Genomic DNA, 72089 nt, shown 5'->3' on the forward strand with positions numbered 1-72089 from the left:
CCACAAAGCACCTTTAGAAAATCCAGCACATCATAAGCACCCAAAGAACCGATCATATCCATTACCATACTGAACCAACCTACTACCAAGTCCGAGTCCCTTCCGAATTTGTCTTCAGATTAATACTTCTCTTTGCTAAAACACCATGATCTTTAACCATAACTCACCCCACGAACCCTAGCATAGAACCACAAGGCCCTAAGGCCCATAAGCCGTTGAATTCCCTCTTAAGTACCCCAAAAGCACCATAACCGAGACATTTACTCTGAAAGACCTTATGTGAATATAAAATTGTTCCTCTTCCCTTTTCTTATACTGAAATGTAGAATCCATAGTCACACAGAATTACCGCAAGTCCCGACACCATCCAATGTAAATAACCGATTCTAGCGATATACGAATCCGAAAATTTTTCAATTGCCAATTATACATTTTTTTTAAATCCATTAGCACCTTCTCGAGAGTCACCCACTTTGATCAAATCTAAATTGCACCAGCTGAAAGACACATTCCCCATTAGCACAACAACACTCAAAGAGGAAATCCTTCCTTAACACCACTGATCAGATTCATACTCCATGCGCACTGCATCATTCACTAATAACAACTCACTCATCCCATGACTCTCATATACTCATAAAGCGCAATATAACCCGTATTTAGGAATTTCAGTACTTGCATTATCCTCGATCTCAACCCCTGCAAGTCATAACTAATCCACAAGTATGCCTCAGACCAAAACTAAAATTTAACATATAACCATGAAATTGAATTGTATATAGCAGGCTCCCCCATTTGACTCAAAGCCATAGAACAAAACATTCCATAACTCACAATACCCATACTCTATTACTACCATAATATCACAGTCAGTTCAACGAAACTTCTTCTCAAACTCATGCAACGCCAACCATAAAAATACCCAAAATCATCCGCTAAGCTCGCAATCATTCTCTTGACACTCAAGTCAACTTTTTCAGCCATATTCAAATTCAAATCTCAACACATACGCCACGCTGGCAGAAAAGAAACTCTCCACTCACATATAAGGAACACACCTACGTAGATTACTCTGCAGAGGATAACCCATCTGCTTAGCCTCAAATTGGTATCTTGTTATACCCTTTCGCAGTCACAATTACTATGCAATCACTTAGTCTATCTGAGTCCAAATTCATTAACCAGACATGAGAATTTAATATGTCCCAAAATTTAACAATATGAAAGATCCGTCAAAACATTCATACTCGAGATTGTATGTCACATCAAAACGAAAATCAAGCACCTAATGGACCTTTCTTTACATTTCAAGGAAACACTTCTCGTCACATTCAAACCATCCCAACACATCCTGCAGTTACATCATACTTATCATATAGCCATTCTACCGCTCATCGAGACACAAATTCCATTCATAGGGACATTACCAGACATATGAGTCCAAATATACAAGTTCACATAACTGAAGCTACCAAGCCTAAGCTGCGGTCTAAATCTGGCCTCAAGTCTTCTAGACTGACCCATCACCAAAATATAGAATACACATTTTGAACCTCGTTCATGGAATCACAAGGCGGCGATGCATAGCCGATACCGAGCGCTCATGTGCGCATACGAATGCGTAGAAGGAATTCAAAGAGTTATGTCTCAAGATGAATCAATTCCGTACGATAAGGAAAGAAAGATGGGAAATATATATCCTTAATGTCTTGTAGCCTCTCGTAGATAAGTATGGACACCATCATACCGATCCACAAGACTCTACTTGACACTTGCTCATGACTTGTAGAACCTATGAACCTAAAGCTCTGATACCACCTTGTAACGACCCAAAATCCATCTGGTCGTGATGGCACCTAAACCAACTCACTAGGTAACCCAAATAACCACTAACCAATTCCAATAACAATTAAATAAGTAATTAGGTAAAGAAATATCCAAATATGATACATTCCCCAAGGACTGGTAGTACAAATTATGAGCTTCTAAAAATAGAGTTTACAAAGCTGGTATGAAGTATATACATCATCTAATTGAAAAGTACACAAATAGAGTTTTATGAATCTAAGGCTACCATGAACAAGAGGCAGCTACAACCGGAATGCAGGTACATCTTCAGATCCAGCTGCCAACGAACATAGCAACATCAACAACCAACATCTGCACGCAAGGTGCAGAAGTGTAGTATGAGTACAACCGACCCTATCTAGTCAATAAGTAACAAACCTAAGCTTAGGTTGAAAGTGGTAACGAGCTTGTACCAAGATCAGAGTTCAACTCTCATAACCAACAACAGTTCATAACAACATGAAGCAGGTAATAGAAGAAATACTTTAGAGATAAAATGCTCAGCTTAAATCATGATTTCTGAAAATAGTTCTGCCTTTCAAGTATATCAGTGAAAAACCTAAATCGTTTACCGAAGTTGCAAAAAATATGAGTAAGTTTGAAAACCAAAATTTTTCCAAAAGACCTTTCCACAATAAATAAGATGTTTCATTTTCTTTCCAAATATCCAGTGAGAAATGAATTACTATGCCCATATGCCAATATATGTGAGAAATCACGAATAACGTGATACTGTACAACATGAGGAAAATACACCTTTATGCATGTATGTCATATGTGCATGTCAATGCAATATATCTCAGATATGAAATCGTGTACTCATACTCTTAGAGTACTCAATCTCACTGTCTCACACATTCCAATCATCATGCTCAATCACTCGGTATTGTATATGGCCAATCCGGCCTAGGAAAGATCTATCCCAGAATATACACATCAACTGATCATCAGTCACTCAGTACCGAGTAGGGCCAATCCAGCCCATGGAGAAGATCCATCTCCAGGTATAAAATGCTTCGGACAAGATCCATGTCCATGGAAGATCCATCCCTCAATAATATCAACCACGCTCATTGGGTGTGTGTGCAGACTCCGGGGGGGCTCTTTTAGCCCAAGTGCTATCATAATTCAGTATAACCACTGCGGCGTGCAGCCTGATCCCATAAATATCACTCATAATCAGGCACTCGGCCCTACTCAGTCATTAATCTCTCCAGTCTCTCTCTCATGGGCTCACAGTGTCTACTAGCCTGAAAACAATGATATGATGCATCAATAAATAACAACAGAGACTGAGATAGGATATGCTTATGAATGTGTACGACTGAGTATGTAATGCAATGAAAGCAGAAAACTCAACAACAGAAATGACCTCAATGGCTCCCAACAGAATAAGCATGTAGCCTAGACATGGCTTCTAACATGAATCATGTCTCGATAACTCTAGTACGTAGAGATTTGATGATTACAGATAAGGGAATCAAGAACACTTACCCCAAGTTGCGTGGAAAACATTCCTCTCCAAAATGGCCCAAACCGAACTCCAAAATCCGAAAATGGCTAAAAATAGCGAAACCCTGAATTTAAGCTTCTGCCCAGCGACTTCCGCATCTGCGGACAAGAGGTCGCATCTGCGACCCTCGCTTTTGGGGAAAAGGAATGCATTTGAGAGCCAAGCCGCTTCTGCGATGGCCATGGTCGCATCTGCGATGCTCGCTTCTGTGCACGTGAATCGCATCTACGGTTGTGCAGGTGTATCCAAGCACCGGCATCTGTGATCCTCACGCCCAGCTCCCCTTCACGCTTATGCGGTAACACTGCCGCTTTTGCGGCACCGCACCTGCGACCAACACTCCGCAGGTGCGGTCACACCAGAACCAGAAATCTTTAGCAATGCAACATGAAATGAAAATGATCTGAACTTCGTACGAAACTCACCCAAGCAACTCGGGACCCCATCCAAATATACCGACAAGTTCCATAACATAATACAAGCCTACTCGAGGCCTCAAATTACATTAAACAAGGTCAAAACGATGAATCGCACTTCAAATCAAAATCTATGAACTTTGAAATTTCAAATTCTGTATCTTGTACCGAAACACATCGAATCAATTCGGAATGACTTAAAATTTTTCACACAAGTCATAAATGATATAATGAAGCTATTCCAATTTTCCGAATCGAATTTCGACCCAGATATCAAAAAGTCAGCTCCCTAGTCAAACTTTCAAAAATTAAACTTTCTCCATTTCAAGCCTAATTCCACTACGGACCTCCAAATAATTTTCGGATACGCTCCTAAGTCCAAAATCACCATACTGAGCTATTGGAATCATCAGAATTCAAATCCAAGGTCATCTGCGTATAAGTAAACATCTAGTCAACCTTTCCAACTTAAGTTTTTAATTATAAGACTAAGTGTCTCATTTCACTCTGAAATCCTTCCAGACCCGAACCAATTACCTTGGGAAGTCATACAACAACTATAAAGCATAAATTGAGCAGTGAATAAAGGAACGGGGCTGTAATACTCAAAACGACCGGCCGGGTCGTTACAATAATTACTTCATCTTCTTATGTCTGAAGTGATTTATTGCTGACGGATAAAAAACTTCATACTTTTTATTTTTGAAGCAATAATACACTAATATAGTTTTTTTACTTTTTTATTCCTTCTTAAGTTTTCAACCTTGATTCAATGTTGTTTAGAATAATAATGAAGGAATGTATTGTAGACTTAAAGAAGAGAACTTGTGATTTCTTGGAATTCTAACTTGATGAATTGCCCTGTCCACATGCAATTGCCGCTATCAATAAGAGATATTTGTAGAATTCTAATTACTACTCAAAATGGTATTCAAGGGAAACATGGTTCAAAACATATGAATGACATGTCAATACTGTGGGAGATCAAAATTCATGGGATATACCACAAAATGTAGAATCTCAAATCACAAAACCTCCCGAAGAGATTCTACAAGGAAGAAGCCAAAAGAAGAGGTATATCCCTGCGACTGAATCAGTACGATTGAAGTCTACTAAATGCAGTCGCTGTAAACAAATTGAGCATAACAAAGCAACTTGCTTGTGTTCTCCAGCACCTCATCCATATTCCAAGAAACACGTTGAAAAATACTCCAACGTTCAATAATCCTTGGAAAAGCATTCATTCTAAATAAAGATAGATGTTCTGAATTTAAACTTTCATTATTGATTGATATATGTGAAATGTGATTCTTTTCATAGAAATAAAAAAAATAAGCGCTTGGATTGAAAAATACTCGTTTATATATTGCTTGAAGTACAAATCACTCATTTTTGTTGGCGGTTTACAGGTTTGGTTGCATTCTAAAAAAGTACGCAATCACTTCAGCGAGAAAAAACTGTAAGTGAAAAATATATCTTTAACACACACACACACAAAACACACATATATAAAATAATAAACTATACCTTTCTGCATGAAGTATTCATATATATAAAGTAATACTTCAAGCCTAAAAGGATAAGTCTTCACAAAAACTCATTAGAAAAATACATACCGCAGGACATAACTTCATTTTTAGTCTAAAATTATAGCAAATGAACTAAAAAACTTCAGCATGTTTTCTGTGAAGTTTCGGAAAAACTCATTATAAAAATTGAAGACTGCTGGACAAAACTTCAACATATTTAGTGTAAAATTTTAGGAAATGAACAAAAATGCTTCAGCATGGATAAGTCTGACTCTTAAAAGATATAGTTACAGCCTTATATATGCCTATTAACGAGAAATATTTGTAAAAAACACTTCAGCCTATAAAGTGTGACTGTCAAAAGCTATAGATGATAACTTGAGACCAAAAAGGTTGAAGTTTCTAACTTATATACGCTAACTTCAGCTTATAAGGCATGAAGTTTTAGGTTGATACGTACTATATTATTACATTAAAATGAGAATTCTGCCTTCAAAATTCAAAAACATTATACACAAAAAGAAACATGATTTTCATTTATATAACGTATTACAAGATAAAAAACCATGCGAAACAAAAGAAATCCATAAAAAACATTAACAAAAATACAGAAGAAAAACATAGAAAAAGGATTAAAAAAAACTAGGCATCACCACCATCATCAGAACAGTACTCCTCAATTTCTCGATATATCTCATCATCATTCGAATCAGAGAATTATAGGATAGTAGGGCAAAAGACCATAAAGTCTTATGAGATTGCACTTCAACTTGTTGAATTGATCACACAACTGATTCTGTTCAATTATTACTCTGTCCATAAGATAAGGAAGACTTTTCAAGCTGTTTTCCATCTTGGCATAGTCGTCCTTGATGGGAAACTTAAGCGAATCAAATTGCTGCACAACCTTGTCGAACAAGGTTGAATAACCTTCACAATTGCGTTTGAGGTTCAGCCTATTCTAGAATGAATCATAGGTAAAAAACTGTGGTCTAATTCTTTCCCAATCAGGCTTTATTTGCTCCCACGCCTGCATAAGATTAGCCATTGGTACGTTACTATTCCAGTCAGACTTAAAACTTTCCCACTTCTGCATTAATTCATCCATTGTAAACTTTCTGCTTCCGCTAGCATCAAACATTATTTCTTTTAAAAAAGCTAAAAGTCTATGGATGAATATAAATTTAAAGAAATATGATAGAAGTCTATGGATGACTATGAAATTTTCAAGTGAAGAGATTGTTAATATAGCCAAAATGTGCACCTAATCAATTTAATATCTATAAATGCAAAGGTAACTTTTTAGGTCTGTTTAATGTTTTACGTTCAGAGAAATTGAATGTAACAAGATAAGTAGGTGGTAAAAGACAACAAGTAGGTGGTAAATGCAAACAGAAATGTAACTTCGGTCTAATAAGTCCACAGTTTTTCTGTAATGACCTGGCCGGTCATTTTGAGAGTATTAGCTCCGAACCCCTAATTTTTACTCCCTCTATTTCTTTTTGTGATTACATAACTTGTCGGGAGGATTTGTTTTTGTTTACGGACTGAAATGGGACATATAGTCCCTAAATTGGGAGTTTAAGTTCTAGGAATTGACCGTAGTTTGAATTATGTGAAGACAACTCCGGAATGGAGTTTTGATAGTTCCAATAGCTCCGTAGGGTGATTTTAGTCTTTGGAGCATGTTCGGATGTTAAATTGGAGGTCCGTAGGTCATTTTAGCGTCAATAGGTAAAAGTTGGAAAATTGGATGATTTTTGGAAAGATTAACCGGGAGTGGACTATTTGATATCGGGGTCGGATTCCGATTTCAGAAGTTGGAATATGTCCATAATGTCAATTATGACTTGTGTGCAAAATATGAGATTAATCGGACTTGATTTGATAGGTTTCGACGTCAGATGTAGAAGTTTAAAGTTTTAAAGTTCATTAGGCTTGAATCGATGTACAATTCGTGTTGTTAACATTGTTTGATGTGATATAAAGGCACGACTAAGTCTGTATAATATTTTAGGACTTGTTGGTATATTCAGACGGGGTCCCAGGGGCCTTGGGTTGGTTTCAGAATGTTAACTGATCGAGTTGAGGTTTAGAGAATGGCTGAAGTGCACTAGTTCTCGTGCAATCGCACTTGCGCAAGTTTGACCGTAGGTGCGAGCTCACAAAAGCGAGAGGGTGAACAAAGATGCTGAGCTGGAGAAGGTGGCTAGTGGTCTGCGACGAGGAGGTTGCAGAAGTGGAAAGGCCAGGAAGGCCTGGTGATCGCAGAAGCGGACCTGGTCCGCATGAGCGTGTGCGCCAAAGCGCTCCTTGGCCTCAGAAGCGGAAGCGCATATGCGCATTTGGGCCCGTAGAAGCGAATGTGTCTGGACTAAGTGATAACTGCACCGGCGAAGGAAATTCCGAAGGCGCGGAGCCGCAAAAGCGGTTGTGGGTTCGCAGGTGCGAATTCACCGGGCAGAAAAGGCCTAAGTTCGAGGGTTTGATTTCATTCTCCACTTTTGGACCAGAGAGCTCAGATTGCGGCAAAACTTCGAGGGTTTTTTAGAGGAAACATTTGGGTACGGATTCTTGACTTGTTTTTGACTAATTTCTACTAAGATATCATTTATTCTTCCTTTAATTAAGGATTTGGGTTGAGAAATTTGTGTAAAAGGTGGAAAAATCATTAGGCCGAATTTTGAGGTTTTGATAGAGGATTTTGTAACGGATTTGAGTAATTTTAGTATGGGTGAACTTGATATCGAATTGGTATTCGTATTTTGTGACTTTAGCCGATTCCGAGATGTGGGCCCGGGTCGACTTTTTGGGGCGATTTTTCGTTTCTTTGCTAAAGTCGTAGATTTATTATTTAAATTAGTTTCTTGTAGTTGTATCTATTGTATGTAATTTCTTTTGGCTAGATTTAGGTCGTTCGGAGTCGGAAAGCCGAGGGAAAGGCATTCGTATCGATTGATTGAGCGAGATTTGAGGTAAGTGACTTGTCTAACCTTGTGTAGGGGAAACTCCCCTTAGGTTTTGGTACTGTTATGATAATTGCAATACGTGAAGGCCGTGTACGCGAGGTGACAAGTGCGATCTCGGGTCAACTGCTAAAAAATCCGGTTCTTGCTGAGTAGTTTCCGTTAAATTCCTTAACTGAGTTGCTCTAGCCTATGTAGTCATCATGTTTAGCCTAATGTCTCATGCCTACGTGTCTTAACCCTTACTTGCAACTTGTGCAACATGCTTAGTTGAATTACCTGCTTCCTTGATCTTGTATTCAGTATTTAACTATAGGATTCCTTGCTGTAAATTCGTTGTTCCATAGGTTATGAGTTGGGTATTTACTTTTGGGACTATGAGGCGGTACCACGGGAGTGCCCTGTTGCATATTTACTTTTGGGACTACGATACGGTACCTCGGGAGCTCCCCCTGTTGTGTATTTACTTTTGGGACTATGAGGCGGTACCTCAGGAGCGCCCATGTTGCATATTTACTTTTGGAACTATGAGGCGGTACCTCGGGAGCTCCCCCTGTTGTGTATTTACATTTGGGACTACGAGGCAGTACGTCGGGAGAGCCCCTACTGTTTACCTCCATTTGCTGTGTTGTTACCTTTATGTAATTTCTCATTGTTAAATTCTCAGTTATTTCATTATATGATTATATCTCCTTCCTTATTCCCTTTTTTATTCTAGTAGGGCCCTGGCCTGAACTAGTCACTATTCTACCGAGGTTAGGCTTGCACTTACTGGGTACCATTGTGGTGTACTCATGCTACTCTTCTGTACACCATTTTGTGCAGATCCGGGTTCTTCCTACCATTCCAGATACCAGTGAGATAGTCGTGCGTGGAGACTTCAAGGTACATCTGCCAGTGCCCCCCCAGACCTCGGAGTCCCCCTCTATCCTTATTATGTTGTTTTCTTCCTTATTTTCCTTAGACTCTAATATATAGAGACTCCTAGTATTTCTCTGTAGAGCTTGCGACTTATTTTTACCGGATTTTGGGAGTTGTAATTATTTTGAATTGCAGTTTTGATATACTTCCTATGTTGAGGTTTAAGTTCAGATTTATATTCTGTTATTCCGCACAATTATTAGGCTTACCTACTCATAGAGACTAGGTACCGTCATGACATCCTACGGAGGGAAATTTGGGCCTTGACAAGTTGGTATAGAGCACTAGGTTCATAGGTGTTATGAGTCACAAGAAGGTTTAGAAGAGTCTCGCGGTGTACGGAGACGTCTATACTTATCTTCGAGAGGCTATGGAACTGTTAGGAAAAGCTTCACTTCTTTGATTCCTTATCGTTCGAGATTGTGACTTCGAATTCTAAATTTTTGTCTTTCTATTCTCTCATAGACGGTGAGGACACGAACAGATGGATCAGATGACCAGACACTCGCGCACCCTACTAGAGGTGCGAGAGGTCGGGGCTGGGGTAGGGGCCGAGAACGTCCACGTGGTGCAGCCAGAGCACCCGCATGAGCTACTACAATGGAGCCACCAGCAGCTCCAGTTGGAGAGCAAGCACCTGAGACGCCTATTACCGCACTAGCCCTCCAGGAGACTCTTACCCAGTTTCTGAGCTTGTTCAGCACCTTGGCTCAGGCAGGATTGATACCACTTGCTCCTGCCATATCTTAGGACGGGGGAGGAGCACAGAGTCCCACCTCCCATACCCCAGATCAGCGGGTCCAGGTCGACCAGGTTACTGAGGTAATACCGATGCAACCGCTAGCTCCAGTTCAGCCCGAGGTCAGGGCAGCAGTTTTCGAGGGGAGAAGCTTAGGCTCGAGAGGAACAAGAAGTACCACCCTCCCACTTTAAGTAGCTTTTTTTTAGAGGATGCCCATGGTTTTCTTGAGGAGTTCCACCATATCCTCCGTACTATGGGTGTTGCAGAGTCTAGTGGGGTTTCTTTCACTACATTCCAACTTAGAGAAGTTATCAGTGGTGGCGAGCATATGAGTTAGGTAGTCCGGCCAAGGAAACTTCACTCACTTGGACTCAGTTCTCAGATATGTTCTTGAGGGAGTATGTTCCTCAAAGTCTCAGAGATACATGTCACTCAGAGTTTGAGCAGTTGCGCTAGGGTTGTATGACCGTGTCAGAGTATATGGTCTGATTGAGTGATTTGGCTATGCACCAGCCTTGGTTGCTACAGTTCGGGAGCGAGTTCATCAATTTATTGAAGGGATCAACCCTAGTATCAGATTTAGCATGGTCTGAGAGTTGGAGATTGACGTCGCATACCAACAGGTAGTGGGGATCACCAAGAGATTTGAGGGTATGTTGACTCGGGAGAGAGAGGAGAGAGAGGCCAAGAGGTCTCAAGAGTTTAGCACATATAGGATAGGGGCTACGTGGGTCGCCCTATTCATTAAGCACTTCCAGCCTTCAGCGGTGCTCCGGCCACTCCTAGGCCCTAGGCTCCTTATTATGTACCGACATTGTCTAGTACACCTCCTGCATGGGGTGCTTTTAGCAGTCAGTCTAGCTGATCAGGCCCGAGCCACTCACTGCAGCCACATCCTCCGAGAGCTTATTTTGAGTATGGTGACACTCGTCAAGTGGTGAGGGATTGCCGCAGACTTAGTAGTGGTGCACCTCCACAGACCACTCAGGCACTGCGTGCTCCCCCGGGTCCTCAGGCTATGGTTACATCACCATCTACCACTCCACCTACACATCCAACTCGAGGTAGAGGTCAGACAGGTAGAGGTCGCCCTAGAGGGGGAGGCCAGGCTAGATATTATGCCCTTCCGACTAGGACGGAGGCAGTTACATCTGATTCTATCATCACAAGTATTGTTCCGGTTATTCATAGAGATGCATCAGTCTTATTTGATATGGCTCCACTTATTCCTATATGTCATCTTATTTTGCCCCGCATTTGGGTGTATCATGTGATTCTCTGAGTTCTCCTATCTATGTGTCTACACCCGTGGGTTATTCTATTATTGTTGACCGTGTGTATCGGTCATGTTTGATTGTTCTCTGTGGTTTTGAGAACATAGCCGTTTTATTATTGCTCAGTATGGTGGATTTCAATGTTATTTTAGGCATGGATTGGTTTTCTCCCTATCACGCCATCCTTGATTGTCAATCCAAGACGATAATATTGGCTATGCCAGGTATACTGTGGCTAGAGTGGAGAGGTACCTTAGATTTTGTTCATAGCAGGGTTGTCTCATTTATTAAGGCTCAACGAATGGTTGGGAAGGGGTGTGATGCGTATCTAGCATATGTCAGGGATGTTAGTGTTGATACACCTACCATTGAGTCAATTCTGGTAGTGAGGGACTATTCAGATGTATTCCCGGCGGATCATCCAGGCCTGCCGCCCGATAGGGATATTGACTTTGGCATTGATTTGTTACCGGGAACTCAACCCATTTCTATTCCACCTTATCGTATGGCCCTAGGAGAGTTGAAAGAGTTAAAGGGACAATTGTAAGAGTTGTTTGATAAGGGCTTCATTTGGCCCAGTTTGTCGCCTTGGGTGCTCCTGTCTTGTTTGTAAAGAAGAAGGATAGTTGAACAAGGTTATAGTGAAAAACATGTATCTATTGCCACGTATTGATGACCTATTTGATTAGCTTCAGGGTGCCAGAGTGTTCTCTAAGATTGACTTGCGTTCGGGCTATCATCAGTTTAAGATTTGGGAGCCAGATATCTCGAAGACTGCTTTTAGGACTCGGTATTGTCATAGTTCCCTATGATGTCTTTTGGGCTGACCAACACCCCCGAAGCATTCATGCACTTGATGCACAGTGTATTTTAGCCATATCTTGACTCTAAAATCATTGTGTTTATTGATGACATTTTGGTGTACTCCCGGAGTCAGGAGTATCATGAGCAGCACCTGAGGACTGTGCTTCAGACCTTGAGAGAAAAGACGTTGTATGCAAAATTTTCGAAGTGTGAATTCTAGCTAGATTCAGTGGAATTTTTTGGGTCATGTAGTATCCAGTGAGGGGATGAAGGTAGATCCGAAGAAGATTGAAGCAGTGGCGGGTTGGCCCAACCCGTCCTCAGCTATGGAGATACGGAGGTTTCTTGTCTTGGCGGGGTATTACCGTCGATTTGTAGAGGGTTTCTCGTCTGTTGCAACACATATGACTAGATTGACCCAGAAGGGTGCTCCTTTCAAGTGGACAGAGGAGTGTGAGGAGAGCTTTCAAAATCTCAATACTACTTTGACTACAACCCTAGTGTTAGTGTTGCCTACTGGTTCGGGGTCCTATACGGTGTATTGTGATGCGCCGTGCATTGGTCTAGGCGTGGTGTTGATGTAGGACGGTATGGTGATTGCCTACATATCTAGGTAGCTAAATGTGCATGAGAAGAACTATCCTGTCCATGACCCCGAGCTTGCAACTATTGTTCATGCCTTGAAGATCTGGCGGCACTATTTGTATGGTGTTCCTTGTGAAACCTACACCGATCACCGAAGTCTACAACATCTGTTTAAACAGAAGGATCTTAATTTGCGGAAACGGAGATGGATGGAGCTGCTTAAGGATTATAACATCACCATTCTCTATCATCTCGGTAAGGCCAATGTTGTTGCTGATGCCTTCAGTCGCAAGGCGGAGAGTTTGGACAGTTTAGCATATCTACCAGTAGTAGAGAGGCCTTTAGCCTTGGATGTTCAGGCCTTGGCCAGCCGGTTTGTCAGATTGGATGTTTTCGAGCAGAGCAGGGTTTTCGCTTGTGTGGTTTCTCAGTCTTCTCTTTATGATCGTATCAGAGAGCATCAGTATGATGACCCCCATCTTCTTGTCCTTAAGGACACGATTCAGCAGAGTGATGCTAAGGAAGTCACTATTGGAGATAACGTTGTATTATGGATGCAGGGCAAACTGTGTGTGCCTAATGTTAATGGCTTGCATGAGTTGATTCTCTAGGAGGCTCACAGTTCGCGGTACTCTATTCATCCAGGTGCCGCGAAGATATATCAAGACTTGAGGCAACATTATTTGTGGAGGAAAATGAACAGGGACATAGTGGAATATGTGGCTCGGTGCCTATATTGTCAGCAGGTGAAGTATGAGCATCAGTGGCTAGGTGGATTGCTTTAGAAGCTAGGGATTCCAGAGTGGAAATGGGAGCGGATCACTATAGATTTCGTTGTTAGGATCCCACGGACCCAGAGAAAGTTCAATGCAGTTTGGGTAATTATAGATAGATTGACCAAGTCAGCTCATTTCATTCACGTGGTTACTACATACTCTTCGGAGTGGTTGGCTCAGGTTTATATTTGCGAGATTGTCAGGCTTCATGGCGTACTGGTATCTAGCATCTCTAACCGGGGTACGCAGTTTACATCGTGGTTATGGAGAGTTGTACAACATGAGTTGGGTACTCGGGTGGAGTTGAGCACAACATTTCACCCTCAGATGGACGGACAGTCCGAGCACACTATTAAGATATTGGAGGATATGCTTCGTGCGTGTGTGATGGATTTTGGGGGTGCTTGGGATCAGTTCTTGCCACTTGCGGAGTTTGCCTACAACAATAGTTATCAGTTGAGCATTCAGATGGCACCGTATGAGTCTTTATATGGTAGGCGGTGCCGGTCTCCAGTAGGTTGGTTCGAGCTGGGCGAGGCTAGGTTACTGGGCACATACTTGGTTTAGGATGCGTTGGAAAAGTTTAAATTGATTCAGGATCGACTTCGTACAGCCCAGTCAAGGCAGAAGAGTTATGTGGATCGGAAGGTTCGCGACGTTACATTCATGTTGGGGAGAGGTTCTTGCTCCGGTTTCGCCCATGAAGAGTGTTATGAGGTTCGGGACGGAGGGCAAGTTGAGCCCTAGGTATATACGACCTTTTATGATTCTTGAGAGGGTTGGAGAAGTGTCTTACAGGCTTGCACTTCCACCTAGTGTCTATGTAGTTCATCTAGTATTCCATGTTTCCATGCTCCGGAAGTATCACGGCGATCCGTCTCATGGGTTAGACTTCAGCACAGTCCAGTTGGACAAGGATCTATCTTATGTTGAGAAGCCGGTGGCCATTTTGGAGAGGCAGGTTCGAAAGTTGAGGTCGCAGAACATCGCTTCAGTGAAGGTTCAGTGGAGGGGTCATCCGGTCGAGGAGGCGACTTTGGAGACCGAGCATGATATGCGCAACCGTTATCCTCATATTTTCACCACTTCAGGTATGTCTCTATACTCGTTCGGGGACTAACAAGTGGGGGATGATGTAATGACCCAGCTAGTCATTTTGAGAGCATTAGCCCCGAACCCCTAATTATTTCTCGCTCTATTTCTTTTTGTGGTTACGTAACTTGCCGGTAGGATTTGTTTTTGGTTTCAGAGTGAAATGGGACACACAGTCCCTAAATTGGGAGTTTAAGTTCCAGGAATTGACCGTAGTTTGAATTGTGAGAAGATGACTATGGAATGGAGTTTCGATGGTTCCAATAGCTCCGTAGGGTGATTTTGGCCTTACGAGCATGTTCAAATGTGGAATTGGAGATCCGTAGGCCATTTTAGCGTTAATAGGCGAAAGTTGCAAAATTGGATGATTTTTGGAAAGTTTGATCGGGATTGGACTTTTTAATATCGGGGTCAGATTTGGATTCTGATTCCGGAAGTTGGAGTAGGTCCGTAATGTAAATTATGACTTGTGTGCAAAATTTGAGGTCAATCGAACTTAATTTGATAGGTTTCGGCGTAGAACGTAGAAGTTCAAAGTTTTAAAGTTCATTAGGCTTGAATCAATGTGCAATTCATGTTGTTAGCGCTGTTTGATGTAATTTAAAGCCTAGACTAAATCCGTATAATATTTTAGGACTTGTTGGTATATTCGGATGGGGTCCCGGGGGCCTCGGGGTTGTTTCAGATGGTTAACGGATCGAGTTGAGGCTTAGATAATGGCTGAAGTGCACCAGTTCTAGTGCAATTGCACCTGCGCAAGTTTAACCGTTGGTGCAAGCTCGCAGAAGCGAGAGGGAGAACGTAGATGTAGGGCTGAAGAAGGTGTCTAGTGGTCGCAGGTGCGCCGAGGAGGTCGTAGAAGCGGAAAGGCCAGGAAGGCCTGGTGATCGCATAAGCGGACTTGGTCCGCATGAGCGCATGCGCAGAAGCACTCCTTGGCCGCAGAAGCGGAAACGTAGATATATATTTGGGTCAGCAGAAGCGGACGTGTCTAGGCTAAGTGAGAACCGCACCTGCAGAAGCGGGTTGTGGGTTAGTAGGTGCGGAACCGCAGAAGCTGCTGTGGGTTCGCAAGTGCAAATTCACCAGGCAGAAAAGGCCCAAGTTCGAGGATTTGATTTCATTCTCGACTTTTTGACCTAGAGAGCTCGGATTGAGGAGAAATTTTGAGGGTTTTGTAGAGGAAACATTTGGGTAAGGATTCTTGACATGTGTTTGACTAATTTCCACTAAGATATCATTTATTCTTTCTTTAATTAAGGATTTGGGTTGAGAAATTTGTAAAAAGGGTGGAAGAAACCGAATTTTAAGGTTTTGATCAAGAATTGTCCATCAGATTTGAGTAATTTTGGTATGGGTGAACTTGATATCTAATTATTGTTCATATTTAGTGACTTTACCCGATTATGAGACGTGGGCTCGGGTCGACCTTTTGGGGCGATTTTTTGATTCTTTGCTAAATTTGTAGATTTATTATTTAAATTAGTTTTTTGTAGTTGTATTTATAGTATGTAATTGCTTTTGGCTAGATTTGGCCGTTCGGAGTCGGAAACTCGAGGGAAAGGCATTCTTATCAATTGATTGAGCGAGATTTGAGGTAAATGACTTGTCTAACCTTGTATGGGGAAACGCCCCTTAGGTTATTATACTGTTATGATAATTGCAATATGTGAAGGCCGTGTACGCGAGGTGAAAAGTGCAAACTCGGGTCAAATGTTGAAAAATCCAGTTCTTGCTGAGTAGTTTCCGTTAAATTCCTTAATTGATTTGCTCTAGCCTGTGTAGTCATCATGTTTAGCCTAATGTCGCATGCCGACATGTCTTAACCCTTACTTGAAACTTGTGCAACATGCTTAGTTGAATTACCTGCTTCCTTGATCTTATATTCAGTGTTTAACTGTAGGATTCCTTGCTGTAAATGCGTTGTTCCATAGGTTATGCGTTGTATATTTACTTTTGGGACTACGAGGTGGTACCCTGTTGCATATTTACTTTTGGGACTACGAGGCGGTACCTCGGGAGCTCCCCATGTTGTGTATTTACTTTTGGGACTATGAGGCGGTACCTCAGGAGCGCCCCTGTTGCATATTTTATTTTAGGACTACGAGGAAGTACCTCGGGAGCTCCCACTGTTGTGTATTTATATTTGGGACTACGAGGCGGTACCCCGGGAATGCCCCTGCTGTTTACCTCTATTTGTTGTTTTGTTTCCATTTTGTAATTTCTTATTGTTAAATTCTCAGTCATTTCATTATATGATTATATCTCCTGCCTTGTTCCCGATTTTATTCCAGTAGGGCCCTGACCTGACCTTGTCACTACTCTATCGAGGTTAGGCTTGCACTTACTGGGTACTGTTGTGGTGTACTCATGCTACTCTTCTACACATCTTTTTGTGCAGATCCAGGTTCTTCCTACTAAGCCAGATACCAGTGAGATAGTCGTGCGTGGAGACTTCAAGGTACATCTGCCAGCGTCCGCACACCTCGGAGTCCCTCTCTATCCTTATTATATTATTTTCTTCATTATTTTTATTAGACTCTGATGTATAGAGACACTTAGTATTTTTCTGTAGAGATTGTGACTTATTTCTACCGGATTTTGGGAGTTGTACTTATTTTGAATCGCAGTTTTGATATACTTCATATGTTGAGGTTTGACAGTTTTATATTCTGTTATTCCGCTCAATTGTAAGGCTTACCTAGTCATAGAGACTAGGCGCAATCACGACATCCTACGGAGGGAAATTTGGTTCATGACATTTTCTATAGTAATAAAATAACTTCAGCCTGAAAAGCCAAAGTTTTCACATAATCAAATTGAAAGACTTCATTTACTTTTTCTAAATGCAAAAGTAACTTTTCAGGTCATTTACTATATGGTTAGAAAAATTAAATGTAAGATGAAGTAGGTGGTAAAAGACAAAAGGTAGATGCTAAATACAAAAAAGATAAGTTTCAAGTTTTTAAATACCAAAACATGCGGAAGTCCTGCAGTCTACAGTTTAGCAATGAGTTTTTCCCTAAAAACTTCACACTAAACATGCTGAAGTTATTTAGTTCATTTGCTAAAACTTCAGACGAAACATGCTGAAGTTTTCTCCTACAATACGTAATTTTCTAATGAGTTTTTACTTAACTTCAAACTTATCCATGCTAAAGGTTTTTTGTTCATTTCTTAACACTTCACACTAAACTTGCTGAAGCTAAAACTTCATGCTAATGTAGCATGAAGTTGTTTCACAGTGACGCTAAAACTTCATGCTAATGGATGCTAAAGTGTCACGACCCCAATTTTCCTCCGTAGGATGTCGTGACAACACCTCGTCTCTAAGATTAGGTAAGCCTAACAAAACATATAGAATAACTGAAATAATAATAATTTAAATTTCAAAACATCCACAACTATATATATAAAGAAAATATGCAACCCAACATGCACATCTCCCAAAAATCGGTGAAGTATAAGTCACAAGCTCTAGATACAGTGCGGAACGCTCCTATACATCACTATCAACAAAAAATATAAATGAACAAGAAAAAAATAGGATAAAAGGAACTCTGAGGCCTGCGGACGTGGGTAAGTGTACCTTGAAGTCTCCAAAGCAACAACACAACGCACTAAACATGTGCAAAAGCATAGTATGAGCGCTCCACAACGGTACCCAGTAATTGCCAAAGCCTAACCTCGGTAGAGTAGTGATGAGATCAGGTCCAGACCCTACTGGAGATAATAAGAAACAAGACAGATAATATAATGACATATTGAAATAACATGGAAGTGAAATAGTAAATAATTTACGAAAAGTAACAACACGGAATCAAGGAAAGCTAATTCAACACTAAAGGAAAACACGAATTTTACATGTTAAGGAAACAACAACCAACAATACAGTAAATAAGTAAGCTCAACAGGGGCACTCCCGAGGTATCGCCTAGTAGTCCAAAATCATAAAATAACTCACTTTCCATATATCACCATAGGGGCCTTTATATTTAGTTTTGAAAATCATTTTCCCGAAATAGCACCTCGCGTTTATCCCACCTTATCACACTGCATGGCTTCTAGTAGTTCCCCTGCTTGCCACGCGTATCAATCCCACCTTATCTCACCGCATGCGTTTCAACACCGAGACCTTATACCACCACATGCGTATCAATAATCATAACAGCAGGGCAAAAACCTCGTGCATCAATAACAATCGCACGGCAGAAACCTCATGCAATAATATTAACAGCACGACAGAAACCTCGTGCAATAATAACAACAACACGGTAGAAACCTCGTGCAAACAACCAAACAATCACCTCAATAGTAACATGAAAGCCAAGACACAACAACTAAGTAAATGATATTTCACAACTTACACTTTGCCCCAAAATAACCACGACCTTGCAATTCAACACCAAACTCAACAACAAGATATTTCAAGGACAACAATTTTAAGTAAGGAGTTCCACAATTAAGTAAGGAATACTGAAATTAAGAAAAGCAAGTAATTCAACTAAACATGTGATACAAGATGCAAATAGGAGATACGACAAGTAGACACGTGAACTTAGGCTAAACATGAAGACTACAACATGCTAAAGTATCTAAATTAAGGCATGAAAAGGAAACTACTTAGCAAAAACCGTAATTTCAATATTTAGCCCGTGTACGCACTCCTCACCTCGCATACACGGCCTTCACATATCATAAATTATCAGCACAGTACCAAATCCTAAAGGGAAGTTCCCTCACACAAGATTAGACAAGTCACTTACCTCAAACTACGCTCAATCAATCAATTAGAAGGCCTTTTCCTTGATTTTCTAACTCCGAATGGCTCGAATCTAGCCAAAAAAATTTCATACTACAAATATAACTATAGGAAACTAATTTAAATAATGAAACAATGATCTTAGCTAAGAATTGAAAAATTGCTCCAAACCGTTGACCTGGGTCTGCGTCTCGAAACCAAACCAAAATTACAAAAACCGAACACCCATACGATATCGAGTCCAACCATACAAGAATTACACAAATCTGATGCCAAAATCCCGCTCAAATCCCCAAAATTCGGCCTAAGAACTTTCCTCTAACCTTCCCCAATTGTTTTTAACCCAAATCACTAATTAAATGATGAAATCAAAGACATAAACATAGAATTTAACTAAAAATAAGTAAGAATCGCTTACCCCAATCACTGCCTTGAAAATCTCTCCAAGAATCGCCTTCAATCGAGCTCCTAAAATCAAATTTGTGAAATAAACTCAAACCCTCATCTTTGAAATATTTAAGTATGCCTAGATGTCCTTAATCGCGACCGCGAAGCACAAATTATACTGCCCACAATTTAACCCTACGCGCACGCGGAAAACATCATTCGAACGTGATGCATTGACCTTCAAACCTATATGATCGCGACTACATCACGCGATCGCGATGAACAAAGTGCGCGTGAACCCCCAGCCATGCATTTCCTCTATGCGAACGCGACCTGAGCCATGCGTTCGCGATGTATTTACTGCTCTAGCTACGTGATCGCAGAACTCTCCTCGCAATCGCGTAGAAAAATTTCCCATCAGTGACTATCAACCCTTCGTGATCGCGGACCTATCCACGCGATCGCATAGATATAAACCAGAACACTCACACCAGCAGACTTCAACAGTCATTCCAAGTCCCATTTGACTCCGTTAACCATCTGAAATCCATCTGAGGCCCACGGGAACCCAACAAAGCATACCAACAAGTCCTAAAACATGATACGAACTTAGTCAAGCCTTTAAATCACATCAAATAATGCTAAAATCACGAATCGTGCATCGATTCAAGCCTAATGAACTTATAAACTTTTAAATTCTACATTCGATGCCGAACCCTATCAAATGAAGTCTGATTGACCTCACATTTTGCATAAAAGTCATAAATGACCTTACGGACCTACTCCAACTTCCAAAATCGGAATCCGACCCCGATATCAAAAAGTCCACTCCCCGTCAAACTTTTCAAAAATCTTCTAACTTTCTCTAGTTAATGCCGAAATGACCTACGGACCTCCAAACAAATATCCAGATACGCTCCTAAGACTCAAATCACCATACGAAGATATTGAAACTGCCAAAACTCCATTCCGGAGTCATTTTCACACAAGTCAAACTATGATCAACTCTTACGGCTTAAACTTCCAATTTAGGGACTATGTGTCAAATTTCACTCTGAAACTCTCCTGAACCGACACCAAGCGCCCTGGCAAGTCAGATAACCACAAAATGAAATAGAGGGAGAAATAATTAGGGGATTGGGGCTAATACTCTCAAAACGACCGGTCAGGTCGTTACATGAAGTTATTTAGTTCATTTGCTAAAACTTCATACCAAAACATGCTGAAGTTTTGTCCTACAGTCTATAATTTTGTCATGAGTTTTATCCGAAACTTCAGTCTAAATAAGTTGAAGATTTTTAGTTCATTTGATAAAACTTCAGACTAAACATGCATAAGTTTTTGTCATGTAGTATGTAATTTTCTAATGCGTTTTTGCTAATGCGTGCTAAAGTTATTTAGTTTATTTGCTAAAATTTTATACTAAACATGTTAAAGTTTCACAAAACATGCTTATGTTCATGATAAAAGAGACAAAATTATTTAATACAATCCAAGACAACTTCAAACTAATTAATGCGAAGAGAACTAAAATTTAAAAGATAGACATCACATAATTCACAAAACATAATATATATTCTCAAATCCAATTTTGTTTTCACTTACATCATTGAAAACATAACAAAAAAATTATTTTTCATTTACAATTTATTCTCTATCGAAAAACTTCACATAGAGTGTTTTCATATTCTCCATAGTCATGTCCTAGTTGCTCTTCTGGAGTTTCATAACCGCTTTCTTCTTTCCACTTTCCATGAGCCCAAAGATTCGCAGCCAATTCTCTCCTGAATGTCAACGCATCATATTGTTTGAATTTGAAGACATCATCTTGCTTCAACCGCATCTCAAGGAACTTAAGAGCAAATATACCACGATCAACACTACAAACAAACATGAAAAAAATTGAAGATTAATTAGCACAATAGCACAACTCTAAAAATAAAGAAAAAAACATAAATATAAGATGCATGGTAAACAAATGCCAAACACGTACTTGTTCTGCTGTAGGGGTGTGTTCATCCACTTAATCGTAAAAGTTTTTGGAGCATTTTCTACATAAGTTTATTGTGTGTGCCAAACTTCAAGCATTCGAGCAAGTGTGGGATCAACCAAGCATAATTTTGGACATGTTCCAACGCACTCTCATATGGTGAATTGCTCAATGAATCGTACACATATATAGTTTTGGTTTTAAAGTGCAGAATTCCAAGAAAGTAGTGCGTAGATGACTGGCGAGCTCTTGGCTTAAGTCGAAATGGAAAGAATACATTTTCGGCAGATGCCCATGAGATACCACATGAAAGGTCAATGCCTCTTACGTAGTGGGCACCTTTTCAGTAGTTAATTCTTCAATAAACCAGATAAACTCGGTAAGTTCCTTAATCTCCACTTCTTCTTTATAATCCACAACTTCCTCAATCACCTGTTTTTTGACAGCCTGCTTGCTCTTTGATTTGCTCTTTTTCTCCTCCATTTTTATTTTCTCTTCCATTTTCTTTTCCTTTCATATTCTAATTTTCTCCTTATGTTCATCTGAAGGATAAACACTAGCCAACTTAGTCATATAATGATCAAAAAATAAATTTGTTACTGCATATTTTGATTCTGGATATCTTGGAAGGTGATAGAAATATTTTTTGCGCAAGATATATACGCCTACTTCAATATGCTGCAAATGAACAACAACAAAAGAAAATATGTGAACTTAACCAAAATATAATTTAGAGTAAAAAATAAGTTTAGGTAATGAACTAAAAAACTTCAGCATGCATAAGTATGAAGTTTAGAAAAATCTCATTACAAAACTACAAACTACATGATAAAAACTTAAGCATGTTCAGTATGAAGTGTTAGGAAATAAACTAAAAAACTTCAGCATGTTTAATTTAAAGTTTAGAAAAAAAAAACTCATTACAAAACTAGAGACTGCAAGACAAAAACTTCAGCATGTTTAGGCTGAAGTTTTAGCAAATGAACTAAACAACTTCAGCATATTTAGTCTAAAAATGCATTGCTAAACTACAGACTGCAGGACAAAACTTCAGCATATTTTAGTATGATGTTTTAGCAAATGAACTAAAATACTTAAGCATGCAGAATTCTGAAGTTTACCAAATTACAGTACACAAACTTTAAAACAAACATAAGGTTGAAGTTTTAGGAAATACAGTTGAAAACCAATTTAAAAAACAAGCTTAATAACTTACTTCATCCGCAAGATTAGAGTTAGGTCCACACGCTCGGTAAAGAATGACTTTGGAATATCGATTCCAGCTAATCTGAATGGCTTGGAATCATATTCCTCGACATCCGTCTTCAACCAGTGTGTAAATCTCTACATCAATTTGTTGTCTTGATTGACATAGTGGAAGGGACACCTTCGTGTAGTCTTTCCTTCTTTCCAATCTTACCCCCTTGCCTTTTGTTTAGGAATGACGTAAGGAGAATTCAACCAAATACTCTCCATACGAATCTTTTTCTCTACTTTATCTGGTTTTCTTTTTGCTTGTTATTCCTGCTACTCAATCGCAACTAACTATTGCAATCCAGTAATAGAGGAAAGATCCACAGCCATAGGGACAGATACTTCTCCAACTCCATACTGTTCATGATCTTCTTGTCTTTCTTCACCAATAATTACATCAACAAAATTAGCTTCTAACCCAGTCTTGTGTACTACCCAGCAAAAGTGACCATAAATTAAAGTTGGGGATATCACTTGTGTCATGCAAAACATTAAGACAACCGAACACCTTCCTTCTCTTAGAATTTAGAAGATGTTGTGATGCATAGATGAGATCTTCAAAAAATAAGGAAAATATATACATAAATACAACTGATACAAACATACATTAGGCAAAAAGTGTCTTGTAATCAAATTGCAGCAAATAACTACCTAGTTTAAGTGTTGCGACACAGATGGTGTTTGCATACTGACAGATCCGCTTGCATTACCTCAGATATGCCTATATCTTCATGAAAAAAAAAGGCAAAAATATTAAATAATACTGACTAAATTTTAAAAATACTACAAAGACACTTCACACCTGTCTGTGAGCTAACAGATGTGAAGAGATGTATTTCTCCTTTTTCATATAGCCGAATGAGCTCACCAATTTCTTTTTCGGCTACATCGAGTCTTTCTGAATAATCATCAAAAAGCACAAAAAAGAAAAGAAAGTATGTAAAATTTTAAACTAAAAATAAAAACTTGGATCAAATGTAATAAGTTCGTGATGTATAGAACACCTTAACGTTTACCTTCCACTGCGCTATCGCTAGAATGCATCCTTTGTCGATCTCAGCAGATCCAACTTAATTCAATGGTGCGGCATCATCGGGGAGCCTTGGATTATTCTGCGAAAGGATTTTAACGACTTTATCTTCTTGCAATGTAGCATCATCATAGAGTTTTTAAGTCATATTAATTGAAGCACCATTGTTTTCAACTTCCACTGCATATTTATTGGCGGGGGGATCATATATATAAATATATATATATATATATATATATATATATATATATATATATATATATATATATATATATATATATATATATATATTTGCAACAAATAATAGTTTGAGGGAACGAGTAGCTCCGTATGATGTATTATGACTTGCGTGAATCATCGGTTTTGGTTTTCAGGTTATTTAGAATCGATTTGGAATAAAGAATTTCATCATTGAAGCTTTAAGTTGGAAGAGTTGACCAAGTTTAACTTTTATGAATTTGACCCGGAACAGAGTTTTCATAGTTCTGTTAAGTCCGAATGGTAATTTTTGACTTGGGCGTATGCCCGAATTCACATTTGGACATTTCATTGGCAAAAGTTCGAAAGGTGAAGGTTTATTAAGTTCATAAGTTTGACCGAAAGTTGACTTTAATGATATCGGATTCGTATTGTAGTTCCGAAAATTAGAATAACCTAGTTATGTCATTTGGGACTTGTGTGCAAAATTTGAGTTCATTCCGAGTTGATTTGATATTGTTCGGCGCGAGTTTTGGAAGTTAAAAGTTAAAAGTTCATTATGTTTGATTTGAGGTGTGATTCGTCGCTTTGATATTGTTATGTCTGATTTGAGGCCTCGAGTAGGTCCGTGCTATGTTACAGGGCTTGTTGGTATATTCGGACGGGGTTCCGGGTGGCCTGGGTGAGTTTCAGACGAGGTTCAGATAATTCCGTTTCTTGTTGCATTGTTGAAGAGGAACTGGACCTGGTGTGATCGCACCTGCGGCTAGTTCGTGCAGGTGCGATGGTTGTAGAAGCGATGAAGGGGTCGCAGAAGTGAGGTGAGACTTGGGCAAGAATGATCGCAGAAGCAGACTTAAGGGCGCATCTGCACATCGGCAGAAGCGCAAATCTAGCTGCAGAAGCGACGTGTGGCGCATAAGCGGGAAAACTCCATAAGTGCAGAAGGGCTGGTCTTCATAGGGCTTCACAAAAGAGACATTTTTCCGCAGAAGCGGAGGTCGCAGATGCGACAACTTAAATGCATATGCGGAAATGCTGGGCAGAAGCTATATATCGAGGTTTTGGGTTCTTTTATAATATTTTGAGATGTGTGACTCGGATTGAGGTGATTTCAGAGGAAAATTTCATCACAAGGATTTGGTAATTGGATTATGAGTTTTAAAGAGAAAATTGGGGATTTTAGTCTAAAGTTTCATAGAGTGAGTTTTTGAGTTTTGAATGTTGATTTGGAGTCGAATTTGAGTGAAACTAGTGTGGTTGGACTCGCAACTAAATGAGTTGTCAAATTTTATAAGTTTCGTCGAGTTCCGAGGTGCAGGTCGGGTTGGACTTTTGGACTTTTAATTAAAGATTCGACCTTTGTCGATTGGGTTTGTTTCCTTTGGCATTAATTGATGTATTTTAGTTGCTTTTGGCTAGTTTCGAGTTGTTCGGAAGTCGGATTAATTGCTTTTGCTCGTCCTTGGATTTAGCTTGTTCAAGGTAAGTAACATTTCTAAACTTGGTGCCGAGGGTATGAAATCCCGAATTACGTGTTATGTGTTTGGTGTTGAGGTGACGCACATGGTAGGTGACGGGTGTGTGGGCGTGCACCATGTGAATTGTGGCTCGGTTATTTCTGTGGTGCTGTGTAGTCACCTAATCTTATTTATATCTATGAAATCTCTACGTGCTAGAGTAATTGGGTTGTGATTCATATAAGAAACCATATCTAGGCTATATGTTTATCCTGTTGGGACCCACTTAGGTCATTTCTGTTGTTGAGTTATTTGCTTACACTGCAATTACATACTCACTCATACACATTCATTTGCATATCATATCTAAGTCTCTATCACCATTTATTGATACATCACATCATCATTTTTGGGCTGATATTCATGACATTGTGAGCCAGAGAGACTGAAGAGAAGAGTGATTGAGTGAGATCGAGGGCCTGATGGTGAGGATTATGATGGGATCGGGCTGCACGCCACAACATGTTTTATTGATTTATGCCATGATTGGCTTGTTATAGCGCTTGGGCTAAAAAAGCCCTTCCGAAGTCTGCACACACCCCTAGTGAGCGCAAGTACCTATTGAATATGAGTGTCGAGTGATTGGGAGGACTGAGTGACTATGAAGACTGAGTGACTGGGAGGACTGAGTGAATTGATACTCTAAGAGTATGTATATGGTTATCACTGAGTTGCATCGCATTCGACATGCACACTTGACATACAGACATAGAGATGCATTTTCCTCATGTTGTACGATATTGCGTCATTCATGACTTCACATACACATTGATATGTAGGCATAGAGATGTACTTCCCTCATGCCATTTGAAAATAAAACATTTACCTGTTGATTATTTCGGTAAAGGATTTGGGTTTTTACTGATATACTTGAAAAGCATGTCTATTTTTTCTGGAATTGTGAACGAGCTGAGCATTTTATTTTTGAGCTACTTCTTTTATTACTTCCATTATGCTGTTATGACATATTGTTGTCTATTGGTGTTGGACCCCAACCTGTGTTTCAGCTCGTCACTACTTTCAATCTAAGGTTAGGTTTGTTACTTATTGAGTACATGGGGTCGGTTGTACTCATACTACACTTCTACACCTTGCGTGTAGATATTGGATATTGATGTTACTGTGATTGACGAGAGCTGAATTTGAAGACGTACATGTATTCCGGTTGTAACTGTCTCTTGTTCATGGTAGCCTTAGATTTATAAAAAAAAATCTGTTTATGTACATTTCGAATATATGATATATTTATTTCATACCAACTTTGTAAATTCTAATCTTAGAAGCTCATGATTTGTACTATCAGTCCTTGAGAAATTCTTGTATAAAAGCAATTGTATTTTTATTTCTTATCTTAATAAATCTCATTTAAATTAGATAGTTGTTAATGGGATTACCTGACAGGTTGGGTTAGATGTCATCACGGCTAGGTGGATTTTGGGTCGTGACATATTTATACCTGTAGTGGCAACTTCCTATGTCTCTGCACCTAAAATTTCTTAGAAAATAGCTAATACTTCCACAAATGCATTGCCTTTCCTAATAAGAGTACACACACCACTCGGTGTGTGTTCTTCAGTACCAACCATTTCATTATCTGCATCCGCAAACACATTGCCTTTTACAATAGGAGTACACAAATCACAACTCGGTACATGTTCTTCGGTACCGACAACTTCATCATTTGCATCTTTCTTGCTTACTACATTCTCAATTGATAACTGTTCATCATATCCAGCAACTTTGCCCAGTCTATCAACACTAGAATATTTTGCTTCAACTTGTCGTTCAACACATTGAACTTGCTCGAATACTTGAACTTGGCCTTCGAGAGCTGCTTCTTCACCTCTTACATTTTCATCTGCGACTTTATACAGTCCATCATGACCAACATTAATATCAGATTGAGGTTCGAAGGAGTCGTTCATCCTATCATATTATCGATAGTTCATGAATTCAAAATCTGTATCGCCATCATCTCTTCCTTTTGACTTGTCGACAATCTCAAACAATTCTTCAAACTTCTTATCAAAATATTCCTATAAATAATTACTAACAATGATTATTCTGAATAAAAGAATAACATTAGCAGGAAAAAAGACTTCTCTGTAAATAAGCCTAACTTGACTTTTTTCACAACCTCGCCCACAATAACAGATAGCTCATCCCGTCGAAACTCTTAAATAACTTCTTTCGCGATCATACATCTTTCTTCTGTTGTGTGGTTTTTAACCTCCCTCGTTACCCTCTAGTATAGAAATAGAAACAACACAACAATTTTAGAAAATAGAAACACTGAACAAAATTTTAGCTGTAAGAATGTTGAAATTCAGCAAATACAGAACAAAACATCAGCTCTAAGAATACTGAAGTATAACAAATACAGAACAAAAACTTCAGCCAAAACATGTTGTAGTTTTACAAATACAGAACACAACTTCAACTCCAAGAATGCTGAAGTTTATCAAAAACAAAAAAAAACTGGAGACAAAACATACTTTACTTTTACAAAACATAAAATAAAACTTCAGATCCTATAATGCTAAAGTTCATCACAAACAGAATAAAAACTGCAGACAAAACATGCTATAGTTTTACCAGATCAAAAAATAATGCTGAAGTTCAGCAAAATACAGGACAAAAATATCACATAAAACATCCTATAATTAAGCAAAGAAAAGTATGAAAAACTTTAGATTAAAAACAAACAAAGAAAAACTTGCACGACATATTGTGTTAATTAATTCATCATCAAACGCCATTGTAGAATATTTAGAACGACTCTGGGTACCAGTTGATTCTCCAATTATAGGAGTTCGATTGGTTTGTTTTGATCGACTACGACTACGTGGTGATTTACCAGTTGAAGGAACTGGATTCAGTACCTTCAAATGACTGTTGTTGCATATGTAATTGTCCAATTAAAGGCATTGAATTCAATTCCTATTCGGTAGGAATTATCTCCAATACCCTAAATATCTGATATTTCTGTTTAATACAAAAATATATATTATGAAAAATAAAATAAAACTAATACGTCAACATAATAACAAAACTATAGAAAAAAAAAATGTTAACTTACACCATGATTACTGAAGTAATCCGCATGAAGTTCTTTAAATTTAGGCTCTCCCAAAGATATATAACGTAACATCCTCGGAACTTGAGGGACATAAAGGTAGTCATCATCTTTTAAATACTTATCTCAAATATCTGGGAAGCGCTCATAGAACCAAACACATAATGGATATGAAAATTTGCTTACAGTATACTCAGTTGTATTATTTTTGTCCTTGTTATCCAAAGCATGTTTCATTGAGGTAATAAGCTTCTCATAAGATGCATTACCCCAAGGATAATTAAGACAAGATTCATCGTCTTCAACAATAGCTGCATATTCTTCCAACACAATTGATTCATTCTTTCTTCCGAACAAAATATACTCCACAATAAGAATTTGCATAAGTTTCACAGCATCTTCATCACTCTCACATATGTGTTTGAAATTCACATTATCTTTTTTAATTTGATTCTGTATCATATAATCTCGAATGTCCTTCAAGGTCACGCCCTTAGACTTCCCAAAATAGTGCTTCAGAATCTTACTCTCTCGTTTAATTGGGATTTCAACATTATGTGATGTGATCTTCAAACCGCACATAATGTGAAAGTCTTCAAGGCTGAACGACACATCACAATCAAAAATCTTGAAACTAATAGAATCTCGATCATTGGTGAATACGCGATAAAGAATCAAACAATAAACCAACTTCATGCTGCAATGGAAATTCTCCATAACCATGATATACCGAAATGTACCATTATTCAGCTTATCCTGTTGCGAAGGAGTCAAGAAAGTTGCAATTAAACCCTTCAAATCGTGGTTCCCCTTCTAGTAAGCACGACAGTTAAACCAATCTCGAAACTCATAATATCTCTCCCCTAATTTTGTAGGTAAAACAATAGGGACTAAAGGATCTTTGCGTATTATAGGTTCTTTAGGTGATTTAGGATTTGTAGGTGATTTGGATTTCGTAGATGTCATCTGTTCGAAAAGATTAAAGGTAGGAAAAATAACTTCAAAACATTATCAAAAAAATCATTTAAAATTTCAGCACAATTTGGCTTTAATTTATATTTTAAAGCCCTCTAACTTCAGAGAAATACAAAACAAAACTTCAGCTCTAAAAATGTTTAAGTTCAGAAAATACAGAATAAAACTTCAGCTCTAAGAATACTGAAGTTCAGCAATTACAGAACAAAAATTTCAGCTAAAATATGATGTTATTTTACAAATACAGAATACAACTTCAACTCCAATAATGCTGAAGTTTATCAAAAATAAAACAAAAACTGCAGACAAAACATACTTTACATTTATAAGACACAAAACAAAATTTCAGCTCCTAGAATTAAGATATCCTTGAAGTATTATAAACTTCACACTTTAATAGCATCATCTATTTGAGTCTCAAAATATTTAAAAATTTCAACGTCTCCAACAATCACTGAAGAATATATAGATTTTTCATCAAAAATACAAACACAGTTTCAAAAAACCTAAAAACACTAATCGTAAAAGTAAACCCTACAAAACTAATGCAGTAATCAAAGTAAAACCTAGAAAACTATTTTAGCACAAATAAAAAAAGAAAAATGATTCAACTAAGATTACTATCAACAAAAAACCCATAAATTAAATCATAAAACTAATCCTAAATTAAAACCCGATACAAAGTTAATGCAATGTACAAAAGCAATCATTAAAATTGTACATGTAATTATACTTAACTTTGTTGGAGAAAAAACAGTTGCTAATCAAGCATAATGCAATGGAAAAAATCGTTTGATTTAAGAAAATAATCAAAAACCGCAAAGAAGGATAGAGAGATAGGGACAAGAGACAATATGTCGTATACTTGGAGTGAAAGTAGTCTTTTATTAAAGAAGGGAAAAATTATTTTTTTAAAATACTTTTAACAAAAAACGGATAAGGATGCAAACGAAAAAATAAAATGGGTACAAGTTAAAAATGAGCGACCAAATAGGGTGCCCCATGCAATTTTTACCCAAACCTTTCTAATGGGAGAGTTCTTCACTTGACCGCAACAAAAAAGCAAAGAAAAGAAAAACATTAGTCACCAATAATTATATTATTAGTAAAGTACAAACAACATAGATCATAAGGCATTTCAGTGCTGATAAATGCTATAAAAAATTTAGTTATAATAACTATAAGTTATATCTAACATAAGAATCTAACCTTTCGATTTGAATATTTGAGTCCCACTTTATGAAACTTTAGTCGACTAGTTTACTAGTTACTTGACTTCAATTTAAGTGAATAGGTGAATTATAATTAAAGAATAAAAGTGGAAGAAAAGTAAATAATGCAGTGATATTTTTATATTGGTTCGTATTCAATGTGAATCTTAATCCAATCCCCTTGGCTGTAAGAGGGTTCTCTCTTCAAAGCTCTTTGATGTTCTGAGAATGCTTTGTTAATGAATTCCCTACTCACTCATCAACTAATTTCTTATGCAACTTAGACTCTCAAATCTTTTGATGCAATGCCTCGCCAATGATTTTCTCTCTCTCTTTCTATTACACAATAAGTCAGATTGAGTTACAATGTTTACTAACAGTAGAACACATAGCTTGAAGTTTGTTAGACAAAAGTATAAGTTCTTCTTTTTAGTCTTCTACTATATATACAGCTTGATCAGTGATCTGTTTTAAATCTTGATTGGTACAGAGCTTGATGTTTACCCATAAAATAGTACAGTTGAATTTTTAACGTAGTTTATAGACACGTGGATTAAATTGATCCAAGAACATAAAGTAACAAAGATCAGATGTAAATTAATTAAGAATACTTGAAAGAAATACAAGCATGTCTGTGAAGTGCGCTTCTCTGGAAGCAAGAACAAGAACAAAGTATTGAGCAAAGAGGATGTTAATAAAAATCTAGAGTAAGTTTAACCTTTTTTTCATACACTTCTTGCCTACAATGAGTATAAACGCCTCTATTTATAGCTAAATTCAGAGAGACAAGATCCCCAAATCAAGCTATTGTTTAATATGAACCTCTCTTTATAACGGCCGCTCCTTGAATGATGCCTTCTTCAACTGATATCTCACTTTCAAACTTTCATCTCCAGTTCAAATGTCTTCGAAACTCACACAATATTGATCACATTCTCGTAAGGTGCCAGCTATTTGCCGACTCATACCATACATGTCTTTACTGCTACGTGTCAGCTTGATGAGCGTCTGCCTACCACTCATTAATTTTTACCCCATATAGATAGTACCCCTACTTTCTGATGACTAAACTAGATGATACCAGAAAGTAGATAAGATTCATTTTCTTGATGAAAAAGCTCCTAAACGGTTTCTGACACTTGAAAGGACGTACATCTCCTTACATTTAATGAGCCGAACATGTTTATCTATAATGTCCCGCTTGGTTATTTTGCGTATTGTAACCATGTTCCCTTATTTATTGCCTCTTCTATGTTTATTTGTTGTTATGTGACTTGTCGTTATGGTTGGATTGATTTCGGGGGAGTTTTGGAGTGAATTGGGACACTTAAGTTCAAAGAGTTGATCGAAATTTGACTTTTGTACAGACATCTTCGGAATGCTATTTTGATAATTTCAATAGCTTCGTATGGTGATTTAGGACTTATTAGTATGTACGAATGTTGATTTGGTGTCTGTATGTTGATTTGATATTTTTTGGCAAACGTTGGAAAGTTGAAGGATTGAAAAGTTGAGAGGTTTGACCGAGAGTTGACTTTATTAATATCAGGTTCGGATTTTTGGCTCCAAGACTTGTAATAGGTTTGTTGTATCATTTGGGACTAGTGTACAAAATTTAAGATCATTTGGAGTTGAATTGGTATGGTTCGGCATGAGTTTTAGAAGTTAGAAGTTCATTAGTTTCATTAGGCTTGAATTAGGGTGCAATTCGTAGTTTTGATGTTGTTTAATGTATCCCATTTGTGGGATTACACTGGATTATTGCTGTTGTTGTTATTGTTGTTGTTGTTGTTATTGTTATTTGATGTGATTTGGGGCTTCGAGTAAGTTCGTATTGTATTTTAGGACTTGTTGATATGTTTGGATGGGTCCCGGGGCCCTCGGGTGTGATTCGGGTGATTGGCGGATCACTTTTGGACTTTGAAGGATAGCTGAAGCTTGGGAGTTTTGGTGCAATCGCACCTGCGAAGGATTTGCCGCAGGTGCGACGCTACAGAAGCGGCATGTGGAGCATAGGTGCGGATCAGGATGTGCTAGGCTGAGTCCGCAAGTGAAAGCGGGTATCTGTAGATACGAGTCTGCTAAAGCGAAAGACGGTCGCCGAATCGAGGCTAGGCTGGACTTGGGGAAGATCGCAGATGCGAGGTGGTTGCTACATCTGCGAACCCGTAGATGCAAAAGTTAGACCGCATAAGTGGAATTTGGACTGAAGCTGGGAATCTGCAAATGCGGAGGATCGATCGCAGAAGCCGTGCCACAGGTACGGAAATGGTACCGCAGGTGCCCGGTACTAAAGTGGTTTCCGCATAAGCAAAATTTTGACCGCAAAAGCGGCTTCACGGGTGTGACAGATTGAGCCGTAGGTGTGAGAATCGTTGGGCAGAGCATATAAACGAGGGTTTGGTTATTTCTTTCATTTTGGATTTGTGGAGCTCGACTAAGGGAGATTTTTGAGAGACATTTTACTGCAATTGAAGAGGTGAGTGAAGTTTAATCACTTTTGATATTAGACATTGATTACCCATTGATTATTACACCTAGTTTATGAGAATTTGATGTGAAATTTAGGGATTTTACACTATGTTGTTGGAGAGTGAGATTTGGTGATTTGGGGGTCGATTTGTTGATGGAATAGGATGAAAATAGTATGGTTGGACACGTAATTGAATGTGTGTTTCGAATTTATAATTTTTGTCGGGTTCTGGGGTGTGGGCCTAGGGTTGTCTTTTTGGATTGACTTTCCATATTTGATTCAAGACTTTAGCTTTATCTATTGGGATTGTTTTCTATGGCTATTATTGATGGTATTAAGTTACTTTGACTAGATTCAAGTCTATCGGAAGTCGATTCACGGGTCAAGGACTTTTTGGTGTATTGATTTGCGTATTTTGAGGTAAGTAACATTTCTAAACTTTGATTTGAGGGTAATTATCCCTGTGAACTATGTTATTTGTGATGTGTTGGGGTGACACACATGGTAGGTGACAGGCGTGTAGGCGTGCACCGGGGTAATCATGATCCGAGTTGACTTTTAGACTCTTACCATACTTGTTTTGTTGTTATATCCTTGTTCTCCCTACTTGTTTGGTTATCTGAGCTATGATTTAGGTTGGAAATCATGTTTAGGCTATGTGATTATTTAGTTGAGACCTAATGAGACTAAATTTGTTGTTTTGGGCTATCAGACATAACTATAATTATACACTCAGTCATGATTCGTCATTTACATATCATATCTCAATCTTTGTTCATCATTCATTATTACATTGCACGTTATTTTTTTTAATATGTGGTACTGTTAGTTGAGTGATATGAGATTGAGAACCCTTGAGAGGTTGATGACTGAGGTGGGCCTGAGAGTCGTATGCAACATGCCATATTGGCTTTATTGTTATTCGGATCGAGTTGTACACTGCAACAGGCCATATTGGCTTTATTGTTATTCGGATCGAGTTGTACACTGCAATAGGCCATATTGGCTTTTGATTAACCCTTGGGCAGGATCCGCCCCTCCGGAGTCTGACATACCAGTAGTGAGTGCTGGCACATTGATATATTTATATGTGCTTTGGTGAGGGGCATTAATGCCAGGCACCAGTACAGTGCTGAGTGATTGTGCGTGTGTAATGAAGTAGGCATTTGAGACAGACCATGAGTATGTTGAGGGGGAGGGAACCCGGGAATATCACCGTGAAATCATTCATTTGACATGCATAATTGACATGTAGGCATAGAGATGAATCATTCCTCATGCTAGCTGGTAAATAAATTGTACTTATCAATATTGGGCTTTAAATGTTATACTTGGAAGAATATCTAAATTCCTGTAATGTAAATTAGCTGATTATAATAATTCCTTTGAATTACTTATTGTTATTATCATCATTATACCTATGTTGTCATTAATATTGGTTTTTGACTGTCTTCGTTTGAGCTCGTCACTACTTTCAGCACAAGGTTAGTTGTGTTACTTATTGAGTACATGAGGTGGTTATACTCATACTACACTTTGCACTTCGTATGCAGATCCAGGTACATCTTGACGTAGTGATTGCTAGAGCCTTATTGGTACAAGGATTTGGGAGACTCCGAGGTAGCTGCTATGTGGTCCGCAGATCTTGACTCTCTTTCATTTATTTTCCCTTATTACTATTTTATTGTCCAGACAGTTATATTGAGGATTTGGTTTGTATTTTGATACTCGGCAGTGCTCATGTAATCGTTAACACCAGATAGTTGGGATGGTTGTAGTAGTATTGTTATTGTTTTCATTAGATAATTATGATATTTTCGTTATTAAGTTTATTAAACCATGTTTATTCAAATTCATAGTTATTTTGTGACTATTGGCTTTCCTGGAAAGTAGTGTTAGGCATCTCCGTGGCTCTGGTGAGAGTTTATTCGTGACGAGTTGGTATTAGAGCCCTAAGTTGCTTAGGTCTCACGAGTCATGAGCAGATTTTGTAGAGTCTTGCAGATCGGCACAAAGACTTCTGTACTTATCTTTGAGACACTACCGAACTATTGGAAAACTTCATTTTCTTGCATCATTGTCATGCAAATTTGTTATTTTCAATGTTTGAAACTTGACTTTTCTATTCTCTCACATATGGTGAGGACACGTGCGGACGGATCAGGTGGACGACCACCAGTACCACAAGTTAGGGCTGCGAGATACTGGGGCTGCGGTAGAGGCCGAGGTTGGGCTCGTACTACAGCTAGAGCAACAACCTATAGAGCCACCAGTTGTTTCGGCTAAGTAACATGTACCAGATATTGTTGAGCCGGTAGGGCCATCTCAGGCACCGGCAGTGCCTATCATTATTCCTCGCCTTAGCCTAGATTTTGACTATGTACACGAGCCTGGCTTAAGCGGTTTCGGTTCCAGTGGAACCAGCTACCTCTCAGGCTCGGGGAGGTGCCTAGACTCCTACCACTCGTACTCTAGAGCATCTAGATCAGGGTCATCAGATGCCGAGGGTATTACCACTTCAGCCAGTTGCTATTGCTCTGGCCGAGGTTGGTCCACCTATGAAATGAGGAGAAAAAGAGGTTGGAGTAGTTCGGGAGGCTTAAGCCTCTAGTGTTCAGTAGAGCAGAGTCAGAGGATGCTCAGGACTTTCTAGATAGGTTTAAAAGAATTCTTTGCATAATGGGTCTTCTGGACACCAGTGGGGTTGTATTTAGTACATTTCAGCTAACATAGGCAGCCTACAGATGGTGGCAGGCTTATGAGTTGAGCAGGCCAGCCGGTGCAGCACCACTTACATGGCATGAGTTCTCAGTTCTTTTCTTAGATAAGTTTGTTCCATAGATTCACAGAGAGGAGTTGCATAGGGAGTTTGAGCAACTATTCTAGGAAGGTATGACTTTGACTCAGTATGACATGATGTTCGTATATTTGGCTTGTCATGCAGTATGGTTGGTTACCAATGAGAGAGAGAGAGAGAGAGAGAGATAGGATCATGAGGTTCATTGATGGCCTTAACTATGGACTGTGCTATAGTTTGGCTCGAGAGGCCGAGACACATACTAGGTTTGACCAGGTGGTCGAGATTGCCTAGGAGCTTAGAGCAGGTTCGCAGGCTTGAGCGCGAGGAGAGGGAGAGAAAGAGGTCCCGTGGTTCAGGTAGTTTAAGTGGTACCTCATATGGAGGTCAGTCACATCATAGCAAGGGTCATCCTTATAGACCCACTAAGATGGCTCATCAGTTTTCTCGTGATCGATCAACTAGCTATGGCTCATACAACACTCGTCAAGTTCAGTCATCTGTCAGTGCTCTTCCAGCGAGCTCATACTGTGCTCCATTGGTTTAGGGTTCATTAGTACCAAGTTTTTCAGTGGTTATTCTAGTTCTCGGGGTCCAGTTCTAGCCCCGCAGTCATCCCTAGGCCGAGGGTGCTACGAGTGTGGGGAGTTGGGGCATGTGAAGAGGTTTTTCCCCCATTTTGTTGGAGGTCTCACACATTAGAGAGGTCAAGCTATGACTCTAGCACCAGTTAGTACACCACTCGCTCATCCAGCTAGAGGTGGGACTTAGGCAGTTCGAGGTTGCCCTAGAGGGGGAGGTTAATCATGTGGTGGTCAGGCTCGATGCTATGCTTTTTCCACGAGTCCAGAGGCAGTTTTTTTTGATGTTTTGATCACATGTATTACTTTAGTGTGCCACAGGGATGCTTCAGTACTATTTGACCTTGGTTCCACTTATTTATATGTGTCATCGTACTTTGTTTGTTATTTGGGTATTCCTCGTGATTCTTTAGTTATCCATGTTCATGTATCTATGCCAGTGGGTGATTCTATTATTGTAAACATCGTATATTAATCATGTGTGGTGACTATTGGGTCTATGAGACTAGAGTTTATCTTTAAATGATTAGCATGGTTGATTTTGACGTGATTTGGGTGTGGACTGGTTTTGTCCATGTCATGCAAAGACTATGACGTTAAGAAGGGGTGTTTGGCATATTTAGCCTTCATTAGTGATGTTAGTGCTGATGCTCCTACCATTGAGTCAATTATGGTAGTGAGAGACTTCCCAAATATACTTCCAACAGATCTGTCGGGCATGCCATCTGACAAGGACATTGATTTTGGAATTGTCTTGGTACCGAGAACTCAGCCCATCTCCATTTCACCGTATCGCATGAAACCTATTGAGTTGAAGGAGTTGAAGGATAAGTTGTAGGAACTACTTGATAGGGCTTCATTAGGCCTAGTGTGTCGCCTTGGAGTGCACCGGTTCTATTTATAAAGAAGAAGGATGGTACTATGAGGATATATATTGACTACAGGCAGATGAACAAGATTACTACTAAGAATAAGTACCCACTACTATGTATTAATGGCTTCTTTGATCCGATTCAGGGTTCTAGAGTGTTCTCGAAGATTGATTTGAGGTCTGGGTATCATCAGATGAATATTCAGGATTCAGATATTCTGAAACAGCTTTCAGGTCCCGCTATGGTCACTATGAATTTCTGGTGATGTCTTATGGGCTAACCAATGCCCCCACAACCTTTATGCACTTTATGAATAGTATGTTCTAGCCATATCTTGATTCTTTTGTCATAGTAATAATTAAGGATATATTAGTATACTTACGCAACTAGGAGGATCATGAGTAACATCTGAGGATCGGACTCCAGACTTTGAGGGAGAAGAAGCTATATGCTAGATTCTCCATGTGTGAGTTTTGGCTTGATTCGGTGACGTTTTTGGGGCATGTGGTGTCCAGTGAGGAGATCAAGGTAGACCCGAAGAAGATTGAGGTAGTTCATAGCTGGCCCAAACCGTCCTCTACTACTGAGATCCGGAGTTTCCTTGGATTGACTGGATATCGCCATTTTGTGGAAGGTTTCTCATCCATTGCTGCACCTTTGACTAGATTGACCCAGAAGGGTGTTCCTTTCAGATGGTCCGACGAGTGTGAGGCGAGCTTTCATAAGCTCAAGACTGCATTAACTACATCCACAGTGTTGGTGTTACCTATGGGTCCAGGATCTTACACCATGTATTGGGATGCGTCGCGCATTGGGCTTTTCGCGGTGTTAATGCAGGATGGTAAGATGATTGCCTACGCATCTCGGAAGTTGAAGGGTTATGAAAAAAATTACCATGTACATGTCCTAGAGTTGGCAGCCATTTTTCACACATTAACGATTTCGAGGCATTATTTGTACAGCGTTCCATGTGAGGTATATACTGACCATCGAAGTCTCCAGCACATGTTCAAGCATAAGGACCTCAATTTGTGGTAGCGGAGATAGTTAGAATTGCTGAAAGACTTTAATATCACCATATTATATCATCTGGGGAAGGCCAATGTGGTGGACGATACATTGAGTAGGAAGGCTGAGAGTATGGGCAGTTTGGCATATTTACCGGTAGCAGAGAGGCCACTAGCCAGGGATGTTCAGGATTTGGCCAATCAATTTGTGACATTGGGTGTTTCGGAGCCTAGCCGGGTTCTTGCTTGCGTTGTGGCTCAGTCATCATTATTGGAGCGTATCATGGCTCGTCAGTTTAATGATCCTCACTTGATGGTGTTGAGGAACACAGTTCAACAGGGTGGTGCTAAGGATGTTGTGATTGGTGATGATGGTGTTATGCAGCTTGAATGCCGGATTTGTGTTCCAAATATTGATAGGTTGAGAGATTTGATCCTTGAGGAGGCTCACAACTCACGCTATTCCATTCACCCAGGTGTCACGAAGATGTACCATGACTTGAAACAACATTGTTGGTGGCAGAGAATGAAGAAAAATATTGTTGCTTATGTCTCTTGGTGTTTGAATTGTCAATAGGTGAAGTATGAACATCAGAATCCGAGAGGGCTGACTCAGATAATGGAGATACTAGAGTGGACGTGGGAGCGCATCACTATAGATTTTGTGGTAGGCTTACCACGTACCTTGAAGAAATATGACCCAGTTTGGGTTATTGTGGACCAGTTGACTAAGTCCGCAGACTTCATTTTGGTGGTGACTTCCTATTTTTCAGAGCGGTTGGCTCAGATATACATTCGGGAGATTATCCTCTTGCATGGTGTGACAATTTCCAATATTTCTGATTGAGGCACGTAGTTCACATCGCAGTTTTAAAGAGTAGTGTAACGAGAGTTGGGAACATGGGTAGAGTTTAGTACATCATTCCATCCCCAGACAAACGGGCAGTCCGAGCGCACTATCCAGATCTTGGAGGACATATTAAGCGCCTGTGTTATGGATTTCGGAGGTTAATGGGATCAGTTTCTTCGGTTAGCATAGTTCGCCTACAACAACAGCTTTCAATCGAGTATCCAGTTAGCTCCTTATGAGGCCTTGTACGGGAGGACATATCGGTCTCTGGTTGGTTGGTTTGAGCCCAGAGAGGCTAGATTCTTGGGTATTCATTTAGTCCATGATGCTATGGAGATTCTTGGGCATTCATTTCGTACAGCTCAGTCCAGACAGAAAAGGTATGCGGACCGGAAGGTTCGAAATGTAGCTTACATAGTGGGTGAGAAGGTTCTGCTCAGAGTTTCGCTCATGAAAGTTGTGATGCAGCTCGAGAAGAAGGGCAAGTTGAGCCCTCGGTATATTGGCCCTTTTGAGGTGATTGAGAGAGTTGGAGAGGTGTCCTACAAACTTGCATTGCCACCTAAGCAATCAGGTGTTCATCTAGTATTTCATGTTTCTATCCTACAAAATTATTATGGTGATTCGTCACATATTTTGGACATCATCATGGTGTAGCTGGATAGGGATTTGACTTATGATGTAGAGTCGGTGGATATTTTGGTTCAGCAGGTTCGGAAGTTGAGGTCAAAGAATATAGCATCAGTGAAGGTGCAATGGAGAGGTCAGTCGGTCGAGGAGGCTGCATGGGAGACTGAGCAGGAGATGCAAAGCAGATATCCACACCAATTTGAGACTCCAGGTATTATGCTAGACCCGTTCGAGGAGGAAGGTTTATTTAAGAGGGGGAGAATGTAACGACCCGGCTTGTCGTTTTGTGTTTTGTAGACCCGTTACCTTATTTATTGCCTCTTCTATGTTCATTTGTGGTTATGTGACTTATCGAGATGGTTGGATTGGTTTCAGGGGAGTTTCAGAGTGAATTGAGACACTTATAGCCTGTTTGCCCAAGCTTCTTCAATCCTAGAAACACCTTCTTTTTTTAAAAAAAGTATTTTTTTTTTCAAAGTTGAACTGTTTGGCCAAACTTTTGGAAGAAAAAAAGTGCTTTTGAGGAGAAGCAAAAATAGTTTTGGAGAAGTAGAAAAAGGTTGCTTCTCTCTAAAAGTACTTTCTTGAAAAGCACTTTTGAGAAAAATACACATAAATCAGTTTTTAAAAGTTTGGCCAAATACTAATTGCTGCTCAGAAGTGTTTTTCAAATTAATTAGCCAAACACAAACTGCTTCTCACCAAAAGTACTTTTGAGAAAATCACTTTTCAAAATAAGATGATTTTGGCAGCTTGGCCAAACATGCTATTAGTCCTAAGGTTGAAAGAGTTGACCGGAGTTTACCTTTTTATGTAGACGACTCTGAAATGGTATTTTGATGATTCCAATAGCTTCGTATGATTATTTTGGTCTTAGGCATATGTTTGGATGTTGATTTGGAGGTCCATAAGTTGATTTGATGCGTTTTTGCGAAAGTTGGAAAGTTAAATGATTTAAAGGTTGAGAGGTTTGATCGAGAGTTGAATTTGTTGATATCGGGTTTGGATTTTTGGTTTCGGGAGTTGGAATTGGTCTGTTGTGTTAGTTAGGACTAATGTGCAAAATTTGGGATCATTCGGAGTTGATTTGATATGGTTCGGCATGAGTTTTAGAGGATAGAAGTTCATTAGTTTCATTAGGCTTGAATTGGGATACAATTCATGGTTTTGATGCTGTTTGATCTGATTTGAGGCTTTGAGTAAGTTCGTATTGTGGTTTAGGACTTGTTGGTATATTTGGATGGGGTTCCGAGGGCCTCAGGTGTGATTCGGGTGGTTGGCGGATCATTTTTGTGACTTTGAAGGATTGCTGAACCTAGGAGTTCTGGTGCAATATGAGGGATTTTCCACAAGTGCGATGCCACAGAAGTAGCCTATGGAGTGCAGGTGCAGATAAGGATGGGCTGGGCTGAGTCTACAGGTACAAGTGGGTATCCGTATATGCGAGTCCGACGAAGCGGAAGATGGTCGCTGAAACGGGCTAGGATGGACTTGGGGAAGACCGTAGAAGCGAGGTGGTTGCCGCATCTACGAGCCCGCAGATGCGGAAGTTAGACTGCAGAAGCTGAATTTGGAAGGAATCTAGGAATCCGCAGATGTGGAGGGTGTATCGCAGAAGCGGTCTAACAGGTGCAAAAATGGGACCGCAGGTGCACATGGTCAAGACTTAAGTGGTTTCTGTAGAAGCAAAATTTTGAGGCAAGTGCGATGGATTGAGCTACAACTACGAGAATCGCTGGGCAGAGCATATAAATGAGGGTTTGGTTATTTTTTTTATTTTGAATTGTGGAGCTCGGCTAAGGGCAATTTTATATATTGATTACCTATTGATTATTACACCTGGTTATTTGAATTTGATGTGAAATTTGGAGATTTTAGACTATGTTGTTAGATAGTGAGATTTGGTGATTTGGGAGTCAATTTATGGATGGAATCAGATTAAATTAGTATGGCTGGACTCGTAATTGAATGGGTATTTGGAATTTATAAATTTTATCGGGTTCCGGAGTGTGATCCCGGGGTTGACCTTTCTGGTTGACTTTGCATATTTGATTTAAGACTTTAGCTTTATCATTTGGGATTTTTTTCTAAAGTTATTATTAATGGTATTAAGTTTCTTTGACTATATTCGAGTCGTTTGTAGGCCGATTCGCTAGGCAAGGGCTTTTTGGAGGAAATGATCCGAGTTGACTTTTAGATTATTACCAAACTTATTTTGTTGTTATATCTTGTTATATCCATTTTCTCCCCACTAGTTTGATTATTTAAGTTGTGATTCATGTTAGAAATCATGTTTAGGCTATGTGATTATTTGGTTGAGACCTAATGAGACTAATTTGTTGTTTTGGGATATCTGACTTAATTGTAATGATACACTTAGTCATGATTCTTCATTTGCATATCATATCTTAGACTTTGTTCATCATTCAATGTTACATTGCATGTTGTTGCTATTTTATATATGTGGTAGTGTTGGGCTGAGTGATAAAAGCTTGAGAGCCCTTGAGACTTGAGAGGTTTATGAGTGAAGTGGGACTTAGTGTCATGTTGAGAGTGTTATTTGGATTGGGAAGCATGCTGCAGTAGGCCATATTGGATTTATTATTATTAAGATAGGGCTGCACGCTGCATCAGGCCATATTAGCTTTTGATTAGCGCTTGGCCAGGATCCGCCCATTTGGAGCCTGACATACCAATAGTGAGCACAGGCACAATGATATATTTATACGTGATTTTGTAAGGGGCATTGATGCAAGATGCCCGTGTAATGCTGAGTGATTGGGTGTGTGTGATGAAGTGGGTATTTGAGATAGACATATTGAGTATACTGAGAGTGAGAGCACTTGGGAATACCACTATAAAATCATTCATTTGACATGCATATTTGATATGTAGGCATAGAGATGCATCATTCCTCATGCTAGCTGGTAAATGAAATGTTCTTATCAGTATTGGACTTTAAATATTATACTTGGAAGCATGTCTAAATTGTTGTAATGTAAATGAGCTGATTATGATAATTCCGTTGAGTTACTTATTGTTACCGTCATCATTATACATGTGTTGTCATTGATATTATTTTCTGATTGTCTTCTTTTGAGCTCGTCACTGCTTTCATCCCAATGTTAGTTTTGTTACTTATTGATTACATGGGGTCGGTTGTACTCATACTATACTCTGTACTTTGTGTGTAGATCCAGGTACATCTGAACGTGATTATTGCTAAAGCCGTGTTGGTACCGGTATTTGGGAGACTTCGAGGTAGCTTCTTTTTCCTTTATTTCTCCTTATTACTGTTCTATTGTGCATACAGTTGTATTGGGGATTAGGTTTGTATTTTGATATTCAGTAGTGCTCATGTACTCATTGACATTAGATCGTTGGGATTGTTGTAGCAATATTGTTATTGTTTTCATTATATAATTATGATATTTCTGTTGTTAAGTTCATTAAACCATGTTTATTCAAATTCATAGTTATTTTGTGATTGCATGCTTGCCTAGCAAGTAGTGTTTGGCGTCGTCGCAGCTCCGGTGGAAGTTAGGTCGTAACATTATCCCATGATCCGACAAATACTTCCGCCAGTTATCTAGGCAATGATGGCCTTGCATTCTATCAACTATAAATTTCTCCCATTCTCATCACTTTTACCTTTCACTTTTATAAACTTTCCTTCTTCGATTTCTACTGAAGCTTTTCTGCAACTCCCTATTTCTTAGTAAAACTTTCATATTCATACTATCTATCACTATATCTTCTGCTCTCTCTTCCTTCGGTTACACGGGTACTTACATCAGTGGCGGCCCATCCACGAAGAACAAGTCTAAGGTACCCGATGTTGATCCTCCTTCTACTAACACAATCATCCCTTCCCAAATAAGTTGTAAGATGAATCTCCATATTCAAAAGGAATCCTCTGACCCAAAAACGACAGAATCATAGCTATTGGTAAATACTTTTCTTCCATTCGCCTCGCTAGTATTCCTGTTGTGAAAGTAGATTGTGGCTGGAACAACATTGAGGTTTTTGCTCCTAATAAAGTGGAAAGGATTACTTTCAGTAAATCAGGGTACATGTACGTTTACATGTACCCTTTCACTTTAAGAATTGGCAAGAAAATTGATCCCATCATCTTGGAGTTTTGCTCGAACTACCAAGTGTGTTTGGCCCAAGTAGGACTGTCGGTATGGCGAAAGTGGCTTTCTCCGGTTCCTGTGTCTAGGCCGGTGAAATCCTTACGTATGCTTATTTTATCAACCTCTACGCCCCTAAATGTTTTTGAGGCATGATCAAACTCAAAAAACGTGGTCATCATGCCATCGTCACCAGTATTGACGATGGCAATGACTGTGGTTGGATGGAGAGGTTTGTTATCGCCGCTTCTAGAGATATTCTACCGGCGGTAGCATCTCCTATTCTCGAATCATAGAATTATACTCGCAAGGTTTCTTGATATCCTTCTTTATTAAGTCAAATTAATTTCCTCCTCTTACCAAACCTTCTCTTCTCTCATTTCAGCCACCAGTTGGGTTCCTCCAGCAGTTGTAAACCTAACCTAATGGGTTCAATATTTTTTAGATATTTCTACACTAGACTCCCGTAAGTGAAAAAAAATTTCAAACATATTCAACTAGAAGAGCAAGAACCATGGTGAGTAAAATTTCCCCTTTCCTTCTTAAATCTTCAACTTTATGCAGTATAACATTTTTGACTTCTTTTCATAACATGTAGGCCTTACGAAGGGATTTTCTGTCTGTCCCACTGTAGAAGTTTCTCATGACCCGAAGGTGCCCAGCAACGGATTCATAGACTAGAAGCAAAGTTGATCTACTTTTGTTAATATATTTATGTACGCCTTATTTAACTATAAAACCTTGACCAAATCCTCCTTAAAAGATTATCAGCTCAAGTGATTAACTATTTAGGGTGGGAATCTTTGTCAAAGATATGAGAATTCCATTTACTAGGATATAAAATAAACATTATATTGGAGAGTGGAAAATGCAAACCTTATCGATACTATGTAGCTTTGTGGAAGGGACAAATACAATACTAGTATGCGCTTTATTTACATTTGCTGAACAATTGCAGGTTCCTTCTCGAGGCAATGCATTATCCACTCATGCATCACATTTACCGTGAGGTAAATACGATAGTGCACCTTCTAGCTAGTTATGGGAGTACCCAAGCCTCGCCCTCGATGGCTATGCCGGAAATTATGTTTTTTGGAACTCTTCTCCTTCATTTGCTTGTTTACCTTTTCGCTAAAACTTTATTGTAATTAAATCATTAAGATCAGTCCCTTGATGCAATATTTCTTTATATTTTTGTCATAATTTGAAAATTCCTTTCATTAGCCAAAAACAACTACGATAGACCTAACTAATTGTATACGGTCGAAACGGATCTCGATTTTTGTACGATTGATTGAGATGGGATCTGAAGAAGGCACAATCGAGCTTTAATTTTCAGGGATAGGTCAAATACCGAGCTCGAAGTCATTATCGAGCTCGGGTCCGAATCAAATTATGATGAGATGTGATGGAAGCGAGCTTAAGGGCCAGAGGCCAACCAATACCGAGCCCAAGTTATTTCCGGACCTCTAGTCGGCATCGATCTAACACCCGCATCGAGCTCCAAAACTGGAAACCGACCAATATCGATCAATACCGAGTCCGATCAAGATCGAGCTCATAGACAAGAGTCGTTGCAGTCGCACTAAAGGAGAGAATCTCGGCGGGAATTAGGGATGGTTAAAACTGGAAATCGACTAATATCCCCACTATGTATTTTTAATTATATCTAAAATAGGATCCCCAATTATAAAAGGGATGGTTATATTTCTGTAAATGACAAGTTTTGGCATACATTGTAACTCGGACATCATACACTCCCCTATTGAAGAATTATCCTTTTTTAACCTCATAGATTGATTAATCTTGCTTGATCCATAAATCATCTCCTTTTCAACTTTGCTTATTTTTTTATTCTTTACAGTCAATATTCGATATTTATATTTACTCTTACGATGTGTGTCAAGTTATACCACATACCCTTAGAACTACGTACAAATTCAACTCTATTGATTTTTTTTTGGATAAACACTAATCTTGAAAACTTTTTTGATGGAAGTTACTTTCTTTTCTTGACCAACAAAAATAGGGAAGAAAAGAAAAGAAAAAAGAATGTAGTCATCAATAATTATTATTCGTAAAGTACAAGACGCATAAATCACGAGTCATTTCGGTGCTGGAAAATGCTAAAAACCAACTTAAATTATTAACTGATGTGACTGGAGATTCCCATGTCACTATTTGATAGTCAATCTTTTTCCAACATCGAAATTTAACTTTCACACTAAGACACATCTCTTATGGAGCTCATGTAGATGTAGGTGAAGTAGTGTATTTTTTTCTCAATCGTTTAGCAATAACTAAATGTAAAAACGTTGTATCTTACAAATTTTAAAATGGTCATTTCTTGAATTTTTAGATTTTGATTAATATTTTACTAAGTTGCATAATTTATTTTATCAAATTGGTAAAGGGTATTATTTTGGAGAAAATGTTTAATTTATGAAAATTACCAATTTATGTATACAAGCGGTACAGGATATTCTACTTTTTGTTTCAATTTTTACTTTTTTTAATGGTTCTGACTTCTGACATATAATATTGTTCGACTTAAACCAACTTTTGTTTATTCTAATTTCTGTCTCCCTGAAGAAAATGAAGATAAACAGGGTCAGACGGATCTAAAATATGTGACATTCCTTCCCCAATGCTAATTAATTATAAGTATTCTAATTCTAATTATAAAGCATACTAAGGCCAGTCCTAATCTGTGGCTATGCCACGTCATTTGGAAAATATTCCTGGTCAATTCGTTTGGTAAAAATAACACTACTTTTGCAAGCAAAAGGGATAAAATCGAATAACATTACTCTTTGTTACGCTTTCTGAGTAAGAAAAACAGAAGGCCGAGAATAAGAAAAGCAAATTGAAGAGAATCACTGATATATAATAACAACAATACCATTACTCTTCTAGTAATAACAACGTTTTTTACTACTTTAACTCCTACAAATATTTTATTTGGAATAAAGAACAAATATTTGAACAGTTTAATATGCTTATTTGCGCCAACCTTGGCGGAGTTCCCTTCTTTAGAAACATTATCAACTCAAGTTAGCTATTTATGGTGGGAATTTTTGTCAAAGATATGAGAATTGCATCAACTAGGGTATAAATGAGCTTAATATCGGAGCAGAGGCGGTCATTCCTTATAGCAGGTAAAACAATCGCTTTAGGTTCCAGATTTGTGTGTGCCTTATTTTTTGTTATATCTAATACTACTAGAAATTGGGCAAAAAACGACCACGGTCGACCGACGATTTTGGTAGTTCAAACCACCGGCCAAAAAAACCGACCAAAGTTGGTCGGTTTTTCAAAATATTTTATTTTTTAATTTTTTTTACGAAATCGACCATCTTTGGTCGGTTTCCTTTGGCGCAAAAATGCGGGAAACTATTTTTGAGTCCCGCGAAATTTATTTTTCAAGAAACCGACCAACTTTGGTCGGTTTTTCATTTAAAATAAATTAAATTTAATATTAATAAAACCGACCAAAATCGGACGGTTAATTCGGCCGGTTATTTTAAAAAACCGACCAATCTTAATTGGTAATTTTATTTTTTAATAAAACCGACCAACTTTGGTCGGTTATTTTCGTGCGAAAATACAATTAATGAGTATAAATGAAATAAAAGACAGTCTTAAAATAAAATGCCCCAATGGTCTAGTGGTAGAATAGTATCCTGCCACAGTATAGACCTCGGTTCGATTTCTAGATGGTGAATTTTTTAATTACATAATTAAAATACCGACCAACTTTGGTCGAAAAAAACCGACTAACTTTGGTCGGTTTTTTCGGCAATATTGTTTTTTTGAATTTAACTGATCGACCAAAGTTGGTCGGTAATTCCGACCAACTTTGGTCGGTATGCCCTTCCGACCTTCAAAATACCGCCCACACGTAAATGGTCGCGTTTTGGACGGTTATTGGCTATTACCGACCAACTTTGATCAGGTTTTTTGGACGATTTTGCCCGAATTTCTAGTAGTATAATAGGCCATATTTAAGTTTAAAAAATGTTATGTGAAGTGAAAATGTTTGATTTCTTACTTTAATAAATGTAGAGAAGAAGGATTTGTAATTGCTATAATTTCTGCCAACGAAATTGCATTTGAAATGAATATTGAACCCGAATATCGTAAGAAACGTGTGATATATAAGAAGAAACAATTTGATGAGAATGTTGAAAATGAAATCTCAAAATCTCTCGAAGAGTCTTTTAGAGTTGATTACTTTTATACATAGTAAACAAGGTTATTTTTTTACTTCATAATAGTTTTGAACAATTCGAAGCATATGAAAATATTTTTGGTTCTATTTAGCGGTAGAAAACTACGATTACTAGATGATGAAAATTTGAAAGAATATTGTCTTATTCTTGAATGTTCATTAAGCATAATAATCAATTCGATATTGATGGTTTATATTTATTTTCTGAATTAAAAGTGTTATGAAAAATAGTGCAATTAGAAGATAACTGCTTATTTGATATACTCAATCAAATAAGAAGATTTGATTCTTTTTCAAATAGTTATATTTCTTATAGAATAATGTTAATAACTCATGTTACCATTGCTTTAGCGAAAAGAAGTTTTTCCAAATAAAAATTGACAAAATCTTTCTTAAGATCAACAACGTTGTAACGATCCGACCGATCATTTTGAGATTTGTAGTCTCGTTCCCCCATTTACTACTCACTTTATGCTTTATAGTTGTTATATGACTTGTCGGGATAGTTGATTCACGTCCGGAGAGGTATCGAAATAAGTTGAGACACTTAGTCTCAAGGTTGAAAGCTTAAGTTGAAATGGTTGACCAAATGTTGATTTATGTGTAAACGACTCCGAAATAAAGTTTTGATGGTTCCGTTAGCTCCGTTGGATATTTTGGACCTAGGAGCATTTCCGGATTGTGATTTGGAGGTCTATAGTTGAATTAGGCTTGAAATGGTGAAGGTTGAAAATTTGAAGGTTTGACCGAGGGTAGACTTTGTGGTTACCAGGCACGGATTGGAGTTCCGGGAGTTTGAGTAGGTCCGTGGTGTCATTCGAGACTTGTGTGCAAAATTTTAGGTCAATCCGGACGTGATTTGGTAGGTTTCGGCATCGTTTGTAGAAGTTAGAATTTCCTTAGTTTTAATAGGCCTGAATTGGGGTGTGATTCGCATTTTTTTTATGTTGTTTGATGTGATGTAAGGGCTTGACTAGGTTTATATCATTTTTTAGGACTTGTTGGTATAATTAGTTGAGGTCCCGGGGGCCTCGGGTGGAGTTCGGGTGATTAACGGATCGAATTTGGAGTTTAGAAGGTTGTTGTAGATGAAGCCTTCTAGTGCAATCGCACCTGCAGAACTCTGGTCGCAGGTGCGGGCTCGCAGGTGAGAGCTCGGGAGCGCATATGCGACCTAGGATGGAGGTGTGCAGTGGTCACAGGTGCGAGGCAATTTTCGCACCTGCGTGGTCGCAGATAAGGTGTCATGAGCGCAAAAACGGAACTGGCCAGTGGGGGAGCTTGCGCAGGTGCGATGGAAATTCCGCACCGGCGAATGCACAGTTGCGGAGGAAGGACCGTAGAAGCAAAGAGAATAGTGGGGCAGGTCTGCATAAGCGGAAGATTTTTCCGCAATAGCGGCACCGCATATGCAGTTAAGTTTCCGCATGAGCGAAAAGGCTGGACAGGACCTTAAATTCAAGGGTTCACGATTTTTCTTCATTTTTGAACATTCCAACCCGGTCTAAGGTGATATTTGAGAGGATTTTTGAGAATTTTTTTGAGGTAAGTCACTTGTGGTTAAATTTGTTCAATAATAATGTTTCCCCATTGTTTTTCCCATCTAGATTGTGTGGTATTGAGGTGTAAATTGAGAATTTGAGGCTAGGGATTTGGAGAGTTTAATTTGGAGATTTGAGTGACGATTTGGTGTCGGATTTTGATAAATTTGGTATGGTTAGACTCGTGGTTGAATGGGCTGCCGGATTTTATGACTTTTATCAGATTTCGAGAGTGGGCCCAAGGTCCACTTTTAAGTCGAGTTTTGACTTTTGATTTATAAATTAGTATTTTCTTCTGGAATTATTTCCTTTAGCTCGTGTTGATTGTAATGAGTTGTTTATGGCTTGATTCGAGACGTTCAGAGGCTGATTCGGGAGGCAAGGGCTTGCTAGCAGAGTGATTCAAGTTGCTTGAGGTAAGTATCGTATTTAAACTCAGTTGAGGTACTAGTTGCCTGAATTGTTGTAATAGCCAAGTGCTTTTGGGTGCGCACAAGTGTGGGGGTGATCTCGTGTGCGGGCACCGGGGTTGTGTATTCATGTTTGGGTTATGCTCGGACTCCTATAAGCCTAGAAATGACTGTTAAGCTTCGAGCTTCGATATCTAACATGTGGTAACAATTTATGTGATCTAATTAAGTCATGATGAGTCTACTTAGAAGTTTAATCCCTAAACGAACTTGATAAAAATGCTTCCATTGATGAAATTTCAGGATTGAGCTACAATAGCACACTTTGCACATGCCTACACTTTAGCATGTTATTTATACCAGTCTAGGGATAGGAGAATCTTATTTCATTCATGATATACTTGTACACTTGCTTCATTACTTCTGTATGATATTTTGGGATGAGGCGTGCGGCTATGATAAGAGGATTATGTTATTGACACGTGAGTTGTCTGTGCACCACGTGAGTTTTCTGTGCGGATCCACATATTGATATTATTAGCATGTAAGTTGTCCGTGCAGCACGTGAGTTATCCGTGCGGATCCATATATTGATATTATTGACACGTGAGTTGTCCGTGTCGGACGTGATTTTTCTGTGCAGATTCTATTATTAACACGTGAGTTGTCCTTTCAGCACGTGAGTTGTCCATGCAGTGTGTGAAATTTATAGTTTCTTGATCATTTATCTGAATTACTTGTTTTCTTTCCCCTGCATGCCATAATACTGTTTAGTAGGGTATTTGAGAATAAGTGCACATGCACACAGGGATATTGAATCACGAAGCCTTACGGGCTAGCTTTAAATCTCATTGTATTTTAATCAAAAGGATAGAATTGTACTGATTTAACTAGTGACTTCAACAAACTAATCTTCTCTTACTTTGCCCTATTTATTTGCGATACTTATTGAGTTGGTTGTACTCACACTATACCATACACCTCGTGTGCAGATTCAGGCATTTTCGGGCATGGCCTTTGTTGATCGTGGGGTCTACCTGTTCGGAGATCATCAAGGTAGATGCTTGGCGTCCACAGACCTTGATCCTCCTTTCTCTATCTTTCAGTTTTATATATTTTGTCTTACTTTATAGACAGTGTACTAGACTATGTTGTTATATATATAGATGTTCATGTACTCCGCGACACCCAGATCTTTTGGGAGGATTCTTGTTTTGATTTTGAGGTTCATATCTAGCATTTGTGAAATTCTTAATTTTCTAAACTTACTTCCGCATATTTGAGTTTTAAAATTATTAGTATGTGTGAGATGTCGGATTGCCTAGTACTATGATAGGCGCCATCACGATAGGTCGAGTTTTGGGTCATGACAAGTTGGCATCAGAGCATAGGTTACATAGGTCTCACGAGTCATGAGCAGGTTTAGTAGAGTCTTGCGGATCGGTATGGAGACGTTTGTACTTATCTTCGAGAGGCTGCCGAACCCTTAGGAAAACCTTCACATTCTTGTATTCTTGTCATGCAGATTTGTTGATTCCGGTCACTAAATTTATGTTGTTCTGATCTCTCACATTGTAATTCCAGGCCTTCAGGAGGCCTTGACTCAGATTTTGACTGTGTGCACCAACCTTACTCAGGTGGTTTCTGTTCCAGCCGTGCCAGACACTTCTCAGGCCAGGGGAGGTACTCAGACATCTGTCGCCCATACACCAGAGCTGGTGATGTAGGGACTTCAGACACCGGGGGTAGTACCAGCCCAGCCGGTTGCAGCTGCTTAGGCCCAAGTGGGTCCCATTATGGCTGATGATGAGCAGAGGAGACTAGAGAGATTTTGTAGACTAATGCTTCATCATTCAGTGGGGTTAAGTTTGAGGATGCCCAAGACTTTTTGGACAGGTGCCGGCGGATTCTTCGCACGATAGGTATTCTGGAGACCGGTGGGGTCTCATTCACTACTTTTTAGTTCACTAGGGCTGCCTTCAGAAAATGGGAGGCTTATAAGAGGCGCATGCCGGTTGGTGCAGCACCACTTACATAGCATGAGTTCGCCGTCCTCTTCTTGGATAAGTTCGTGCCACAGTCTCGCATGGAGGAGCTGCGCAAATAGTTTGAGTAGCTACGTCAGGATGGAATGTCTGTGATCCAGTACGAGATGAGGTTTTTCAAGTTGGCCCGTCACGCAGCTTGGTTGGTTCCCACTGATAGTGAAGGGATTAAGAGGTTCATTGATGGCCTCACATATCAGTTGTGGTTGCTTATGACTCGGGAGAGGGTATCCAGTGCTACTTTTGACAAGGTGGTTGATATTGCTCGGCAGATAGAGATAGTTCATAGTCAGGGGCGTAAGGAGAGGGAGGCCAAGAGGCCTCGAGGTTCGGGTGGTCCAAGTGGTGTTCATTCTGGGGGACAATCTTACCACAACAGGGATCGTCCTTATATGCCTCAGATGACTCGTCTAGATCATTATGGTGCATCTGTTAGCCACGGCTCTTACAGTGCTCGCTCAGGTCAGTCTTCATTCAGTGCACCACCAGTGCAGAGTTCTCACCATGCCTCGTATGCTCAGGTTTCTACAGGAAGTTCCTCGAGCTATGAGGAGCAGTAGTTCCGTTAGAGGATGGGTTGTTTCGAGTGCGATGACATGGTCATATCAAGAGAGATTGCCTTAGATTCTTGAGTGGAGCTCCACAGCAGAGTTCTCAGCTGATGGTACCGGCCATTCAGGTTCGTTATCGATTAGGTATCAGTGGAAAGTCCCCTCTCTCTATATCTCTACTTACTGGCTGGGTGCAGATAACATTGTAATAATAACAAAGACATATAGAGATACTGTTCATTCAGAATTGATTCAGATGGCGAGGACCCACGGAAAAATCCACCTTATTCATGCTCTGCACATTAACTTGCCCAGTCAATATTATATATCTATGCTAAACTTGGTGATCTATTTTCAGAATGGGAGAATGACCTGAACAGGTAAGAGATACTGGCGATAGGCTTCAGAGATACAATCGATGAATCACCGGAAGGAAATACTGGTGATACGCCGAGAGATACTAGGAATTCTTTGAAGAAGTGCACATGGACTATAGAGCTCCTCGCCCACTAAAAAGAGAAGAGGTCGGGGAGGATCGATACACTTCGGGAACCTGTAGTTCCACCACCCAACCACCCAGCTCGGGGTGGGCCCCAGACAGTTATAGGTCGCCCAAGAGGGAGAGGCCGATCGAGTGGTAATTAGGCCAGATTCTATGTTATTCATGCCAGGTCAGATGTCGTTGCTTCAGATGCAGTAATCACATGTATTGTCTCAGTGTGACACTGGTTCCATATTATGCTTCCACATTATTTGACACTGGTTCTACTTATTCCTACGTATCCTCCTATTTTACTCGTTATTTGGATATGCCCCATGAATCCTTAGTTTCACTTATTCATGTATCTGTGCCGGTAGGCGATACTATTATTGTGGACCGTATATATCGGTCGTGTATAGTGACTATTGGCGGATTGGAGACTAGAGTGGATCTTTTATTGCTAAGTATGGTTGATTTCAACGTGATCTTGGGTATGGATTGGTTGTCTCCATGTCATGCTAAGGATCGAGTGGAGAGGTTCTCTAGATTATGTTCCCAACAAAGTCATTTCTTATTTGAAGGCCCAATGTATGATTGGGAAGAGATGTTTGTCATATTTGTCCTTTGTGAGGGATGTAGGTACTGATAATACTATTATTGACTATGTTCCGGTGGTGCAATATTTTCCATATATGTTTCCTGCAGACCTGCCGGGCATGCCACCCGACAGGGATGTTGACTTTGGTATGGACATAGGGCCGGGCACTCATCCCATTTCTATTCCTCCGTATTGTATGGCACCAGCTGAGTTGAAGGAATTAAAAGAGCAGCTTCAGGAACTTCTTGATAAGGAATTCATTAGGCCTCGCATGTCTCCTTGGGGTACACCGGTTCTGTTTGTGAAGAAGAAGAATGGTAGTATGCAGATGTGCATCGACTATAGGCAGTTAAACAAAGTTACAATCAAGAACAAGTATCCTTTGTTGTGCATTGATGATCTATTTGACCAGCTTCAGAGAGCGAGAGTGTTCTCTAAGATTGATTTGAGGTCTGGGTATCACCGTTTGAAGATTCGGGACTCGGATATTCTAAAAACAGCATTCTAGACCCGTTATAGTTATTATGAGTTCCTTGTGATGTCTTTTAGGCTGACCAACACCCCAACAACATTCATGCATTTGATGAACAGTGCATTTCAACCTTATCTTGACTCGTTTGTCATAGTATTCATTGATGATATCCTGGTGTACTCTCATAGCTAGGAGGATCATGTCTAGCATTTGAGGATTGTGTTGCATCGGTTGAGGGAGAAGAAGCTTTATGCCAAGTTCTCCAAGTATGGGTTTTGGCTTAGTTCAATGGAGTTATTGGGGCACGTGGTGTCCAGTGAAGGGATTCAGGTGGATCCGAAGAAGATTGAGGCGCTTCAGAGTTGGCCCAGACTATCCTCAGCTACTAAGATTAGAGCTTTCTCGGCTTGGCCGGTTATTATCGTAGTTTCATGGAGGGTTTCTCGTCTATTGCATCACCTTTGACCAAATTAACCCTAAAGGGTGCTACTTTCAGATGGTCGGATGAGTGTGAATAGAGTTTTCATAAGCTCAAGACCGCTTTGACCATAACTCCAGTTCCAGTTTTTCCTTCAACTTCTGGTTCTTATACAATGTATTATGATGCTTCTCGGATTGGTATTGGGTGTGTCTTGATGCAGAAGGGTAGAGTGACCACTTATGCTTCGCGTCAGTTGAAGCCCTATGAGAAGAACTACCCTGCTCATAATTTGGAGTTGGCTGCCATCGTTCATGAATTGAAGATTTGGAGGCACTATGTCTAGGACGTGTCTTGTGAGGTATTTACAGATCATCAGAGCCTCCAGCACTTGTTCAAACAAAAGGATCTAAATTTGAGGCAGCGAAGATAGTTGGAGCTGCTAAAGAACTATGATATTACCATTCTGTATCATCCCGGGAAGGCCAATGTGGTGGCCGATGCCTTGAGTAGAAAGGCGGTGAGTATGGGTAGCGTTGCATTCATTCCTGTTAGTGAGAGACATCTTGCAGTTGATGTCCAGGCCTTGGCCAACCAGTTTCTGAGATTAGATGTTTCGGAGCCCAATCGGGTTCTAGCTTGTGTGGTTTCTCGGTTTTCTTTATGTGATCACATCAGAGAGCGCCAATATGATTATCCCCATTTATTTGTCCTTAAGGACACTATTCAGCACGGTGATGCCAGAGATGTTACTATTGGGGATGATGGGGTGTTGAGGATGAAAGTGTCGTATTTGTGTGTCTAATGTAGATGGGCTACGTGAGTTGATTTTTGAGAAGGCCCACAGTTCGCGTTATTTCATTCATCCATGTGTCGCGAAGATGTACCAGGACTTGAGGCAACATTATTAATGGAGGAGAATGAAGAAGGACATAGTGGAGTTTGTAGCTCGTTGCCTTAACTATCAGCAGGTGAAGTATGAGCATTAGAGACTAGGTGAATTGTTTCAGAGGTTTGAGATTCCGGAGTGGAAATATGAGCGTATCACCATGTCTGTGCAGTGTGTGAAATTTGTAGTTTTTTTTTATCATTTATCTGATTTACTTATTTTCTTTTCCCTACATGCCATAATACTGTTGAGCAGGGTATTTGAGAATCAGTGCACATGCACACACAAATATTGTATCACGAAGCCTTATGGGCTAGCTTTAAATCTCATATTATGTTAATCAAAAGGATAGAATTGTACTGATTTAACTAATGACTTCCACAAACTAAGCTTCTCTTACTTTGCCCTATTTATTTGCGATACTTATTGAGTTGGTTGTACTCACACTATACCATACACCTCGTATGCAGATTCAGACATTTTCGGGCATGGCCTTTGTTGATCGTGGGGTCTACCTGTTCGGAGATCATCGAGGTAGCTGATTGGCGTCCGCAGAACTTTATCCTCCTTTTTCTATCTTTAAGTTTTACGTATTTTGTCTTACTTTTCAGACTATGTTGTTATATATATATATATATATATATATATATGCTCATGTATTTTGTGACACCCATATCTTTTGGTAGGATTCATTTTTTGATTTTGAGGTTCATATCCAGCATTTGCGAAATTTTTAATTATCTAAACTTACTTCCGCATATTTTAGTTTTAAAAATGTTAGTATCTGTGAGATGTCGGCTTGCCGGGTCGAGTTTTGGGTCGTGACAAACGTCTCATTAGAGATTAAATGGATTAGTTATATTGTCAATTGACAAAATATTATGAGGAGAAATTGATTACAAGAAAATTATTAATAAATTTATATCTAAAAAAAAGTTTAAAAACTAGACTATAAATAAAAAATAATGATTCTTTGTTTTAAAAAAAGTTAACGCTCCTCATAAAATTTGCCTTTAGGCCACAAAAATTCGTCGGGCCGCCCCTATATCGGAGAATGGAAAAGCAGATCTTATCAAAATACTATTGTTTGGATTCCGATCCTTCCGTAGTAATTTTTGCGCATGTGTAATGAAAAGAGAGACAAGGTGAAGAACTTTAGTACATATCCTCTCTTTGTTTTTATTATTGTGGAGTAGTTTAATTTGATCAAGGATGGAGTTAAATAAAAAAAAGAAAAGATTTTAAAATTTGTGGTTTGCCGCAATATCTCTGTGTTTTTAAAAATATGTATGCCACTAAGGGAAAAATGAAAAATTTAAATTTATTATTATTTTTACATATAAAAAAATATTTTTTAAACAACCTAATAAAAATAATATCATAACAGAACGAGCAGAACGTTTGAAAATGACTATTGCTTGTGCACCATCATGTAAGGTATCTATTCTAGTTTTGAATGAGTGCTTCAAATCTATTAAATAGCCTTTATGGTCCAACTCTTATAAGTTCTATCCTATAAGGACCAAAATGGTTCCTATCATGTTGGAATTTAGGTTGAGGTGCTTTTTCAATGGTTCACATAATTTATCATTTTTATTTTATGGAATATAAACAGTGTTTACCTTTCTATTGTGTCCACTGAAAATGTAATGGTCCTATTTGTTTCAACCTATTGGCTATTAGCATGCAATTATAAAAGCTAGTTACTTATGTCCGAATTTAGTTTAAATATTCCGTGCATCTTGAAAAAAAAGATAGGGTAAGTTTCGAGTTATATTTTTAGCGGGTTTAGGTTACTCCGTCCATTATTTTAATGCTCTGAATTAGAAGCTTAAATTCTTTTTTATGGTGTCAATATTGGGAGAAATTCAAAAATAGCCATATTTACAAGTAGTCATTCAAAAATAGCCACAGTTTTAAAAGTAATCGAAATTTAGCCACTTTTCATGTAAAGATAAATTTGAACGAAAATACTGTTCAAAATACGGAAAATACTCCAGCATAATATACTGGAATTCCAACATCAGTATACTGCAACTCCAGCATGTTATAATGGAGTTCTAGCATAAGTATACCGGAACTCCAGCATAATATACTGGAGTTCTAATATAAGCATAATATGCTGGAAGTTCATACACAGGTGCATTGATCTCCAGTATATTATGCTGGAACTTTTCGTGTTGCAGCAAAATAGTGGCTATTTTTTAATGACTTTGCAAATGTTGGCTATTTTTTAATGACCAGTCCGAAAACTGACTAGCCCGTACTATTTTTACATCAATATTTTGTGAGCTCATTCTCACACTCATAAGTTTGCATTATAATTCACGTTACACATATGGAAGGTTGTTGAGTTATTGTACAGGGTACAATCAGTTCATATTAAATACTCGTATAATAGAGCGATGATTAAATCGTGTAGTCATCATTTGATTACATCATTATTTGATTAAATGATGACTACACGATTTAATTATAATAAAATTATATTATTCTAATTTTTTTTTTATGTAACTATGTACGGGTAAAATCAGAGATAAAACTACTCCTGATTTTCCGATGAAGAAACAGGAGATGACGTGGTTCAACGTAGGCTCGGATAAAGCCGAGGGCTCCCACAGATCAAAGCCCGGGGAGACGAATGACGCATCAAGAATCGGACATGGCCAAATATGGGAAGAATCGAGCTCGAGCAAAACAAAGAATCGAGACTAAAGGGAAGACGGTTAGAGAGGATGAACGGGGGATCAAAATATTGGTCATCATCCAGATATTACGGTACGAATCTCGTCCGATATTAACTGCGGATCATGATTTACTAGAATTGAAGGACTTTTACCTTATTTAGACTTGTATTAGGATTGAAAATCCTCTACTATATAAACGAGAGAACCTTTTTATTTTTTAATCACTGTTGGCACGCATATCAAAGTAAAAAAATTTATTTTTGTCTTCTAACTATTGTTCAAAGTGTCCTTTAGCTATTCATTTCTTTAGTTGCAATTGAGCTCATCTTGATGGCTCGATCAGAATCAATTTCAGCATTCAAACTTAAAGTCAGGATTAATTATTCCATCACGTTTGGTTTGATCATTTTGTTTCCCTGTAATTATCTATTTGTTGTTCTTATATCATTTGTGTTAAATTAAATTATGTATTCTTTAAACTGCATATAAATTTAATTGTTACTCATTTTAAGGGTAAACATTTTGGCGCCCACAGTGTTGCTAAGAATAATAGTGGTGATTTAATACGAATTTCTATAACACACCATATTTTACACTTTTTAAAATGTCAAATTCTCAGTCTGCTCACTTGATTGTTGACGCAGAGTCAGGCAACCACAGTGAAAATAATAACGTGGTACCAAGTAATGGTGTGCCCCCTGTTGACCCTAATATCTCTCCAATCTTTGACCCAGTCGATGCCAATTCACAAGTTTCTATCAATGCCAACCTACCAATTGATCCCGAAAATAGCATTCACGAGGCACTCCCGCCATCAACTTGAGAAGCGCCCGAAGGGGGAGATGATGGAGTTAGCTTACGTTTGATTTTAGAAATGTTACAAGCTCAACAAGTGGCATTAGCATAATTGCAAAGTCAAAATGATGCACACAACACGGTCGAACCCTAACGGATATGAGAAGATGCTCGGAGAGACGAACGAATTGTCACAGAACAAGATGGGTTCGGATTCGGGGAAACTTCCGAGGTAATGAAAATGCTCGAAGCACTAACAAAACATGTGGAGCCCGACGAAAAGAAGATAGAGGCAAATGACAAGAAGGTGGAGACTTACAATTCAAGGGTCGATCAGATCCCGGGAGCGCCTCCGATATTGAAAGGTCCGGATTCCAAAAGGTTCATTTAGAAACCTTTTCCCCCCAATGCGGCACCGAAGCCAATTCCAAAAAGCTTCTGAAAGCATGATATTCCCAAATATAATGGAACCATGGATCCAAACGAGCATGTGACCTCCTACACGTGTGTAATAAAAGGCAATGACCTCGAGGACAAAGAGATCAAGTCGGTGTTGATGAAGAAATTTGGGGAAACCTTATCTAAAGAAATGATGATATGGTACTATAACTTACCTCCAAATTATATTAATTTGTTTGCATTGCTTGAAGATGCTTTCGTTAAAGCCTATACCGGCACTGTCAAAGTTGAGACGAGGAAATTGGACATGTTCAAAGTCAAGGTTCTAGATGAAACGGATGGACCTGCCCTCGATTGAAGATGATTGGGCCCTTCAGGAATTTACTTAAGGACTCAACCCCCGAAGTGTCGTTGCTTATCAACAATTGAAGAAAAACATGGTAGAGTACCCTGTAGTTACTTGTGTCGATGTTCACAATAGGTTCTAGTCAAGAACAGAGACGGGGACGACCAACTGGGAGAAATCTCTCTTGGGGTCTGTTTACCCTAATAGAGTGAACAATAGCTCTAAACGAATTGTGGATTAGGATTCGAGGCCACCCTGAGATCGATTCTAGCCATATAACTCGGAGAGAAGGGGAAACAGACCCAATTGCCACCCAACCAAAAACGATAGAAGAAGCGACCAAGGTCCAAGCAATTGAGGTTTGGTGAGTAGAAACGGTTTCGACATATCACTCGGGGGCAGAGAAGCCTCGAGACTGTTAGAATATAAATTTAACATGGATGCAGTGAGTATAATATCAGCCATCGGTCGCATAAAAGAGATGAAATGGCCAAGGCCACTCCAGTACGGTCCCGCACATAGGGATCATAACTTGATATATAAATATCAGGTTACTCAAGGTCATAGGAGCGAGGATTGTCAATAGCTAAGTGAAGAAGTGGCTCGTCTATTAAACAATGGGCATATTTGGGAATACCTAAGTGAGCGAGCCAAAAACCATTTCAAAAATAGGGCCGCCAACAAACAAATTGAGCAGGAAGAACCTCAACATGTGATCAACATGATCATAGGGGGAGTAGATGTCCCACAAGGGCCAATGATAAAACACACCCAAGTTTCTATCACAAGAGAAAAGTGCACTCGAGACTATGTTCTAGAGAGGTCCATCTCATTTAGCGACGAGGACACCGAGGGCATCATTCAACCTCACAATGATACACTGGTAATATCTATACTTATAAATAAATCTCGAGTTAAGCGTGTATTAATTAATCTAGGTAGCTTGACCAACATCATACGATGGAGAGTCATGGAACAACTAGGTTATTGAACCTAATCGTACCGGCAGTTCGAGTATTGAACGGGTTAAACATGACATGCAAAACAACAAAGGGTGAAATCACCCTACCGATCAACATAGTTGGGACCACCCAGGAAACTAAATTTTATGTAATCGAGGGGTATATGAGATACAATGCCTTGTTTGGGAGACCATGGGTCCACAATATGAGGGCGGTGCCTTCGACCTTGCATCAGGCATTAAAGGTTCCAACTTCAAACAGAATCAAAACTATCTACGGGGAACAACCGACCGCAAAGGAGATGTTCGTAGTCGAGGAAGTGATCCCAGTGCCTGCAATCATGACATCAAAAAGTAAGGGGCTGGTTGAAGAGAAAGGCACCAAATAGCAATCACTGATCTCGACCCCGACCGGGCCAGAGAAATATGACGAACAACAATGAACGAAGAAGATGAATTCGTGGTCGCGAGATCATTTGTAGCACCTAATGACATTGATGCCTCCAAGTCGATGATCGATGAATTGGAACAAATCATACTGATCGAGCACCTACCAGACAGAAAGGTATACCTGAGCACGGGATTAACCCCCGAGCTCAGGAAAAAACTCATTGATTTCCTTAAAGCTAATGCCAGTTATTTTTCCTCATCCCACTTAGATATGACAGGGATCCTGCCGGAGGTGACAAGTCACAAATTGAGCTTGGATCCAAAATTCCACCCAGTCAAATAAAAGAGGAGGTAGTAGTCCGAAATCAAGCACGCATTCATCAAAGATGAGGTATCTAAACTTTTAAAAATAAGTTTCGTTCGGGAGGTTAAATACCCGAATTGGCTAACTAACGTAGTAGTTGTACCTAAAAATAGAAACAAGATTAGAATGTGTGTAAATTATAAGGACATGAATAAGGCATGTACGAAGGATTTATTTCCTTTGCCTAACATCGACCGAATGATCGATGCAACGGTTAGGCACGAGACGCTGAGTTTTCTCAATGCCTATTCCGGGTACAACCAAATACGGGTGGACCCGGGCAGCCAAGAGAAAACTTCTTTCATAACTAAATATTTCACCTCCTATTATAACGTGATGCCGTTTGGATTAAAAAAATCGGTGCCGCATATCAACACCTATTTAACCGAATGTTCGAGAAGCAAAATAGAGAAATAAATGGAGGTTTATATTGATGATATGTTAGGTACGTCCTTGCGAGCAAAGGACCATTTGAAACATTTGCAGGAAACCTTCAACAAACTAAAGAAATACACCATAAAGTTGAACCCGGAGAAGTGTGCCTTTAGAGTCTGGTCGGGCAAGTTCCTCGGTTTCATGGTATCTAACCGAGGGATAAAGATCAACACGGAAAAATAAATGCCTCAGAATATATTACCATGGTTGACAAAATCAAAGAGTTACAAAGGCTGACCGGGCGGATAGCCGCATTGGGCCGATTTATTTTTAGGTCATCGGATAAGAGCCACCGATTCTTCTTGTTACTAAAGAAAAAGAACGACTTCTCTTAGACCCTGGAATGTCAACAGGCTTTAGAGGAACTCAAACGATACTTATCAAATACTTATTTGTTGCACACCCCGAAGGCAAATGAATAGTTATACATCTAATTGGAAGTCTTCGAGGTAGCGGTAAGTGGTGTACTTGTCCGGAAAAAAGAAGGTATGTAGTTTCCTATCAATTATGTTAGTAGAACCCTAGGTGACCCTGAAACAAGGTATTCGCACTTAGAAAAATTTGCGCTTGCCTTATTAAGCGTATCTAGGAAACTAAAACCGTACTTTCAATGTCACCCTAAATATGTCTTGACCACGTATCCACTGAGGAATGTTGTACATAAACCCGAGCTTTCGGATCGACTAGCAAAATGGGTTGTTAGAGGTTAGCGGGTACAATATTGGGAAAAACCCCGAACATCTTTAAAGTCTCAGATTTTGGCAGGCTTCGTGGCTGACTTCACACCAACCGTGATCCCTGAGGTCAAGAAAGAACTATTGCTTGTCTCGGGGACTAGCTCGGGGGTCTAGACCCTATTCAAGGACGGTGCTTCTAACGCAATAGGGTCCTGGTTGGGAATCATATTAAAATCACCAATGGGTAATATAATAAGGCAGTATATTAGAACTGTGAAATTGACTAATAATGAAGCCGATATGAGTCTATGATTGCAGGCCTAGAACTGGCTAAGAGCCTGGGGGCTGAGGTGATTAAAGCCAAGTACGACTCCCTCCTCATTGTTAACCAAGTCAACGGGACATTTGAAGTAAAAGAAGACCGGATGCAGAGATACTTGGATAAGTTGAAAGTGACATTACATCAGTTCAAAGAATGAACACTACAACATATACCTTGAGATCAGAAGAACGAGGCCGATACGTTTGTTAATCTAGGGTCGTCTATTGACTTTGATGAATTCAATTTCAGAGTGGTAGTGCAATTGATGAACTCGGTGATAGAGAAAGGTCACGTCGAGGTAAACTCAACAAGATTGACTTGGGATTGGAGAAACAAATATATAGACTACCTTCAGAAAGGGAGATTGCTATCGGATCCTAAAGAATCAATGACCATACGAACTAAGGCTTCTAGGTTTAGCTTGGTTGGAGAAAAACGATACCGAAGATCATTCTTCAGACCATTAGCTGGGTGCTTGGGTCTCGGGGAGACCGATTACGTGATGAGGGAAGTCTACAAGGGTACTTGCAAAAACTATTTAAGAGCAGAATCATTGGTTCAAAAATTGATTGGGGTCATTTATTACTAGAACGAGATGGAAAAGGATGCGAAAGACTTTGTTCAAAAGTGTAACGAATGTCAAAGGCATGCCCTGATGATCTACCAATCGGGGGAGATGCTTCACCCAATCCTTTCCCCTTGGTCGTTCATGAAATGGGGAATGGACATCGTGGGTCCATTACCGTGGGCACTCGGCAAAGCCCAATACATCTTACTTATAATCGATTACTTCCCCAAGTGGGTTGAAGCACAAGCGTTCGAAAAAGTCAGGTAAAAGGAGGTCATCGACTTTATCTGGATCATGTAATATGTCGGGTCAGGATACCGACCGAGATCACATGTGACAACGGGAGGCAGTTCATCGGCGACAAGGTCAACATGTTCTTCAAAGACCACAAAATCAAAAAGATCCTATCGACACCTTACCACCCAAGTGCGAACGGCCAAGCGGAGTCAACAAACAAAACTATACTACAGAACCTGAAGAAGAGATTGATTGTCTCAAAACGAAAATGGAAAGAAATTTTTCCCGAGGTCCTATGGGTATATCGAACAACTTCAAAGTCGAGTACCGATGAAACACCATTTTCTCTAGTCTACAGCGCAGAAGCTTTGATTCCAGTAGAGGTAGGAGAACCGAGCTTAAGGTTCCAATATAATACAGAGATGTCAAATGATGAGGCCATGGCCACAAGCTTAAATTTAGCAGAAGGATGACGAGAAGTCGCCCTAGTCCAGTTAGCAGCCCCAAAATAACGAATGGAAAGATATTACAACCGAAGGACAAACCTTTGACACTTCCAAGTCAAGGACTTGGTATTGAGAAAGGTCACACTGTATACCAAAAACCCGAATGACGGGAAACTGGGACCAAACTTGGAAGGACCGTACAGAATCACTGGTAAAACCGGAAAAGACTCATACCGGCTCGAGTCCAGAAATGGTGTACAGTTATCCAACAATTGGAATGTGGCACACTTAAAGCGCTACTACTGCTAAGGTATGAACACGTAAACATCTTTGTGGTTTATTACGCTTTTAACTAACCCGTGCAGGTACTTAATAGGAGTCAAATATGAGGATTAGGTCCGAAAGCAAGTGTTGTACTCTTTTTCTCTTAGACCGATTTTTTTCCGAAATTGGTTTTACGACAAGGTTTTTAACGAGGCAACAATAAGTGTGCTACCCTAGTTTTGAAGATCGGTCTAAGACCGAAGACTGTAGATCATCTGTATCAGATCAATAGTATTCGAGCCCTCAAAATTGAGTCTCGAATACTAGGGGGCTATCACATTCTGAGTCAAGAACCGAAGTCCTAAGTTCAGAAAGTTAGAAGCATTCCTATTCAATATTGAAATCCAAGGCTTGAATATTAGGATTAATTATAAGGGTCAAACGGCCAAACGAACCGTGCCCGCATAGCTCATTCTCGCCATAACAGATAGCTTTTGTACCTTTAATTACTTACACTACATTTGAAGTAATAAAGGAAATTTTCCTTCTATGTTTCATCGGTTCACATTTGCAGAAGCAATATTGTCATTAAGTTACTTAAAATAAATACTAGGTTCAAAACTCTCTAAGCCTATGGGCCACCCCGAATCGGGGACTGCTACCCGACAGTAAGATCGGGAAATTCGGGCTACTAAATCCCGAAGGCACCAAGCCAACAATGCAGGACCCGTAAATCTCGAAGGCACCGAGCCTACAAGGTAGGACCCGAACACGAAAGGTCATGACCAACTTAAGGGACAAAGCCTTAGAGCTTCGGTCACAACATATAAACGGCTCGGAGACGTCTGAGTTCGTGCATAAAAAAGTAAGGTCCTTACACCTTTTTAATCCATGAAAGATAACTTCAGGCCTGGTCAAGTTACACGGTCTCGAATTATAGCCATGAAAAGAGCCATGCAAGGGATAGTTGTGTCCGGATAAATCACTCGAATATTTTGGTAAAGACTTTATTTTTTATCGAGTCCTTCGAATTCAAATCAACTCGGAGTTATTATTTAATCAAAGCCTCATTCGGGCTTTTGGGGAGCGAATGGTTTAAGCGATGCCAAATTCTATGGTAAGGCATCGATGGCATATTATATATCCTAAGTCTTAAACATAAGCAAGTACAGAAAAGTAAAGGACACAATATATAGCCAAAGAGAATTTTTTTATATATATTTAACAAATGGTATTTACAGAGGCATTATTAAACAACCCCAAAATACAAAACATGTAGCTACAAGAAAAAACAAAAATAAGCTAAGGCATTTCCTGTCTAGTCTTTGTCGGAGCCCGACTCGCTGTCCGAACCATTGAGCTGGTATCTGGCTCTGACCTCGTCTTCGAGCCTCTTCGCATCCTCGATCTTGACCGCTAGTTCAACTACCCGAGCTTGACATATTCGGCCGAGAGCATCCCGTTCCCGATAGCCACTTCACATATTCGGCCTTCATTATGACACATGCTTCGGCTACCTCTACATCATTCTTGTACTGGTCCAGCATGTACTGAGCTTTGGAGGACTCATTCGAAACCACCTCTAACTTGGACTTCAGCACAGTGTATTCTTGGCGGATAGCATCCTGTTCTGTAATGGCAGTGTATTCTTGGCCGAGAGCATCCCATTCCCGAGAGCATCCCGTTCGAGCTTTGGGCTCGAGCTCGGACCACTTGGCCCCGGTTACATGACCCTTTTTGGGATCTCCAGGTGGCGAAAGCAAGAGTAGTCCTCCAGCACACCGACATCTACGCCCTCAAAGAATAAATTAAGGGCCTCGTCCACGGCCTGGGATGCCTTAGTTGGTTTCTCTGCGGTGGACTGAGCCTCTTCTAGGAAGGCCTCCATAGGAAGCGGTGACTCCGAAGCGTGAATAACATTGGCATTTGCCGAAGCAATTTCCCTCGGAACTGGAGGGGCCTCCTACGAAGCAGAAATTACTTGATCTTCTTCAAGTCCCCGAGCTACAGGTGACTGAGCCTTTCGAGCATCCCCCTATGGGGGCGCCAACTTCAGTTCGATATTGATCGGATTGTGAGTAATGAACTCCATGTCGTCATCATCCTCAATATAGTCCTTGAGCCAATAGAGGGCTTCAAAACCAGGGACACGAGCATTGGAGGTCTTCTTGTTGCCTTTTCTAACCCAGACTATGACCTTTTTGTCTTCTTGTCCTTGGCAGGAGCGTCCGAGGAATTAGGGGACATTTTTTTCTTTTTTTGTTTTCTCCTCCTTCTACGCAGCAGTTTCGGTGGTAGGATACAGCGAAGCAGAGGGTTTTTCAGACGAGGACGAGGCCATAACCTCGGTAATCGCACAAAGTTTGGTGGTCTTGGGCAAACTTGTGAAAGGAAAAGATGTGGTCAAATTAATAATAAGATAAAAATGACCGAAAAGGGAAATTTAACCAGAAGGAGAGGGACACTCACCATGCGAACGAGCCTCCCATTTGCCTTCGGAAAGGTTGTGCCACTCGCGCTTAGGATAAGTGATTTTTTGCATATGCCCTCGACCCATTCCCTAAAAAGAGGGACCGCATTGGGGAATCAGGCGACAACTGCATATCAGAAAACACGAGTCGTGATAAAAGAGGGGTAAATTCAAAGGAATAAATTAAGAAAAAACAAAGTTACGTTTTGAGTTCCACTTCTCGGGGAACGATAGGAACTCGGAGGGGATAAGGTCTTCGGTCTTTATCTGAAAAACCCTTCCCTGCCAACCTCGATCCATGTCCTCGTCGACATAGGAGAAGGGAGCCTTCTTTTCCCATCGGTCAAGCTTGATTAACCCCCATCGGAAGATTCGGGGACTATAAATGCGGAGTAGATGGTCGATCATGAATCGTGTCTCCTCCATGTTGTTGGAAAAGGGATGACGATGGGTCACGATCCTCCAAAAGGATGGATGGATCTGCCCGAGGCAGATCTCGTACCTCTTACAAAAGTAAGGACAACTGTTTCCATCGGATCGAGCGTGAAGGGATACTTATAAATGCATAAGTATCCTTCCACAAGCGTCGTGATATCCTCATCAGGACTAGGAACAAATACGCATTTGCCTTCCCATTTACAGTCCTCCAGGACTGCTTGGAGCATTTCTTTGGTGATGGAGCAGACATACATCCACGCCTCCTTACCTCGGTCTCCTTGTTTGGAGGCATTTTTGACCTTAACGCCATTATCTATGGAGCAGCCTCCGTGGATAAATTCTGTGAGAGGAGGTTCCGGGGACGCTACTGGAAGGGTTGCCTCGGTACCTGCGTCTGAGGTAGATGTTGAAGGAGCAGTGTTTTGAGGCACCGATTTTGAGGTTTTGGCCATCTTAATCATGGAAAATGAAGGTTTGAAGGTTGATATGAAGATTTGAATATCTGGTATGAAGATTTGAATGTACAATATGAAGGTTTGAAGACAAGAGATGAAGATGTGGAGAACAATTTATGAAGATTTGAAATATTGATGAACAAATAGAAAATTCGAGGGTAACTCAAGAGGAATCGAAATCGGTAAGAAAAAAAGTAAAAAAGGAAACCGGAGCTTTTATAGGAAAGAAATCATGAATGTGTGACGTTTCGCATTCGGTAATTACCGGGGATGGTCAATAGGAGGATGACACTTGTCCGAAGTCAGAGCAACATGACTGATGAGACGTTTCAGCTCGCCAACTTGCTTACGGCGTACGAAGGAAGGAACTATGGTCAATTCGTCACTTCCCATTGTTTCTATAAATCTACTCTCCGAAAAGTGAAGGGACTATCTGTGTACAGGTAAAATTGGGGATAAAGTTACCCCCGATTTTTCGATGAAGAAATAGGAGACGACGTGGTTCAACGCAGACTCGGGTAAAGTCGAGGGCTCCCACAGATTAGAGCCGGGAGGGGGGAGGGGGCAAATGACGCACCAAGAATCGAACATGGCCAAACATGGGAAGAATCAAGCTCAAGCAAAACAAAGAATCGAGGCTAAAGGGAAGATGGTTAGCGAGGACTAATGATGGGCCAAAATATCCGCCATTAACCGGATATTACGGCGCGAATCTCGCCCGATATCAACTGCGGATCTTGATTTACTAGGAGAGAAGGATTTTTACCTTATTTAGACTTGTACTAGGATTGAAACTCCCCTACTATATAAAGGGGAGAACATTTTCATTTTAAGATCATTGTTCGAATACATATCAAAATAAAAAAAAATTATTTTTATCTTCTAGCTATTGTTCACAGTGTTCTTCAACTATTCATTTCTTTAGTTGCAACCAAGCTCATCTCGAGGGCTCGATCAGAACCAGTTTCAACAATCAAATATAAAGCCAGGCTTAATTGTTCCATCACGTTTGGTTTGATCATTCTGTTTCCCTTTAATTTAACTATTTGTTGTTCTTAGATCATTTTGTGTTAAATTAAATCATGTATCCTTTAAACTGCGTACAAATTTAATTGTTACTCATTTTAAGGGTAAACCGTTATAAAGCAATAAAAGCTACTGTAATTATGGCCAATATTTTAGCTAATGGAGTTCATCTCACATAAGCATAAACATCTTTGCAAAGTGTAGACTTTGTTGGCAATATTCTTTGGGACCCAAAAATATTGTATTATGTGGTGGACATCATTTGCACAAGTTGTATCTCTTCTTTTACACCTAAGAAGCCAAGACTTTTTTGCCTGTAAAAGGGAAGGCAATTAGTTCATTTTAGACACACCAACAAGACTTGTCTTCAATTCTTGTTTCTTCCTTTCTTCATTTATTAAGAGTGTTTTGTATGAGAGTTAGTATTGGGAAGAACTTGTGTGAACCCTTTCTTTGGAGTGATCTTGTGAGGTTATTCTCTTAGGGTATTTGAGATTTATTAGAGTGTTTGCTCTAATTTTGTACTCTCTTTTGTACTCTTATTGTTATAGTAAATTGCTCCTCTCCGCTTGTGGACGTAGGTCACTTTGACCGAACCACGTTAAATTTGTGTCTTCTTTATCTACTTTAATTGTCGTTGTTATCAACTTCCATTGTCTTTGTTATTGTCACTATACTGTTGTTTGGCTATATTCCGTACTATCCGAGTTCCCGATCCTAACAGGTACATACATACAATTAAATATAGAAGACATTATAAATATTGTTATATAATTTCTTACCATCAACGGTGGATAAATTTACCAACAAGAGTAGAACTAGTTACAAATTTTGAAGGACAAAAACTGGCAAAAGAGAAGAAAAAGAGATTAAGGGGAGAGAAAAAAACGAATGAAAAACGAAGGGGTTAAGGAGAGTTAACGAGTGGAGATTTTGGTATGTCTTTCCATACATATGTCATGCCTATCATTTTGAAACGACACTAAAATTCAGAAAACCATTTTGGGGAAATCACCAAGAGATAGGAGATGCTTTAATTTGTGCTGCATGAAAGACCTAGTAATTTATTATAAAAAATAAAAATAAAATATGTAGCCGTAGCTTAGCAATTGTTCTTTGGCTTTCCTTTTGTTGATTTCTCTGTCCTACAAAGCTTTCCACAAAAATATATTCTTCAAAAAGTTTGTGCCTACTTTCCAAGATAACCATCATGGGATAAGAGCAATAGAACCATAACAACCAAAAAGCAACCAAGTGGTGGGCACAAGAACCTATACCTAGAGAAATCATGGTTCCATTTTCTCTCTTTTTTGCGTGGCAATTATTCTGTGAATTTTGCATTCCAATTTCTGTTCATTGGCAGATGGTCTTCTTCTACTTGGTTTCTTTTTTGTTGTTTTTTCTGTCTGTCATGTTATTATGATGAGAATAAGAACCATAAACTTGTAGGATCAAGGGAATTTCCCTTATTGCAGAACTCATGCCAACCAAGACATATTTCTTTTCCCTTATCGTTTTTAAAAATCTTAATTTGGTCGGATATGTTTATATAAGTAAGAATTAAAATTTTAGTAGGCTTAAACAAGTGGACATAAAATGATGTTTTTGATGAATATAGAAATGGTAGAATAATATTTGGTGCTCTTTCCTTTTTTGGCTGTATATTTACTCTTCGAATTGTAAGTTCCTACAAAAATTTTAACAGGCATTAAAAGATTTAAATAACTTTCGATAAACAAACTTCAAAATATTCTTAATAGTAGCATGAAAATTAGGAACGAAATAATATTTGAAGAAGTGGTTGATTTATATTCGAGCACACTAAACATCGATGAGATTTAGCATTGAGCTAAATTTATAAAATATCATTCAAATTCCAAAAGTTCGGGGAAAAAAAAAACAAATTCCAAAAGTAAATGTTCCATGAATAATGCCTATGTTTTCGAAGACAACACAACCACTTTTATCAATCAATACAATCACAAGGTTGTACGTTGCACCGTTTTCTTTTTAGAAAAAATAAATAAACTAAAGAATACAAAAGACTATGATGCATGTGCTTCTTTCCCACTAAGCAAGCAACCCATGAAACATGATGCATGTATCCGGTTGAACAGCTTCGCGACCACGGAGTACATGTATAGTTTTTAAGGGTACACTTACTTTTAACATATTATAAGAAGAAATAAAGAAAATCATTACAAAATTAAATACTTGTTTGCGTGAGCTAGACAAATAATGGAACAGAGCATTTATACTACATATATATGAATTGCGTTTAATGGTTTAAGGATCTGTTCTACAAGAACTACCATTGGCGGAGCCTGAAAATCTAACAACGAGATTCAAGAAATGCAAACTTTCACTATGAGTGAATAATTTAACTATCAAGGGATTCAACAATTGATACATGTGATGTCCACGACGGAGCGCAGGCCGACACGAGTGGGCCAAAGATAAAAAACGACGGGTTTCTAGGCTCTGAATAAGGGATGCATATTATATCTTAGTAGAATCTCACATCTGAATGGGAAAAGAAAGTGAAAAGATTTATGAGGCATAACACAGGTTCACATGATATGCGTACTTTTAGGCTCAAGGATGACATAGTCCAAGGAATAAATATTTAAGGTATATTGCACCAAAGCGGATAATACATGCAATAGGCTTGATCCGTGGAAAATATATCAATTTTGTTTTTATCTTATCTGTATAGTGTAATTTTTGGACATGGAGATTCAATTTAACCCCCTTAATACACTTAGCTACACCACTATCCTTGGGGTGGGGTGGAAGGGAAAGGGAATATACTTGCTAAAACATAGTGTTTGCAGCAAGCCGTGATTGCCAACCAACATCCCCTCGATTAAAAAATATACCTCTAACAAATGCTACTCATAAGAGATATAAAGTCTAATAAGGATCGCAATAAATTAAAATAACCAGAATCATACAACATCT

The sequence above is a fragment of the Nicotiana tabacum genome, chromosome 9 (genome assembly GCF_000715075.1).
Source record: "Nicotiana tabacum cultivar K326 chromosome 9, ASM71507v2, whole genome shotgun sequence".
In the NCBI taxonomy this organism is placed as follows: Eukaryota; Viridiplantae; Streptophyta; class Magnoliopsida; order Solanales; family Solanaceae; genus Nicotiana; species Nicotiana tabacum.